Source organism: Scyliorhinus torazame, chromosome 31 (assembly GCF_047496885.1).
Source record: "Scyliorhinus torazame isolate Kashiwa2021f chromosome 31, sScyTor2.1, whole genome shotgun sequence".
Taxonomy (NCBI): domain Eukaryota; kingdom Metazoa; phylum Chordata; class Chondrichthyes; order Carcharhiniformes; family Scyliorhinidae; genus Scyliorhinus; species Scyliorhinus torazame.
Genome location: NC_092737.1, coordinates 16043860 through 16115319, shown reverse-complemented (window position 1 = coordinate 16115319; position 71460 = coordinate 16043860). Strand labels below are relative to the sequence as shown.

Sequence of the window (71460 nt, the reverse complement as noted above, 5' to 3'; positions counted from 1 at the left end):
GATGGGTTTTTACAACAATCCATGGTAGCTGTCATGGTCACCGTCACCGAGACTATTTTTCGACCAGCATTTGGGGACTGGCTTCCCTCGTGATGCACGCCAGGATGGGTCGGCACTGAAGGTACCTCACCGAGACGATGGTTTATTCCCCAATTCGAGGAGCTTCCCTACATATCGCACCAACCTTTCCTGACGCCACGTGGAGTGAAAGGGATTGGCCGGAGAATCCCTGGCGGAGGCCGAGATGGCCTCCTGGCACGTCTGGCCGAAGGGGGTCGCCAAATGCTTCAGCCTTGTCTGAAGCACTGATCACCGAGGATGGGGGTATTTGCGGCGCCTCCTCTTCCAGTGAGTTGTTTAATCGTCCACCACCCTTTCACGGCGGGATGAAGCAGGAGTGCAGCGCTACGATCTGACCCGTTGGTTCTGGGATGGCCTGCCTCTGCCCATTGCATACTGCTTCCATAATGCTGTGTTGGAGCTCTACCAGTTTGGCGTCTCATTTCTATATATGCCTGGCATCGCTCTCCCCACACCAGCTCCCCCAGTGCCAATTATAACATCAATTTCAGCAGCTCAGGACCCAAGACACCAATGCTATCATTTCTTTGTGTTGGAGTGCTGGCTTTACTTCCTATATCGTCAAAACATATCCGGGAAAAACAAGATATATCTTGGGAAAGGTCCAATTGGGCGTCATCGTGGGAAAGGAGATTTTATAAGTAATCTGTCAGCACGCAGGCACTCTGGGACACAGACACTCACACTCACACTCACACACACTCACACACACACTCACTCACACTCACACTCACTCACACTCACACACACTCACACAGACACTCACACACACTCACACACACACTCACTCACACTCACTCACACACACACACACACACTCACACACACACTCACACACACTCACACACACACTCACTCACACTCACACACACTCACACACACACTCACTCACACTCACACACACTCACACAGACACTCACACACACTCACACACACACTCACACACACTCACACACACACTCACACACACTCACACACACTCACACACACACTCACTCACACTCACACAGACACTCACACAGACACTCACACACACTCACACACACACTCACACACACTCACACACACTCACACTCACACTCACACACACACTCACACACACTCACACCCACACACACCCACACTCGCGCACACAAGGACACGGACAGGCACTGGACTAGTTCTGGAGGGTAACACTCTGGGGACCGGGGTTCAAATATGGAATTTGAATTAAATAAAAATTCGGAATTAAATTTGAATCATAGAATCATAGAATTTACAGTGCAGAAGGAGGCCATTCAGCCCATCGAGTCTGCACCGGCCCTTGGTAAGGGCACACTAACTAAGCCCACACTGCCACCCTATCCCCGTAACCCCACCTAAACATTTTGGACACTAAGGGCAATTTATCACGGCCAATCCACCTAACCTGCACATCTTTGGACTGTGGGAGGAAACCGGAGCGCCCGGAGGAAACCCACGCAGACACGGGGGAGAACGTGCAGACTCCGCACAGACAGTGACCCAAGCCGGGACGGGAATCGAACCTGGGACCCTGGCGCTTTGAAGCAACAGTGCTAGCCACTGTGTGGCCACGCCGCCAATGGTGACCATGAAGACATTGTTGGAAAAACCCATCTGGTTCTCTAATGTCCCCTTTAGGGAGGGAAATCTGCCGTCCTTACCCCGGTCTGGCCTATACGTGACTCCAGACCCTCAGACAATGTGGTTGACTCGTGACTGCCCCCTCGAGGGTAATTAGGGAAGGGCAATCAATGCTGGTACAGCCTGCGATGCTCATGTCCTGTGAGTGAATTAATAAAACACACGCACACATGCACAGACGCACATACACATGGATGTGCACACACATCCAGACACGCTGGATTTCACATTCCACGGGCTGGATTGTCCGGGCGCCGCCGCCAGAATCACGGCCAAATCGGGGGCGGAGGGGCTTTCGCGATGCGGGGGGGGGGAGGGCCGATCCGCGGGCACTGGGCGGGACTTTATCACGGGCTGGGGGCACTGCGAGGAGGGTGGTCCGGGGCGCGCGAGCCAGGCCGAAGGGTGGTGGTGGGGACGGGGGGGACTATTTCGCAGGCCCGGTCCGCGAGCAGCCACGGACCCGGTAGCTCTCTAGGCCGTATCGGCAGCGAGAGCTGGGTTCTCTACACTGCCCCCCTGCTCGCCCCCAACAAAACGGGGAATCGGTGGCCGTTTTACACAAGAACATAAGAACTAGGAGCAGGAGTCGGCCATTCGGCCCCTCGAGCCTGCTCCGCCATTCAATGAGATCACGGCTGATCTTTTGTGGACTCAGCTCCACTTTCCAGCCCGAACACCATAACCCTTAATCCCTTTATTCTTCAAAAAACTATCTATCTTTATCTTAAAAACATTTAATGAAGGAGCCTCTACTGCTTCACTGGGCAAGGAATTCCATAGATTCACAACCCTTTGGGTGAAGAAGTTCCTCCTAAACTCAGTCCTAAATCTACTTCCCCTTATTTTGAGGCTATGCCCCCTAGTTCTGCTTTCACCCACCAGTGGAAACAACCTGCCCGCATCTATCCTATCTATTCCCTTCATAATCTTATATGTTTCTATAATATCCCCCCCTCATCCTTCTAAATTCCAACAAGTACAGTCCCAGTCTACTCAACCTCTCCTCGTAATCCAACCCCTTCAGCTCTGGGATTAACCTAGTGAATCTCCTCTGCACACCCTCCAGTGCCAGTACGTCCTTTCTCAAGTAAGGAGACCAAAACTGAACACAATACTCCAGGTGTGGTCTCACTAACACCTTATACAATTGCAGCATAACCTCCATAGTCTTAAACTCCATCCCTCTAGCAATGAAGGACAAAATTCCATTTGCCTTCTTAATCACCTGTTGCACCTGTAAACCAACTTTTTGCGACTCATGCACTAGCACACCCAGGTCTCTCTGCACAGCAGCATGTTTTAATATTTTATCATTTAAATAATAATCCATTCTGCTGTTATTCCTACCAAAATGGATAACCTAACGTTTGTCAACATCGTATTCCATCTGCCAGACTCTAGCCCATTCAATTAGCCTATCCAAATCCCTCTGCAGACTTCCAGTATCCTCTGCACTTTTTGCTTTACCACTTATCTTAGTGTCGTCTGCAAACTTGGACACATTGCCCTTTGTGCCCAACTCCAAATCATCTCTGTAAATTGTGAACAGTTGTGGGCCCAACACTGATCCCTGAGGGACACCACTAGCTACTGATTGCCAACCAGAGAGACACCCATTAATCCCCACTCTTTGCTTTTACTCCATTTGTTCTGGCGTAAAGACATAGCCCCAGAATCGGAAAATCCAGCCCCTAGTCTTTGACCTGCCCTGGTAGCCACATAATTAATATTGCTAGCCCAGTTCAGTTTCTGATCAATGGTGACCACCAGGATGTTGATAGTGGGGGATTCAGCGATGGTAATGTCATTGAATGTCATGGGGCGATGGTTAGACCGTCTCTTGTGGGAGAAGGTCATTGCCTGGAACTTGTGTGGTGTGAATGTAACTTGCCACTTGTCAGCCCGAGCCTGGATATGGTCCAGGTCTTGCTGCATTTGGACAGGGACTGATTCAGTGTCTGAGGAGCCGCGAGTGGTGCTGAACATTGTGCAGTCATCCGCAAACACCCCCACCTCTGACCTCATGATGGAAGGGAGGTGATTGATGAAGCGGCTGAAGATGGTTGGGGCCGAGGACACTCCCCTGAGGAGGTCCAGGACATCTAATCAAGGCAGCATCAGGATAGTGTCGATCCAGAAAGCAACTCCGTCAGTGATGCTCTGCAAACGTGAGGCCCATGGGGACCAGGGGAGCCTGGCGCATTGCTCATGGGACACAGCCTGAGGTCAGAACAGGCATTGCCTATTCAACTGTGGGGGGCATCACTGTCGAGAGTGAGGAAGGTGAGGCACAAGGTCAGGGGTGTTACTCTTCACAGCCAGAACCAGCCCACTGAGACACTGGGAGAGCATCCCCGGACACAGCTATCCCCCATCAGACCAATCGCTGTGCGCAGGGTCGCCGATGTTAATTTACAACTGACTTAAACAACATGGAATCATTAAAGAAACTACAGATGTCACATTAGGGTGAAGTTTATCCACCACTTCGGAGCGATGAATTATTCAGCATCCACCCCGTGCTGTACCTGTCCTGGGAGTGTTTGATGGGGACAGTGTAGAGGGAGCTTTACTCTGTATCTAACCCCGTGCTGTACCTGTCCTGGGAGTGTTTGATGGGGACAGTGTAGAGGGAGCTTTACTCTGTATCTAACCCCGTGCTGTACCTGTCCTGGGAGTGTTTGATGGGGACAGTGTAGAGGGAGCTTTACTCTGTATCTAACCCCGTGCTGTACCTGTCCTGGGAGTGTTTGATGGGGACAGTGTCAAGGGAGCTTTACTCTGTATCTAACCCCGTGCTGTACCTGTCCTGGGAGTGTTTGATGGGGACAGTGGAGAGAGAGCTTTACTCTGTATCTAACCCCGTGCTGTACCTGTCCTGGGAGTGTTTGATGGGGACAGTGTAGAGGGAGCTTTACTCTGTATCTAACCCCGTGTTGTACCTGTCCTGGGAGTGTTTGATGGGGACAGTGTCGAGGGAGCTTTACTCTGTCTCTAACCCGGTCCTGTACCTGTCCTGGGAGTGTTTGATGGGGACAGTGTAGAGGGAGCTTTACTCTGTATCTAACCCTGTGCTGTACCTGTCCTGGGAGGGTTTGATGTGGACAGTGTAGAGGGAGCTTTACTCTGTATCTAACCCCGTGTTGTACCTGTCCTGGGAGTGTTTGATGGGGACAGTGTAGAGGGAGGTTTACTCTGTATCTAACCCCGTGCTGTACCTGTCCTGGGAGAGTTTGATGGGGACAGTGTAGAGGGAGCTTTACTCTGTATCTAACCCCGTGTTGTACCTGTCCTGGGAGTGTTTGATGGGGACAGTGTAGAGGGAGGTTTACTCTGTATCTAACCCCGTGCTGTACCTGTCCTGGGAGTGTTTGATGGGGACAGTGTAGAGGGAGCTTTACTCTGTATCTAACCCCGTGCTGTACCTGTCCTGGGAGTGTTTGATGGGGACAGTGTAGAGGGAGCTTTACTCTGTATCTAACCCCGTGCTGTACCTGTCCTGGGAGGGTTTGATGTGGACAGTGTAGAGGGAGCTTTACTCTGTATCTAACCCCGTGCTGTACCTGTCCTGGGAGTGTGTGATGGGGACAGTGTAGAGGGAGCTTTACTCTGTATCTAACCCCGTGTTGTACCTGTCCTGGGAGTGTTTGATGGGGACAGTGTAGAGGGAGGTTTACTCTGTATCTAACCCCGTGCTGTACCTGTCCTGGGAGAGTTTGATGGGGACAGTGTAGAGGGAGCTTTACTCTGTATCTAACCCCGTGTTGTACCTGTCCTGGGAGTGTTTGATGGGGACAGTGTAGAGGGAGGTTCACTCTGTATCTAACTCCGTGCTGTACCTATCCTGGGAGTGTTTGATAGGGACAGTGTAGAGGGAGCTTTACTCTGTATCTAACCCCGTGCTGTACCTGTCCTGGGAGGGTTTGATGGGGACAGTGCAGAGGGAGCTTTACTCTGTGTCTAACCCCGTGCTGTACCTGTCCTGGGAGGGTTTGATGTGGACAGTGTAGAGGGAGCTTTACTCTGTATCTAACCCCGTGCTGTACCTGTCCTGGGAGTGTGTGATGGGGACAGTGTAGAGGGAGCTTTACTCTGTCTCTAACCCCGTGCTGTACCTGTCCTGGGAGTGTTTGATGGGGACAGTGTAGAGGGAGCTTTACTCTGTATCTAACCCCGTGCTGTACCTGTCCTGGGAGTGTGTGATGGGGACAGTGTAGAGGGAGCTTTACTCTGTATCTAACCCCGTGCTGTTCCTGTCCTGGGAGTGTTTGATGGGGACAGTATAGAGAGAGCTTTACTCTGTATCTAACCCCGTGCTGTACCTGTCCTGGGAGTGTTTGATGGGGACAGTGTAGAGGGAGCTCTACTCTGTATCTAACCCCGTGCTGTACCTGTCCTGGGAGTGTTTGATGGGGACAGTGTAGAGGGAGCTTTACTCTGTATTAACCCTGTGCTGTACCTGTCCTGGGAGTGTTTGATGGAGCTCCCATTACGTTATTCGAGAAAGGTATGTCTTGTTCACATCAGCTCCCAGTTGACTGACGTCAGTCACCGTCCTTCGCCTCAGACAGCTGATTCTGTGACGTCAGTCACCTCGAAGGGCCGCCCAGCGTTACTGGGTAAGGTGGGTACCAAAGTGAACATTGCTACTGTCACATGACCAGTGTGATCAGCGATGATATCTGTGATCTGTCTATGCACGATGGAAGTCCGGAGGAGCTGTGGACACGGGTTCAGAAGCGAGGGGTTTGCGAATCACTAACCCTGTGGTATTCTCTAGGTCCTGCCTGTGGTGGGGGAGGGGACTGGAGGGTTGGGGCATCTTCATAACTGAGTACTGACCCTCTGACAGTGCGGCACTCCCTCAGTACTGACCCTCTGACAGTGCAGCGCTCCCTCAGTACTGACCCTCTGACAGTGCAGCGCTCCCTCAGTACTGACCCTCTGACAGTGCAGCACTCTCTCAGTACTGACCCTCTGACAGTGCAGCACTCCCTCAGTACTGACCCTCTGACAGTGCAGCGCTCCCTCAGTACTGACCCTCTGACAGTGCAGCACTCCCTCAGTACTGACCCTCTGACAGTGCGGCACTCCCTCAGTACTGACCCTATGACAGTGCAGCACTCCCTCAGTACTGACCCTCTGACAGTACGGCACTCCTTTAGTACTGACCCTCTGACAGTGCGGCACTCCCTCAGTGCTGACCCTCTGACAGTGCGGCACTCCCTCAGTACTGACCCTCTGACCGTGCAGCACTCCCTCAGTGCTGACCCTCTGACAGTGCGGCACTCCCTCAGTGCTGACCCTCTGACAGTGCGGCACTCCCTCAGTACTGACCCTCTGACAGTGCGGCACTCCCTCAGTACTGACCCTCGGACAGTGCAGCACTCCCTCAGTACTGACCCTCTGACAGTACGGCACTCCCTCAGTACTGACCCTCTGACCGTGCAGCGCTCCCTCAGTACTGACCCTCTGACAGTGCGGCACTCCCTCAGTACTGACCCTCTGACAGTACGGCACTCCCTCAGTACTGACCCTCTGACAGTGCGGCACTCCCTCAGTACTGACCCTCTGACAGTACGGCACTCCCTCAGTACTGACCCTCTGACAGTGCGGCACTCCCTCAGTACTGACCCTCTGACCGTGCAGCGCTCCCTCAGTACTGACCCTCTGACAGTGCGGCACTCCCTCAGTACTGACCCTCTGACAGTACTGCACTCCCTCAGTACTGACCCTCTGACAGTGCGGCACTCCCTCAGTACTGACCCTCGGACAGTACGGCACTCCCTCAGTACTGACCCTCTGACAGTACGGCACTCCCTCAGTACTGACCCTCTGACCGTGCAGCACTCCCTCAGTGCTGACCCTCTGACAGTGCGGCACTCCCTCAGTGCTGACCCTCTGACAGTGCGGCACTCCCTCAGTACTGACCCTCTGACAGTGCGGCACTCCCTCAGTACTGACCCTCGGACAGTGCAGCACTCCCTCAGTACTGACCCTCTGACAGTACGGCACTCCCTCAGTACTGACCCTCTGACAGTGCGGCACTCCCTCAGTGCTGACCCTCTGACAGTGCGGCACTCCCTCAGTACTGACCCTCTGACAGTGCGGCACTCCCTCAGTACTGACCCTCGGACAGTGCAGCACTCCCTCAGTACTGACCCTCTGACAGTGCGGCACTCCCTCAGTGCTGACCCTCTGACAGTGCGGCACTCCCTCAGTACTGACCCTCTGACAGTGCGGCACTCCCTCAGTACTGACCCTCGGACAGTGCGGCACTCCCTCAGTACTGACACCCTGACAGTGCGGCACTCCCTCAGTACAGACCCTCTGACAGTGCGGCACTCCCTCAGTACTGACCCTCGGACAGTGCAGCACTCCCTCAGTACTGACCCTCAGACAGTGCAGCACTCCCTCAGTACTGACCCTCTGACAGTGCGGCACTCCCTCAGTACTGACCCTCTGACAGTGCGGCACTCCCTCAGCACTGACCCTCTGACAGTGCAGCGCTCCCTCAGTACTGACCCTCTGACAGTGCGGCACTCCCTCAGTACTGACCCTCTGACCATGCAGCGCTCCCTCAGTACTAACCCTCTGACAGTGCGGCACTCCCTCAGTACTGACCCTCTGACAGTGCGGCACTCCCTCAGTACTGACCCTCTGACAGTGCAGCACTCCCTCAGTACTGACCCTCGGACAGTGCGGCGCTCCCTCAGTACTGACCCTCTGACAGTGCGGCACTCCCTCAGTACTGACCCTCTGACAGTGCAGCACTCCCTCAGTACTGACCCTCTGACAGTGCGGCACTCCCTCAGTACTGACCCTCTGACAGTGCAGCACTCCCACAGCACTGACCCTCTGACAGTGCAGCGCTCCCTCAGTACTGACCCTCTGACAGTCCGGCACTCCCTCAGTACTGACCCTCTGACAGTGTGGCACTCCCTCAGTACTGAACCTCTGACAGTGCAGCACTCCCTCAGTACTGACCGTCTGACAGTGCGGCACTCCCTCAGCACTGACCCTCTGACAGTGCAGCGCTCCCTCAGTACTGACCCTCTGACAGTGCGGCACTCCCTCAGTACTGACCCTCTGACAGTGCGGTACTCCCTCAGTACTGACCCTCTGACAGTGCGGCACTCCCTAAGCACTGACCCTCTGACAGTGCAGCGCTCCCTCAGTACTGACCCTCTGACAGTGCGGCACTCCCTCAGTACTGACCCTCTGACCATGCAGCGCTCCCTCAGTACTGACCCTCTGACAGTGCGGCACTCCCTCAGTACTGACCCTCTGACAGTGCGGCACTCCCTCAGTACTGACCCTCTGACAGTGCAGCACTCCCACAGCACTGACCCTCTGACAGTGCAGCGCTCCCTCAGTACTGACCCTCTGACAGTCCGGCACTCCCTCAGTACTGACCCTCTGACAGTGTGGCACTCCCTCAGTACTGACCCTCTGACAGTGCAGCACTCCCTCAGTACTGACCCTCTGACAGTGCGGCACTCCCTCAGCACTGACCCTCTGACAGTGCAGCGCTCCCTCAGTACTGACCCTCTGACAGTGCGGCACTCCCTCAGTACTGACCCTCTGACAGTGCGGCACTCCCTCAGTACTGACCCTCTGACAGTGCGGCACTCCCTAAGCACTGACCCTCTGACAGTGCAGCGCTCCCTCAGTACTGACCCTCTGACAGTGCGGCACTCCCTCAGTACTGACCCTCTGACCATGCAGCGCTCCCTCAGTACTGACCCTCTGACAGTGCGGCACTCCCTCAGTTCTGACCCTCTGACAGTGCGGCACTCCCTCAGTACTGACCCTCTGACAGTGCAGCACTCCCTCAGTACTGACCCTCGGACAGTGCGGCGCTCCCTCAGTACTGACCCTCTGACAGTGCGGCACTCCCTCAGTACTGACCCTCTGACAGTGCAGCACTCCCTCAGTACTGACCCTCTGACAGTGCGGCACTCCCTCAGTACTGACCCTCTGACAGTGCAGCACTCCCACAGCACTGACCCTCTGACAGTGCAGCACTCCCTCACTACTGACCCTCTGACAGTGCGGCACTCCCTCAGTACTGACCCTCTGACCGTGCAGCGCTCCCTCAGTACTGACCCTCTGACAGTACGGCACTCCCTCAGTACTGACCCTCTGACAGTGCAGCACTCCCTCAGTACTGACCCTCTGACAGTGCGGCACTCCCTCAGCACTGACCCTCTGACAGTGCAGCGCTCCCTCAGTACTGACCCTCTGACAGTGCGGCACTCCCTCAGTACTGACCCTCTGACAGTGCGGCACTCCCTCAGTACTGACCCTCTGACAGTGCGGCACTCCCTCAGCACTGACCCTCTGACAGTGCAGCGCTCCCTCAGTACTGACCCTCTGACAGTGCGGCACTCCCTCAGTACTGACCCTCTGACCATGCAGCGCTCCCTCAGTACTGACCCTCTGACAGTGCGGCACTCCCTCAGTACTGACCCTCTGACAGTGCGGCACTCCCTCAGTACTGACCCTCTGACAGTGCAGCACTCCCTCAGTACTGACCCTCGGACAGTGCGGCGCTCCCTCAGTACTGACCCTCTGACAGTGCGGCACTCCCTCAGTACTGACCCTCTGACAGTGCAGCACTCCCTCAGTACTGACCCTCTGACAGTGCGGCACTCCCTCAGTACTGACCCTCTGACAGTGCAGCACTCCCACAGCACTGACCCTCTGACAGTGCAGCACTCCCTCACTACTGACCCTCTGACAGTGCGGCACTCCCTCAGTACTGACCCTCTGACAGTGCAGCGCTCCCCCAGTACTGACCCTCTGACAGTCCGGCACTCCCTCAGTACTGACCCTCTGACAGTGTGGCACTCCCTCAGTACTGACCCTCTGACAGTGCAGCACTCCCTCAGTACTGACCCTCTGACAGTGCGGCGCTCCCTCAGTACTGACCCTCTGACAGTACGGCACTCCCTCAGTACTGACCCTCTGACCGTGCAGCGCTCCCTCAGTACTGACCCTCTGACAGTGCGGCACTCCCTCAGTACTGACCCTCTGACAGTGCGGCACTCCCTCAGCACTGACCCTCTGACAGTGCAGCGCTCCCTCAGTACTGACCCTCTGACAGTGCGGCACTCCCTCAGTACTGACCCTCTGACCGTGCAGCGCTCCCTCAGTACTGACCCTCTGACAGTGCGGCACTCCCTCAGTACTGACCCTCGGACAGTGCGGTGCTCCCTCAGCACTGACTCTCTGACAGTGCAGCACTCCCTCAGTACTGACCCTCTGACAGTGCAGCACTCCCTCAGTACTGACCCTCTGACAGTGCGGCGCTCCCTCAGTACTGACACTGTGACAGTACGGCACTCCCTCAGTGCTGACCCTCTGACAGTGCGGCACTCCCTCAGTACTGACCCTCTGACCGTGCAGCACTCCCTCAGTGCTGACCCTCTGACAGTGCGGCACTCCCTCAGTGCTGACCCTCTGACAGTGCGGCACTCCCTCAGTACTGACCCTCTGACAGTGCGGCACTCCCTCAGTACTGACCCTCGGACAGTGCAGCACTCCCTCAGTACTGACCCTCTGACAGTACGGCACTCCCTCAGTACTGACCCTCTGACCGTGCAGCGCTCCCTCAGTACTGACCCTCTGACAGTGCGGCACTCCCTCAGTACTGACCCTCTGACAGTACGGCACTCCCTCAGTACTGACCCTCTGACAGTGCGGTACTCCCTCAGTACTGACCCTCGGACAGCACGGCACTCCCTCAGTACTGACCCTCTGACAGTGCGGCACTCCCTCAGTACTGACCCTCTGACCGTGCAGCGCTCCCTCAGTACTGACCCTCTGACAGTGCGGCACTCCCTCTGTACTGACCCTCTGACAGTGCGGCACTCCCTCAGTACTGACCCTCTGACAGTGCGGCACTCCCTCAGTACTGACCCTCTGACAGTGCAGCACTCCCTCAGTACTGACCCTCTGACAGTGCAGCACTCCCTCATTACTGACCCTCTGACAGTGCAGCACTCCCTCAGTACTGACCCTCTGACAGTGCAGCACTCCCTCAGTACTGACCCTCTGACAGTGCAGCACTCCCTCAGTACTGACCCTCTGACAGTGCGGCACTCCCTCAGTACTGACCCTCTGACAGTGCGGCGCTCCCTCAGTACTGACCCTCTGACAGTGCGGCGCTCCCTCAGTACTGACCCTCTGACAGTGCGGCGCTCCCTCAGTACTGACCCTCTGACAGTGCGGCACTCCCTCAGTACTAACACTCTGACAGTGCGGCACTCCCTCAGTACTGACCCTCGGACAGTGAGAACTTTCTCAGTCCTCGGGGCGAAGGGGCCATGTCACGTTCCTCAACGGTGTACTGCGATTCCCCCCCTCCGTGTGAAGTGTACCAATCCAGTTCCTGCACTTGAGCCTTGAAGCGTTTCTAACTGGTTCATTGTGGGGGGGGGGAGCTTACTGGGACTGGGTTGTGGTGTTAAACGGCCGGGTTGCCAGGGCACACAGACCTCGTTCGCAGCAACAGGATGGCAGCCACTCCTTTAAGCGCCGGCTTCAGCCGCTGTGTTAAGGAGATTCCTAAAAATATGACTTGGAGCCTGACCTCTCCCTCAACACACTTCTCAAGCCTATTCTCCTGGGATTGTCCCACCTGGGCCTCTGCGCCTCGGGACCCAACCCCCGCCCCCTGGTGGCCGGCGCCTGGAGTCTGCAGCCCGGACGGATTCATCCCCGCTCAAAAGACTGTTCACTCTTTGACATCTCCTGGGAGCTGGTGTGGGTTAAACCCCCGCTCTGTTCACCAGCGGCCGAGGCCACTTGCCATTCAACGCCCGCCCCCCCCCCCCCCGGCCTCACGGTGCGTGGCGCACCGCTGCCACCCACTGACGATGCTGCAGTACTGCAAACCAACGTCAACGGCAGCCACCCCCTCCCACCCCCTGCACCCGACACAAAACTTTGGACCAGCCCTTCTGCCCGTGGGAGCGGTAATGCCAAGACGCTGGAGCACAGGCAAATCTATTGGAAGCCCTGATGCCCGCGCGCCCTACAGTGCAACTCCCCAAGAAGTTTAAACCTGAATAACTACAGAGAGTCGTGAACACCGCCCAGTCCATCACACGAACCCGCCTCCCATCCATTGACTCCATCTGCACCTCCCGCTGCCTGGGGAAAGCGGGCAGCATAATCAAAGATCCCCTCCCACCCGGCTTACTCACTCTTCCAACTTCTTCCATCGGGCAGGAGATACAGAAGTCTGAGAACACGCACGAACAGACTCAAAAACAGCATCTTCCCCGCTGTTACTAGACTCCTGAATGACCCTCTTATGGACTGAACTGGGGCGAAATTCTCCGGAAACGGCGCGATGTCCGCCGACTGGCGCCCAAAACGGCGCCAATCAGACGGGCATCGCGCCGCCCCAAAGGTGCGGAATGCTCCGCATCTTTGGGGTTCCGAGCCCCAACATTGAGGGGCTAGGCCTGCGCCGGAGGAATTTCCGCCCCGCCAGCTGGCGGAAACGGCCTTTGTTGCCCCGCCATCTGGCGCGGAAATGACATTCCCGGGCGGCGCATGCGCGGGAGCGTCAGCGGCCGCTGACAGTTTCCCGCGCATGCGCAGTGGAGGGAGTCTCTACCACCTCCGCCATGGTGACGCCCCATATCTCTTCACACATCTTCTCTACTGAGTAGTACTACACTCCACATGCTGCACCTGTGTCCATGTATTTACATTGTGTATTTATCATATGTGTTATGATATGCAGACATGCAGATAATGATATACAAACATGCACAGGCAGGCAGCTAATGAACACAGATAACAGGACATGACCAATGAGCACGCGGGACACTCAGAGGTGGTTTCCCACTATAAAAGGCGCGAAGCGCTCGCACTCCGCCTCTTTCCACTGATGAACATCTACAGAGTGAGTCAGGGTGTATGTACAGTATCACACCTCCAGCATGTGGCTAAGAGCTAGTCTGGGTGTGATGAACGGTTACTGCCTTGTCATCATGTAAGGTGATGTCCCCTTTAAGACCAGGCTTAAGACCTGGGGACTCCGCCTCTGGCTCCGCCCATCTGTGAGCCATATATAAGGGGCTGCCTTGTGGGCTGTGCAGCAGTCAGCACTTGTCTCAGCTCTTGCATAGTGCTTAGTCTAGTAAAGCCTTCTTTACACTCTGAGCATCATTATTGAGGGTACCTCAATTTATTAGACTAAACTAGATTCAGGATGGACGCAGGCCTAAAACCAGAGACGCTCAACCTGGAAGCACGGACACCGGAGGCAAAGAATTTTTTTAAATACTGGCTGCGGTGCTTCGAGGCCTACCTGGACTCCACAGAGACTCCCATCCTGGGGCCACGCAAGCTGCGTCTACTCCATGCCCGGGTGAGTCACAGAATCTCCGCCATGCTCGAAAAGGCGACGACTTATGAAGAGGAGGTCGAGTTACTCCGCAAGCGGTTTGTCAAACCCATCAATGAGGTGCACGCCAGGCATCTGCTCTCTACCTGCCGGCAGCGCTCGGGGGAATCGCTAGACGAATTCGTCGAGAAACTCACCGCTCTTGCCAGGGACTGTGACCATCAGGATGTGACAGGGGAAGTCCATATAAACCTGCACATCAGAGACGCTTTCGTGTCCGGCATCCGCTCGACCTCCATCCGGCAGCGGCTGCTCGAAAACGGGGCAAAAGACCTCCAGGACACGCTAACGCTCGCCTCCTCGCTGGAGGTGGCTGTAAATAACTTGGGTACGTACCCCGCGGACTCTGCGAGCCCCCCCCCGGACTTCCTCAGACTCAGCCGTATTACAGTCCTGCGTCACGCGGTGACCCGCTCACCATGGGGGCACACTGTGCTACTTCTGCGGACAGGGCCAGCATCCACGCCCACGCTGCCCAGCCCGCTCCGCGATCTGCAGCGACTGCGGGAAGAAAGGGCACTTTACGAGGGTCTGCCTGGCCAGACCCAGGGGCCAGAAAAACAAAGAACAGCCGGCCCGAAAATCAGGCTCTCAGGCCCGCAGGCCTCGCAATGCGGCTGCGTACCGCCCTGACACGCTCCCTTCTGATGCGTCATCAGCCTCGTGCGAATCATGGGAGCGGCCATCCTGTTGGCGGCCATCTTCTCGACCCGACACCTGCGACTGACGGCGGCAGCCATTTTACGAGTCCGACTCGGCTGAGGACTCTGACTACCCGCGACTGGGTGCGATCACCCTCGACCAAACTCGGCCAAAACACCTGCAGAACTCCATGATGCAGGTCCAGGTCAACGGGCGCGACACTGCATGCCTCTTCGACTCCGGGAGCACGGAGAGCTTTATCCACCCTGAAACGGTAAGGCGCTGCTCCCTACGCACCCATCCCACATCCCAAACCATAGCCCTCGCATCTGGGTCTCACTCGGTACAAATCACGGGGTACTGTATTGTGGATCTCTCGATCCAGGGCGCCAAGTACACCCGTTTCAAATTTTATATCCTCCCTCACCTCTGTGCCCCCCTGCTGCTCGGACTGGATTTCCAGTGCAGCCACCGAAGCCTGACACTGAAGTTCGGCGGACCCTTGCCCCCCCCCTCACGGTATGCAGCCTTGCGACACTGAAAGTCGCACCTCCCTCGCTATTCGCTAACCTCACTCTCGACTGTAAGCCCGTCGCCACCAGGAGCCGGCGCTACAGTGCCCAAGATATGGCTTTTATCAAGTCAGAGGTCCAGCGTTTACTGGGAGAGGGGGTCATCGAGGCTAGCAACAGCCCTTGGAGAGCGCAATTGGTGGTAGTCCGGTCCGGGGAGAAGAAACGGATTGTCGTGGATTATAGCCAGACCATAAACCATTTCACGCAGCTTGATGCGTACCCCCTTCCTCGCATCGCGGAAATGGTAAATCGGATCGCCCAATACCGAGTCTTTTCCACGGTCGACCTCAAATCCGCCTACCACCAGCTCCCCATCCGACCAAAAGACCGCCCCTATACTGCCTTCGAAGCAGCCGGCCGGCTCTTCCACTTCCTCAGGGTCCCCTTCGGTGTCACAAATGGGGTCTCCGTCTTTCAAAGGACGATGGACCAAATGGTGGACCAGTACGGTTTGCGGGCTACATACTCGTACTTGGACAATGTCACCAACTGCGGCCATGATCAGCAGAACCATGACGCAAACCTCGAAAGTTCTTCCAGACCACCCGAGCCCTTAACCTGACCTATAACGAGGGCAAATGCGTTTTCCACACCACCCGGCTGGCCATCCTTGGCTATGTCGTGGAAGACGGGGTCCTAGGTCCCGGCCCCGACCGCATGCGCCCGACGGCCCCGAGGCCCTTAAGTAACTCCCTCTCCCCCGCAGTTTCAAGGCCCTCAAACGGTGCTTGGGGCTTTTCTCCTATTACGCCCAGTGGGTCCCCAAGTATGCGGACAAAGCCCGCCCATTCATAAAGACCACCACTTTTCCCCTCTCGGCTGAAGCTCAATTGGCCTTCAACCGCATCAAGGCCGACATCATCAAGGCTGCCATGCACGCGGTGGACGAAACCATCCCTTTCCAGGTAGAGAGCGATGCATCAGACATCGCCCTGGCTGCTACCCTCAATCAAGGAGGCAGACCAGTAGCGTTCTTCTCCCGAACCCTCACCGCCTCCGAGGTTCGACACTCTGCAGTCGAAAAGGAGGCACAAGCCATTGTGGAGGCTGTACGGCGCTGGAGACACTACCTCGCCGGTAGGAGGTTTACCCTCGTCACCGAGGTATCAATTTTGAGGTGGAGGATCGAAATCTCCACCTAAACGTACGATATCAAGTATCGTCCAGGGGAGCTCAACGAGCCCCCAGATTCCCTGTCCCGCGGCACATGCGCCAACGCGCAGGAGGACCGCCTGCAAGCCATCCACAATGACCTCTGCCACCCGGGGGTTACCCGGCTTGTCCATTTTATCAAGTCCCGCAACCTACCTTACTCAACCAAGGAGGTCAAGGCCATGGTCAGGGCCTGCCAGATCTGTGCGGAGTGCAAACCGCACTTCTATCGGCCAGACAAGGTTCGGCTCGTGAAGGCCTCGGGCCCCTTTGAGCGACTGAGCGTGGACTTCAAGGGGCCCCTCCCGTCCACCAACCGTTATGCCTATTTCCTCACCGTTATCGATGAGTTCTCCCGTTTCCCATTCGCCATTCCCTGCCCCAACATGACCTCAGCCACAGTGATTAAGGCACTGCACAGCATCTTCACCCTGTTCGGTTTCCCTGCTTATATCCACAGCGACCGGGGTACATCGTTCATGAGCGATGAACTGCGTCAGTATCTGCTCAGGAAAGGCATCGCCTCGAGCAGAACGACTAGCTATAACCCACGGGGAAACGGGCAGGTGGAGAGGGAGAACGCGACCGTGTGGAAGGCTGTCCTTCTGGCCCTGCGGTCGAGAAATCTCCCAACTACCCGCTGGCAGGAGGTCCTACCCGATGCCCTACACTCCATTAGGTCGCTCCTCTGCACGGCCACGAATGAGACCCCTCACGACCGATTGTTTCTCTTCCCCAGGATGTCTACCTCCGGGGTCTCGCTTCCACCTTGGCTGATGGCTCCGGGACCTGTTCTTCTCTGGAGGCACGCGAGGAGCCATAAAACGGACCCCCTGGTTGAAAAGGTCCAACTGCTCCACGCCAACCCCAGTTACGCCTACGTTGAGAACCCCGACGGCAGGCAAGATACGGTTTCCCTCCGGGATCTGGCGCCCGCTGGATCCCCCACTACAGATGCCCCTTACCGCGCCGCTCCCCTGCAGGACCCGGGGCCCCCTACAACACACCCCCTTCCGGCCCTACCCCCCATTGGTGAGCACCTACCGCGCGCCCCTCCTAGCGGCCCCCCTTTACACACCCCGCCGGCGCCGGCACCGCTACCCCCGGCCCTGCTTAGTCCCCCTGCCCCGGCCCGGACCGAAGCGCCGACCGCTGTGCTCCCGGATGTACCCTCAACCGGGACGTCCGTGCCCGCCGCACCACCGCCCGGACTGAGGAGGTCGATGAGGACGATCCGGCCACCGAGACGGATGGACCTATGATGGCACTTCACCCCCGCCGGACTCCTTTTTAAACAGGGGGTGAATGTGATGAACGGTTACTGCCTTATCATCATGTAAGGTGATGTCCCCTTTAAGACCGGGCTTGGAACCCTGGGGACTCCGCCTCTGGCTCCGCCCATCTGTGAGCCAAGATGGGCGGAGCTGCCTTGTGGGCGGCACCCAGTTAGCACCCGTCTCTGCTCTAGCATAGTTCTTAGTCTATTAAAGCCTTCTTTACCGTTTACAATCGAAGCGTCATTATTGTGGGTACCTCACTGGTTCAGTCAGACAGAGTAACCACACTTAGGTTAGCAGAGAGTCGAACTCAGAGAGAACTGTGCTACTGGTTCAATAAATCAGATTGAACTAACTTCAAGGTCTGGAGTATCTTGCAAAAGGAGCAAACGTGATGTTGGAAATGCTGTTTTCACCCAGCCAGTGGTTGGGGTCTGGGATGCGCTGCCTGGGAGTGTGGGGGAGGCCGGTTCGATCGAGGCGTCCAAGAGGGAGTTAGATTGTTATTTGAATGGAAACAATGTGCAGAGGGTTAGGGGGGATAAAGCAGGCGAGCGGCATTAAGTCACGACACGCAGCCAAGAGGGGCCGAATGGCCTGCTTTTGCGCCCTAACGACCCTGGAATTGTTATTTTTGGAAAGTCAACAACTTACTTATTGTAAACACCAGGAAATCGGAGAACGAGTCGGAGGCCATTCGGCCCATTGATAGGATTGTGGCCAACTGCCATGCTCCCACGCAGGTACAGGTTCTCAGACTCCTATTCAGCCCGCCTCCCGGGATTGTGCCGGGCAGGGCTAACTGAGGAGACGAGATTGCAATCCGGGGTGCGAGTCAGGCTGTGCTCGGGGACAAAGAATATAAATGGTTGCACTGACCACCAAAAGGCACAGTTGAAGACAGTGTTGGGTGACATCCGGGTTCCGAGTGCGGCCTAAATCGCTGGCTTTGAAAGCAGACCAAGGCAGGCCAGCAGCACGGTTCAATTCCCGTCCCGGCCTCCCCGAACAGGCGCCGGAATGTGGCGACGAGGGGCTTTTCACAGTAACTTCATTTGAAGCCTACTCGTGACAATGAGCGATTTTCATTTCATTTTCATTTCACCAGACATTGTGTTGACCGTTGATCGCGCCTGGGGTCGCCACATTCCGCCGATTCCCGCCTGGGTAGTTTTTTTTCCCGACCGGTCTGGCTGAAGTGATTCGCTCGTGAAGCGAGGGGGAGTGAAGCGAGGGGGAGTGAAGCGAGGGGGAGTGAAGCGAGGGACGAGTGAAGTGAGGTGGGTGCGGATCGCTCAAAACACTGACTGTGAGAACCGTGAGGTCCCTCTGTGTCCAGAGTGTCAATATTTATTATTTTAGGACTATTTGAAGTTGATGACGGTTCTATGGATGAATGTTCTATAACTCGTTCTGAAATATTTGGCGTGGACACGATTGGCCGATGGCCCCTTTCTGTGATTCTATTAAATGTACTTAATGGGGTCGGGGTTAGTGAACGAGCCCTGATTCCAACCTTGTGGCCTCTTGAGGTGAAGGAGTGTCATTCATGCGGCCTACTCACAGGCTTAGGTTGCCCACCCTTGATCAGGGAGAATCTTTTTTGAGCCTGTGGATGGGATTGCAGACGGAGGTTAGCCAACTGGGGGAGATCCTAATCATCGTATTTACAGTGCAGAAGGTGGCCATTCAGCCCATCGAGTCTGCACCGGCCCTTGGAAAGAGCACCCTACCCAAGCCCACACCCCCACCCTATTCCCGTAACCCCACCCCGCCTTTTTGGACACTAAGGGGCAATTCAGCATGGCCTGCACATCTTTGGACTGTGGGAGGAAACCGGAGGAAACCCACGCAGACACGGGGAGGACGTGCAGACTCCGCACAGACAGTGACCCAAGGCGGGAATCGAACCTGGGAAACTGGAGCGGTGAAGCAACTGTGCTAACCACTGTGCTACCGTGCCGCCCAAATGATAATGGTAAAGTCGCCCTAGTCCCAGATGACCATAGACTGCATTCCCCTTTGAGGGCGGGGGGGGGGGGGGGGGGGGAGCTGAATGATGGTGATTTAACCTCACACACCTCAGGTGAGGGGAAAGGTTGAGAAGACTGGGGCGGGGGGGGGAGTTCCAGGATTTTGACCCCAGCGACAGTGAAGGAACGGCCGATATATTTCCCAGTCGGGACGGTGAGCGACTCGGAGGGGAACCTCCAGGTGCTGGTGGTCGCAGGAGATGAAGGGATCCCAGAGGTGCGACTACACCGGTCGGAAAGTGGGTGGGGGGGGAAGGGAACGACGACATGTTCGGGTACAAACGCTGAGAAAGACAACGCACAGCATTACACATTTCTTCGTTCTTTAGAGGGATATTGTGCCGTATCTAAATGTCGGAAAGACCAAAGAACTGATCATCGACTTCAGGAAGCGCAGCACGGCACACACTCCCATCTGCATCTGCTCCGAAGTGGAGAGGGTCGAGAGCTTTAAGTTCCAGGGGGTCACCATCACCAATCTGTCCTGGCCCACTCACGTTGATGCAACAGTCAAGAAAGCCCAACAACGTCTCTGCTTCCTGCGGAAGCTAAAGAAATTCGGCATGTCTGCATCGACTCTCACAAACGTCTACAGATGTGCGATAGAGAGCATCCTATCCGGCTGTTTCACAGCCCGGTCTGGCAACTGCTCGGTCCAAGATTGCAAGAAGCTGCAGAGTCTGGTGAACTCAGCCCAACACATCACACAAGCTTGCCACCCCCACATTGATTCTGTCTACACCTCCCGCTGCCTCAGGAAGCCAGGCAGCATTGTCAGAGACCCCTCCCACCCAGGCATTGCCCTCTTCCAGACCTTTCCATCAGGCAGAAGGTACAGACGTCTGAAGACCCGCACATCCAGACATAGGAACAGCTTCTTCCCCACAGCTACAAGACTCCTCAATGACTCCCCCTCGGACTGATCTGTTCCCTGTAAGAACACTATTCACGACGCCCGATGCTGCTCTTGCTTTGTTTGGCCCCTTGTTCCCACAGAAAAATACTTTTCACTGTACTTTGGTACATAGAACATAGAACATAGAAAAATACAGCACAGAACAGGCCCTTCGGCCCACGATGTTGTGCCGAACCTTTGTCCTAGATTAATCATAGATTATCATTGAATTTACAGTGCAGAAGGAGGCCATTCGGCCCTTTGAGTCTGCACCAGCTCTTGGAAAGAGCACCCTACCCAGACTCAACACCTCCACCCAACACCAAGGGCAATTTGGACATTAAGGGCAATTTATCATTGGCCAATTCACCTAACCCGCACATCTTTGGACTGTGGGAGGAAACCAGAGCACCTGGAGGAAACCCACGCAGACACGGGGAGGACGTGCAGACTCCGCACAGACAATGACCCAAGCCGGAATCGAACCTGGGACAATGGATCTGTGAAGCAATTGTGCCATCCACAATGCTACCGTGCTGCCCTTAAGAACAAATAAATCTACACTATATCATTTTCCCGTAATCCATGTACCTATCCAACAGCTGCTTGAAGGTCCCTAATGTTTCCGACTCAACTACTTCCACAGGCAGTGCATTCCATGCCCCCACTACTCTCTGGGTAAAGAACCTACCTCTGATATCCCTCCTATATCTTCCACCTTTCACCTTAAATTTATGTCCCCTTGTAATGGTGTGTTCCACCTGGGGAAAAAGTCTCTGACTGTCTACTCTATCTATTCCCCTGATCATCTTATAAACCTCTATCAAGTCGCCCCTCATCCTTCTCCATTCTACATGTGACAATAAATCAATCGTTCATTTACACGATAGCTTGTCGGGGTTCATGCGTTCGGTAAACGTAACCCGGGTGTCGACGTGTTATCATCACGTTCGCAGGGCAGTGGGAAAAGCAAAAGAAGGTACGAAATACAAAAGAAAGATGTTCCTGACCGGGCCGAACTTCAACTGTGTGTGCGGATCCGGATCGTGGGTAGTCCACAACCAATGCGTCGCACCCGTCTTCGTGATGAAACGTGGATTAGTCCACAGGCCTGGGCGACATGCACCCCAGGCTGTTGAGGGAGGCAAGGGAGGAAATATTGGGGACACTGACAGTAATTTTCAAATCCTCTCCGGTCACGGCAGCGGTGTCAGAGGACGGCTCACATTGTCCCCGTTATTAAAAAAGGGATTTTGAAGAGAGACCAGGGAATTTTAGGCCAGCCAGTCTAACCTGGGTGGTGGGGAAGTTATTCGGAAGAATTCTGAAGGACAGAATGGATCTGCATTTGGAAAGACACGGATTCAATCGGGATAGCCAGCATGGATTTGTGAAGGTGGTGTTCGACATATTTGATCAAATCTCTTTTGAGGCAACCAGGAGTGTTGATGAGGGGAATGCATTTGATGTGGTCTGTATGGACTGCAGAGAGGCTTGTGATAAGGGCTCTCATGGCAGATTGGTCAAGAAGGTCAGGGCCCATGGGGTCCAAGCCAAAGTGGCTCATTGGTTCCGAAATTGGCTTGAGAGGCAGGGAGCCGGGAATGATGGGTAAATGGATGTTCCTGTGACTGGGAGTCTTGTTTCCAGTGGGGTTCCGCAGGGCTTGGTGTTGGGGCCTTTGCTATTTGTTGTGTACATTAATTATTTGGACCTAAATGAAGGGGGTGTGATGAGGTTCGCGGATGACACGGAAATTGGCTAGGTGGTAAATAGTGACGTTGTACCTGCCCAATTCAGACACTTATAGAATTTACAGTGCAGAAGGAGGCCATTCGGCCCATCGAGTCTGCACCAGCCCTTGGAAAGAGCACCCTACTCAAGCCCACACCTCCACCCTATTCCCGTAACCCCACCTAACCTTTTTGGACAAGGGCAACTTATCATGGTGTTGCTCTTTTTAACCTTAGTCTATTTGCTCTGATTACGTCACCTTTGCTCACGAGTCGCCAGGTATCTTTATGATACCGCCACGTGGTTCAAGTTCAGGTTATGATTAATAACACAGCACACCGCTTAGTAAGGATTAAAACGACGGTCATTTATTATATACAACAAGCAATATTAATACCCTAATACTACTTTCTATATAATAAACCTATCACTACTGGCCAATACTTAACTTAGGAAGAGCCCACCAGGTCAGGGAAACGAATGGCTTGTCCAATCAGATCTGGTCCGCGGGATTCAAAAGGCTGCTACAGGTCGGTGGCTAGGTGTCTCTACCGGATAGCGATCGCTGGATTCAAACTTACTGTTGCCGGTTGCTGTTCTTGTGAAGGTCTCGAGCAGGCGAAGAGGAAAGAGAGAGAGATCTGAACTTGGACCCTCACTTTTATAGGGCCCAGGGGCTTCCCGCCTCCCGGGGCGGCCCTTGACCCTGAGTCCCAAGTGATTGGATCTGTCCCCAATCTCTGGGGTCGATGTTTCCAATGGTGAGGCGATTCCTCGATCGGGGGGTGGTCGCTCACCTGTCTTTGTTTCGGCCACTGCAGGCGCCGACAGGTCTGGCCCGGTATTCAATTGCTAATATGTTGCAATTGTTCCCGGGGATAGCCGATTTAACTGCAGATGTATGAATAGATGGGCTGCAAACAGTCCTGAATGTAACTGCAAAGACCTGGGTTGATGGGCTGTTGATAGCCCTGAGTATCGATCTGGGCTAACTTCCCCAGAGCCGAATATGCAAAACTGTCTGCAGCTGCCTGCTTGTGTCTTGTTAGCTGCTTTTCCCAGCAGTCTTTCGGGTTAGCCATTTCAAACTGGGTTTTGGCCAGATTAATCGGGAAGCAGCCATTTTACGTGGCTACAATGGCCAATCCACCTAACCTGCACATCTTTGGACTGTGGGAGGAAACCGGAGCATCCGGAGGAAACCCACGCAGACACGGGGAGAACGTGCAGACAGTGACCCAAGCCGGGAATCAAACCTGGGACCCAGGAGCTGTGAAGCAACTGTGCTAACCACTGTGCCACCGTGCTGCCCACTTCAACCAGCTCCTTAATCAAAGTTGACACAGGTGTCTTTATTTGTGAGGCGAACAAAGTACGGACACAGATATAATGCAACACACTTTATTAAATATAGTTAAATATAGGGGCTGGTTTAGCACAGTGGGCTAAACAGCTGGCTTGTAATGCAGAACAAGGCCAGCAGCGCGGGTTCAATTCCCGTACCGGCCTCCCCGAACAGGCGCCGGAATGTGGCGACTAGGGGCTTTTCACAGTAACTTCATTGAAGCCTACTTGTGACAATAAGCGATTATTATTAACTCTTAAATTACTACAAGAAACACCCAGGATTCGACTATACTACGCAGAAAGGTGGTTTGGGAAGCTGTCGATCCGATTCCCTCTTTGCAAAGGTGGTTGTTTCTTCCTTGCCTCCTTGTCCGGCCCAGGTCCCCTCACACACTGAGTCTTTGCTGGCGTCTCTGAGATGCCTACCTTTATGCTTCCCCCCCCCCCCCAACCCCGCCTTCCCCCCCCCCCCCCCCAACCCCGCCTTCCCAGAAGCTTCACTGGCTTCCGGCCAATGAGGGCTCGGGAGGGGGGGTTCCAGCAGCCAATGGCCCGGTTGATGACCTTTCGACAGGCCACCTGAGCCCGCCCCAGGTGTCCCATCTCCAGTGGTGTGGGCTGCACCATGTGACCTGTTCCCATATAAGGTGACAAGTAGATGCTCTGGGTGACGGAAGGTCTGGCTCGATCTGGGCTACGGACAATAGGCCTGTGCATTTCAATGGGGTGCGATGATCTCCTGCTGGATGTCTATAGAGTGCGATGATCTTCGATGGGTGATTGAATGGGACAGGCCCAGACCTGTTCTCAATTAGACACAGTCTGTGTGTCGGCTGTGTGTTTCGGACATTCGGATTCTGCAGGGTTCATGTCGGAGCAGGCTGTGGTTTTAATTTAAAGTGGCCAGTTCTTTAATTTAGGACACCCAATTTAATCGGCCTTAAAACTAGGCCCTGATTATGTTACCACAGAGACGAGGGTCGCCATGGGCGGCAGGGTAGCACAGTGGATAGCCCTATTGCTTCACAGCGCCAGGGTCCCGGGTTTGATTCCCGGCTTGGGTCACTCTTTGTGCAGAGCCTGCACGTTCTCCCCGTGTCTGCGTGGGTTTCCTCCGGGCGTTCCGGTTTCCTCCGACAAGTCCCGAAAGATGTGCTTGTCAGGTGAATTGGACATTGTGAATTCTCCCTCTGTGTACCCGAACAGGCGCCGGAATGTGGCGACTAGGGGCCTTTCACAGTAACTTTGTTGCAGTGTTGTGAGCCTAGTTGTGACAATAATAAATATTATTATCATTATCATAGACTGCAGGAGGATATCAGTGGACTGGTCAGGTGGGCAGAGAAGGGGCGAATGGAATTCAGTCTCGAAAAGCGTGAGGAAATATACTTGGGGCAAAGGATTACATTGTGACGGTTGGGACTCTGCAAAGTATTGAAGATCAGAGGGACCTTGGAGTTCACATCCACAGATCCCTGAATGTAGAACAGGGAGATAAGGTGGTGAAGGAGGCATAGGGGATACTTGCCATTATTAGCCGAGGCATAGAATACAAGAGCAGGGAGGTCATGCTGGAGCTGTATAAAACGCTGGTTAGGCCACGGCTGGAGTACTGGTCACCACACTATAGGAGGGATGTGATCGAGCTGGGGAGGGCGTGGAGGAGATTTACCAGGGTGCTGCCTGGGCTGGAGGGTCTGGATCATGAGGAGAGATTGGATAGGCCGGGGCGGTTTTCCTTGGTTGAGAGGGCGTGGGGTCCTGATAGAGGTCTATAAGATTATGAGGGGCGTAGATAAGGTGGACAGGAAGGCACTTTCTCCATTAATAGAGATTGAAGGTAAGAGGCAGAAGGCTAAGAGGGGAGTTGAGGAGAAACCATTTGACCCAGAGGGTGAGGAGAGTCCGGTAGGCCAGCAGCACGGTTCACTTCCCGTCCCAGCCTCCCCGAACAGGCGCCGGAATGTGGCGACTAGGGGCTTTTCACAGTAACTTCATTGGAAGCCTACTTGTGACAATAAGCGATTTTCATTTCATCTCGATGCCTGAAAGGGTGGTTGAGTCAGAAACTCTCGTAACATTGAAGAAGTGTTTAGATAATCACATCCGCTGCCGTAACCTCCAGGGGTGTGGGCCAAGCACTGGAAAGTGGGATCAGTGCGGTCAGCCGTGCTGACCAGCATGGACCCGCTGGGCCAAACGGCTGTAAACGCCAATGAATCTCTGCACCAGATTAGAATGGTATGCTCAACTCTTTATGGCAAATGAGCATCAGGTATTTGCATGATCTTTGTAAGTAGCGGGTTGGGTAATATAAACATAAAAAGTTTCCAAGTTTAAAAGGGTTATGGAGAATTCTATTGGGGGGTGTGGAGGGCCAGATTGTTTCTACACAAAGGTAAGTAAACGACCTCTCTCTGCTTGGTACTTTGAAGATGAGCCCAAAACACAGGGATACAAATTTAGGACAGACAGCATTCGAGTCTGTGCGAGTAAAGTGGCTTTGGACCTCAACTCTGGGCCTGGTCACCCAGCCAGGGGGACCGCGCATGCGCCCCTCCCGGGCCCGGGACTGCGCACGCGCTCGAGAGAGCAGGCGCCCGGGAGCCGGCCACCGCGCAGGCGCCCGTCGTGGACAAAATGGCGGCCGATCGACCCCTCCTGTGTCAGGCACGAAGTTGGCGGCGAGGTACCTGGGCGCGGGAGAGGGGAGGGCAGCCGAGCCGCAAACGCGGCACGCCAAGTGTTTAGAAAACCCCCTCGCTCAGCAAGACGCCGCCTTATCCACTCGCCGGCTTCATTCCAAGCGCCTCTGCGCATGCTCCGGAGGTAGCCCCGCCCCTGCACACCGGCCGCCTTGTCCTGGGAATGGGGCACATTCCCCCGCGCGGCGAATGCCGGGTAAATAAGCTGCCATTGCAGTGGCCAACAGCAGAGGCAAAACACCTCACCCTCCTGCATTCATTTATCATGGCCAATCCCCCCCCTAACTTGCCCTTCTTTTGACTGTGGGAGGAAACCGGAGCACGAGGAAATCCACGCAGACACGGGGAGAACGTGCAGACTCTGCACAGACAGTGACCCGAGACCGCAATTGAATCTGGTCAGCGCCCCTGGCGCTGTGAGGCAACAGTGCTAACCCACTGTGCAATCGCTGCTTCAGTCTGGTGTCTCACTGATTCTCACTAAAATAATTAAGATGCCTGGACAATCGCCTATTGACCACGGCAGAGTAAATTCTCTGTGTCTCTACTCGAGCATTGAATCTCTTCTTTAATTTAAAGTGCCCATTTCTTTTTTTTTTCCAATTAAGGGGCAATATAGCGTGGCCAATCAACCAATGCTGCACATATTTGGGTTGAGTGAAACCCACGCAGGCACGGGGCGAATGTGCAAACTCCAGACGGACAGTGACCCGGGGCCGGGATTGAACCTGGGTTCTTGGCACCGTGAAGCAGCAGTGCTCACCACTTCGCCACCGTTCTGCCCACGAGCAACCGTTACAATGTGAAAGAGTCCTAGCTCTGGTAAGGAAGTATTAGATGCAGTCTATAGTTCCTTCTACATGGCCACTTCAGACAACCCCCACCACACCCCCAAGAAACCAAACCAAAGGCAACGAGTAAAGGTCCAATCCGAGAGAAGAAGAAGAGGGAAAGTCAGCAAAGCTCAGACCTCAATAAATGTTCTGAAGGTTGCCGAGCGTTTCTTGAGGATAACTGAACATAATGGAATGTGTTGGAGAAAGACCAGTCCTAACATTGGAGATCCTTCCAATGCACCATCAAATCTAATCCACATGAAATGATAAATTGCTGAATATTTCCAAGCATCAGAAAAGATTAAGGACAAATTAGTAAAACTATTTTCACGTTGGCATTAAAATGATTGTGTGTGTGTTTGTGTGTGCAAATGTGATAACCGTGATCAGCAGAGGAAGATTGCTGAAAGTGAGACTGTGTGCATTTCTATGTATGATTATGTGTGTGCACATATATGTGTGCGGATGCATGCATGTCTGCATTTCTGAGTGTGCACATGTATGCGTGTGTATATTTGTGTATCAGTGTTCACATGTATGTGTATGTCTGCACATCCACATGTATGGGTGTATGCACGTACATGCTTGTATGTGCCTGAGATTTTGATAGTACCCAGCAGAGGTAGATTGCTGAAGTTGTGTGTGTGTGGGATCATGATGGCGGTGTGTGTGTGTGGAAGGGTGCGTGTGTGTGCAGGGTGTGTGAGTGGGAGTTCATGCATGTGTGTGGGGGGTTGCATGTGCATGGGGGGCGCTTGTGTGAGGGTGTGTATATGTGGAAGGGTGTTTTTGTGTTGGGGGGGGGGGGCGGGGGTGAAGCATCATAGGTTAATGGGCATGTTACAATGTCCATGATGGTATAATTTAAAAAAATTACCCAATTCATTTTTACCAATTAAGGGGCAATTTAGCGTGGCCAATGACCTACCCTGCACATCTTTGGGTTGTGGGGGCGAAACCCACGCAGACACGGGGAAAATGTGCAAACCCCACACGGACAGTGACCCAGAGTCAGGGTCGAACCTGGGACCTCAGCGCCGTGAAGCAGCAATGCTAACCACTGTGCTGCCCTCATGATGGTATAAAACATATAAAATTGACATTAATAGTCAGACCATCATGAGAGCTACGTGCAGAGTCACCTGACTACCTTGCGCTGTCCCTGAGGCCTTTGCAAATGATTCTGAATTAATTATTTGAAGTTAAACTATTCTATCTGAAACCTGACAAAGGGGAAGCTGAGCCTCATCAGGGTTCAGAAAGAAGAGGAAACATGAGGGGGTATGAGTAAACCGTCACTGATATTGGTCAGCAACATCAAAACAGTACAGCACTGTCAGAGGATCAGCACTAAGGGAGCGCCGCACTGTCACAGGGTCAGTACTGAGGGAGTGCCGCACTGTCAGAGGGTCAGTACTAAGGGAGCGCCGCACTGTCAGAGGGTCAGTGCTGAGGGAATGCCGCACTCTCAGAGGGTCAGTACTAAGGGAGTGCCGCACTGTCAGAGGGTCAGTACTAAGGGAGCGCCGCACTGTCAGATGGTCAGTACTGAGGGAGTGCCGCACTGTCAGAGGGTCAGTACTGAGGGAATGCTGCACTGTCAGAGGGTCAGTACTGAGGGAGTGCTGCACTGTCAGAGGGTCAGTACTGAGGGAGCGCCGCACTGTCAGAGGGTCAGTACTGAGGGAATGCTGCACTGTCAGAGGGTCAGTACTGAGGCAGTGCTGCACTGTCAGAGGGTTAGGACTGAGGGAGTGCCGCACTGTCAGAGGGTCAGTACTAAGGGAGCGCCGCACTGTCAGACGGTCAGTACTGAGGGAATGCTGCACTGTCAGAGGGTCAGTACTGAGGGAATGCTGCACTGTCAGAGGGTCAGTACTGAGGGAGCGCCGCACTGTCAGAGGGTCAGTACTGAGGGAATGCTGCACTGTCAGAGGGTCAGTACTGAGGGAGTGCTGCACTGTCAGAGGGTTAGGACTGAGGGAGTGCCGCACTGTCAGAGGGTCAGTGCTGAGGGAGTGCCGCACTCTCAGAGGGTCAGTGCTGAGGGAGTGCCGCACTCTCAGAGGGTCAGTACTGAGGGAGTGCCGCACTGTCAGAGGATCAGTACTAAGGGAGCGCTGCACTCTCAGAGGGTCAGTGCTGAGGGAGTGCCGCACTCTCAGAGGCTCAGTACTAAGGGAGTGCCGCACTGTCAGAGGGTCAGTACTAAGGGAGCGCCGCACTCTCAGAGGGTCAGTACTAAGGGAGTGCCGCACTGTCAGACGGTAAGTACTGAGGGAGTGCCGCACTGTCAGAGGGTCAGTACTAAGGGAGTGCCGCACTGTCAGACGGTCAGTACTGAGGGAGTGCCGCACTGTCAGAGGGTCAGTACTGAGGGAATGCTGCACTGTCAGAGGGTCAGTACTGAGGGAGTGCTGCACTGTCAGAGGGTCAGTACTAAGGGAGCGCCGCACTGTCAGAGGGTCAGTACTGAGGGAATGCTGCACTGTCAGAGGGTCAGTACTGAGGGAGTGCTGCACTGTCAGAGGGTTAGGACTGAGGGAGTGCCGCACTGTCAGAGGGTCAGTACTAAGGGAGCGCCGCACTGTCAGACGGTCAGTACTGAGGGAATGCTGCACTGTCAGAGGGTCAGTACTGAGGGAATGCCGCACTGTCAGAGGGTCAGTACTGAGGGAGTGTCGCACTGTCAGAGGGTCAGTACTGAGGGAGTGCCGCACTGTCAGAGGGTCAGTACTGAGGGAGTGCCGCACTCTCAGAGGGTCAGTACTAAGGGAGCGCCGCACTGTCAGATGGTCAGTACTGAGGGAGTGCCGCACTGTCAGAGGGTCAGTACTGAGGGAATGCTGCACTGTCAGAGGGTCAGTACTGAGGGAGTGCTGCACTGTCAGAGGGTCAGTACTGAGGGAGCGCCGCACTGTCAGAGGGTCAGTACTGAGGGAATGCTGCACTGTCAGAGGGTCAGTACTGAGGGAGTGCTGCACTGTCAGAGGGTTAGGACTGAGGGAGTGCCGCACTGTCAGAGGGTCTGTACTAAGGGAGCGCCGCACTGTCAGACGGTCAGTACTGAGGGAATGCTGCACTGTCAGAGGGTCAATACTGAGGGAATGCTGCACTGTCAGAGGGTCAGTACTGAGGGAGTGTCGCACTGTCAGAGGGTCAGTACTGAGGGAGTGCCGCACTGTCAGAGGGTCAGTACTGAGGGAGTGCCGCACTGTCAGAGGGTCAGTACTGAGGGAGTGCCGCACTCTCAGTGGGTCAGTACTAAGGGAGCGCCGCACTGTCAGATGGTCAGTACTGAGGGAGTGCTGCACTGTCAGAGGGTCAGTACTGAGGGAGTGCCGCACTGTCAGAGGGTCAGTACTGAGGGAGTGCTGCACTGTCAGAGGGTCAGTACTGAGGGAGTGCTGCACTGTCAGAGGGTCGGACTGAGGGAGTGCTGCACTGTCAGAGGGTCAGGACTAAGGGTGCGCCGCACTGTCAGAGGGTCAGTACTGAGGGAGTGCTGCACTGTCAGAGGGTCAGTACTGAGGGAGTGCTGCACTGTCAGAGGGTCAGTACTGAGGGAATGCTGCACTGTCAGAGGGTCAGTACTGAGGGAGTGCCGCACTGTCAGAGGGTCGGACTGAGGGAGTGCTGCACTGTCAGAGGGTCAGGACTAAGGGTGCGCCGCACTGTCAGAGGGTCAGGACTGAGTGAGTGCCGCACTGTCAGAGGGTCAGTACTGAGGGAGTGCTGCACTGTCAGAGGGTCAGTACTGAGGTTGCGCTGCACTGTCAAAAAGTCAGTACTGAGGGAGTGCTGCACTGTCAGAGGGTCAGTACTGAGGTTGCGCTGCACTGTCATAAAGTCAGTACTGAGGGAGTGCTGCACTGTCAGAGGGTCAGTACTGAGGTTGCGCTGCACTGTCATAGGGTCAGTACTGAGGGAGTGCTGCACTGTCAGAGGGTCAGTACTGAGGGAGTGCTGCACTGTCAGAGGGTCAGTACTGAGGGAGTGCTGCACTGTCAGAGGGTCAGTACTGAGGGAATGCTGCACTGTCAGAGGGTCAGTACTGAGGGAGTGCTGCACTGTCAGAGGGTCAGTACTGAGAGAGTGCCGCACTGTCAGAGGGTCAGTACTGAGGGAGTGCTGCACTGTCAGAGGGTCAGTACTGAGGGAGTGCTGCACTGTCAGACGGTCAGTACTAAGGGAATGCTGCACTGTCAGAGGGTCAGTACTGAGGGAATGCTGCACTGTCAGAGGGTCAGTACTGAGGGAGTGCTGCACTGTCAGAGGGTCAGTACTGAGAGAGTGCCGCACTATCAGAGAGTCAGTACTGAGGTGGGGCTGCACTGTCAGAGGGTCAGTACTGAGGGAGTGCTGCACTGTCAGAGGGTCAGTACTCAGGGAGTGCTGCCCTGTCAGAACTGAGGAAGTGCCGCACTGTTGGAGGGTCAGTACTGAGGGAGTGCTGCACTGTCAGAGGGTCAGTACTGAGGGAGTGCTGCACTGTCAGAGGGTCAGTACTGAGGGAGTACCGCACTGTCGGAGGGTCAGTACTGAGGGAGTGCCGCACTGTCAGAGGGTCAGTACTGAGGGAGTGCTGCACTGTCAGAGAGTCAGTACTGAGGGAGTGCTGCACTGTCAGAGAGTCAGTACTGAGGGAGTGCTGCACTGTCAGAGGGTCAGTACTGAGGGAGTGCTGCACTGTCAGAGGGTCAGTACTGAGGGAGTGCTGCACTGTCAGAGGGTCAGTACTCGGAGTGCCGCACTGTCAGAGGGTCAGTACTGAGGGAGTGCTGCACTGTCGGAGGGTCAGTACTGAGGGAGCACAGTACTGTCGGAGGGTCAGTACTGAGGGAGTGCTACACTGTCAGAGGGTCAGTACTGAGGGAGTGCCGCACTGTCAGAGGGTCAGTACTGAGGGAGTGCCGCACTGTCAGAGGGTCAGTACTGAGGGAGTGCTGCACTGTCAGAGGGTCAGTACTGAGGTGAGGCTGCACTGTCAGAGGGTCAGTACTAAGGGAATGCTGCACTGTCAGAGGGTCAGTACTGAGGGAGTGCTGCACTGTCAGAGGGTCAGTACTAAGGGAATGCTGCACTATCAGAGGGTCAGTACTGAGGGAGTGCTGCACTGTCAGAGGGTCAGTACTGAGGGAGTGCTGCACTGTCAGAGAGTCAGTACTGAGGTTGGGCTGCACTGTTAGAGGGTCAGCACTGAGGGAGTGCCATACTGTCAGAGGGTCAGTACTGAGGGAGTGCTGCACTGTCAGAGGGTCAGTACTGAGGGAGTGCTGCACTGTCAGAGGGTCAGTACTGAGGGAGTGCTGCCCTGTCAGAGTGTCAGTGCTGAGAGAGTGCAGCACTGTCAGAGGGTCGGTACTGAGGGAGTGCCGCACTGTCAGAGGGTCAGTACTGAGGGAGTGCTGCACTGTCGGAGGGTCAGTACTGAGGGAGTGCCGCACTGTCAGAGGGTCAGTACTGAGGGAATGCCGCACTGTCAGAGGGTCAGTACTGAGGGAGTGCCGCACTGTCAGAGGGTCAGTACTGAGGGAGTGCTGCACTGTCAGAGGGTCAGTACTGATGGAATGCCGCACTGTCAGAGGGTCAGTACTGAGGGAATGCCGCACTGTCAGAGGGTCAGTACTGAGGGAGTGCCGCACTGTCAGAGGGTCAGTACTGAGGGAGTGCCGCACTGTCAGAGGGTCAGTACTGAGGGAGTGCTGCACTGTCGGAGGGTCAGTACTGAGGGAGTGCCGCACTGTCAGAGGGTCAGTACTGAGGGAATGCCGCACTGTCAGAGGGTCAGTACTGAGGGAGTGCCGCACTGTCAGAGGGTCAGTACTGAGGGAGTGCTGCACTGTCAGAGGGTCAGTACTGATGGAATGCCGCACTGTCAGAGGGTCAGTACTGAGGGAGTGCCGCACTGTCAGAGGGTCAGTATTGAGGGAGTGCTGCACTGTCAGAGATGTCTTTTGGATGACGCATCAAACCGGGGCCTGGCATATTCCCTGGTGGACATAAAGGATCCCAGTGTGGCAACATCATAAAGCAGATTATCTGATCATTGTTGATAAACTAGATATTAGGCAAGTATGAGACTAGACACAGATTATTTTCTTGGAAGTTAGTTTATTCACAGAGCGCAGCATTCCACCATATGTCTCCTACCCAATCGCAGCGGTCTCCCTTTATATGTGCTCCAAGTACCTAATAAACAAAACCCGACACCTGTGCATCTTAACAATATATTTAACACACCATTAATGGATAACAGCCCCCAAACATAATATCACCTCTCAATAACCCAGCAAGGAATTAAGGACGCATGTCTCAACCCAAATCTGTGAGAATGTGGAACTCACGACCACAGGGAGCGGTTGAGATGAATGGCATTGATACTTGTAAGGGAAAGTTCGATACACATAGGAGGGAGAAGGGAACATGTTGATGGGGTTCGGAGAAGAGGGGTATAAGGAGGATTCGAAGTGCGTATTTCTGTCAATAATATGTTAGATTATGTTTGTCACCACCCAATGTTTCCAAGACACTCTGGAGGTGAAACCACCACATCAGATTGTCCGACCAAAGCTTGAGGACCCACAGAAACTATTACCCCAACACAAAATCCAAACATTGTGATTAAAAACACACTGCGGATTGCACCTCCAGCATAAACATACGACAAGCTACCCAATCCCCCACCTCAGTAAATAACTATCCCAGATCTTCAAAATCCCTCTGGTAACCAGCAAGGCTCCTGCAGGGATCCACGCATCTTTGCCCGAGAGCCAGGCCACTCCGTCCATTAGCTGGTGATGCTGTTCTCGATGGTCTCAGGAATCAGGTACTCGTATTTCAGGATCAGGCTCTGGTTCCGCTTTTGGACCGCGCGATCGATCGACTTCAGTTCTTCCTGAAATTTCCTGATGAGATCCTTCACCGCCTCCTCGGTGAAGTATTCCTCGTAATCACCGAGTTTTCTCTGCGGGAAAATGGATGGTTTGCATTCAGTCCGGGTGTGGACGCGTTCAGTTATAATCTGGGGCAGCCTCCTGCTGTGGGCCCCTAATGTGTTTAATGTAGGAATTTCAGATGTATTATCTGTATTTGGTGCAGTGAGGGTTAGTGTGTGTATGACTGCTGCAGTCATGTTTTTTAAAAAAAACTGGTTTGCAACGCACTTGGGCGTTTTGTGAGCCAGAGGTGCAATTAAAGCATCGTAAAAGTTTGGGCTAATGGATTTTTGCTTATATTAAGAGGGTTCCCTGCGGAGTAGTTAATTAGAGACACTGTGTACGGTTCAGAGCGATGATGTAGTTAATAGAAGGAGTGAGAGTGAGGGGTTGAAGAGTCAGGTGTTGAGGATCAGTTTTAGTTTGAGGCTGGGAGGGAAGCTGTGACGTTTCTGAAGAAATACAGAGATTGTCTATTGTTCTGCTAAGGCTCAGCTTTGTCTTTTCAAACAGTCTCGAAATACATCTCTGTACAGTAAGTATTCCTGAGTGCTAACTGTGTTTAAAAGTGGATTGAGAGCTGAGATGGTTCTGTTGTTTGAGTGGGAATAAAGATAGCAGTTAAGGGGTGTCGTGTCACTGTATCAATTAGCATTGTTTAAGAGGTAATTTTAAGCTTTTTTCTTGTGTAAAATCCCTCGTACGTTCTTCTCTTGCTGCCAGACTCGACTATTCCGACGTACAGCCCCGGCTGGTATCCCACATTCCCACTCTCCGGAAATCCGATCATCGAAAAACTCTGCCGGCCACTCAGACCGGCCCCAAGTCCTGCTCACCCGACATGCCTGTGCTCGCTGACCTACAGTGGCCACTGGTTAAGTAAGGCCTCGATTTTAAAAAAAATGAAACCTTGTTTTCATATCTCTCCAGCTCCCCCTCCCCACCTCTTTAACCCCCTCCGGACCGACAACCTTCCCGAGATCTCAGCACTCCTCCAATTCTGGTGTCTTGACCGTTGTCGATCTTACTCGTTGCACCCATTGGCGGCCGTGCAGTCTGGTCCCCGGGGGGGAAGCTCTGGAATTCCAGCCCTAAACCACGTTGCCATGCGCTCTCCCAAGACACTACCTAAAACCTACCCCTTTGACGAAGTTTTGGTCATCAGCTCTGGTAACTCCTGTGTCGGGAACCCCATCAGCATACCTTAACATATATTTGGCAGGCTTGCCTGCTGTCTCGCCCCGGAAGTAGGCGTCCCCCCCTACCCACTGCCCCGTCTAATGCCCCCGCCAGCGAGATATAGAACTTACAGTGCAGAAGCAGGCCATTCGGCCCATCGGGTCTGCACCGACCCACTTAAGCCCCCTTAACCCAGTAAACCCTCCTAACCCTTTTTGGACACTAGGGGCAATTTAGCATGACCAATCAAAACAGGCATCTGGCGATAAGAATCTACCGGGGCCACACAGCTATGTACAGCTCCCGGGGCAGAGGGTCATGCCCGGGCAGTACTATGGCAATGCCCTTCGCGGTACAGTAATTACGGCATTATCCCTTGAACTGTTTCCCCCCCCCCCCCCCCCTCCCCCATCCTCTGGCACTGCCCCAGCAAGGGCGGCCTACTTTGCAGCGGTTCAGGTTGAGGGAGGAGCGTCGACATCTTTAAGGTGGGGAGATGTGTCTGTGGGAGGGGCGTTGCCTGGCCCGGGAAGGGGGGAGGGGTGGGGGCGAGGGGGGGGGGGGGAGTTCCTCGGTGGGGGTCTGCGTGTCGGTGGGGTTTTACTTGTTCTTGTGACGCACCTCGGGATGTTTGACGACGTGAAAGGCGCTATTTAAATGCGGATTTATGCCGCTGAGTTGATCGACCAGTTCCTTACCATTCCAGGCTGTGGGCGGCTGAGGGCCCAGGCGAGGGCCATCTGCGTACAGGACTGGGTGATATCCGGGAGCGATTCCATGATCTGCCGCATAGTCACGGTCCCCTTGCCGGTCGGGGGAGGTTTCCTCATTGAGATGGGGGCGTTGGGCACCCAGGCCTCCCAGTCGTACTGTTCGAGAAAGGCAGGAGAGTCCAATTCAGTCAGAGACCGGGGAACTACAGAAAGAACTTACATTCACAGGCCCCCCTCCCCCAATCCCAGAGGGCCAGGCTCCGTTTCACACTCGTCCCCACGAACGGGGATCAGGCGGAGCGGCACTTGGGGAGGTGAGAGGGGGAGGGCTCATAGGCGACCGGAGGCCCTCGGGTGGTCGGCCTCTGGGAAGGGTGGCACCCTGGCGGTGCTGGTGCCACCCGGGCACCTTGGCACTGCCAGCCTGGCACCCCGGCCGGGCCACCTGGCACCCTGGCCGTGCCACCCTAGCTGCCAGCCTGGCATTGCCAGGGTGCCCGGGTGGCACTGTTGGGCTGGCTGCAATGCTGCCAGGCTGGCAAATTGATCCCATGCTGGGAGTCAGGCCCCGGGGGTGCCCTGCCGCTTGTGAGGTGGGGTGCGGGAGGAGGGGTGGGGGGGCGGGGGGGGGGGGGCGAAGACCCCCTTATAGAAGAGCTGGGGTGAAGGGGGGGGGGGGATCCGAGGGGGTCGAGAGATCGGGATGTCATTTAAATAATGGCGTCCCCATCTCTTTTACTGAGGTGTTCTGTTCGGCGGCCTCGGCGCGGAGTGCCGTGAATGACCCCACTAATTCCGTCCAGACACTCTGTTTTTGGTTAGATCACGACTGCTGTGGGCCATTTTGCTCACCTCATTGAAACAAAGGGCATAATTGCTTAAGAGGCAGTTCAGAGAAGGTTCACTCGAATCATCCCTGGATTGTCTGACGCAGAAAGGCTGAGCAAGTAGGGCCTACACCCATTGGTGCTCGGAAGAATGAGGGGTGATCTTATTGAAACACAAGAACCTGAGGGAACTTGACAGGGCGGATGCCTGGAGGATCTTTCCTCTTGTGCGGAAGGCCCAAACCAAGGTACGTAGTTTCAACATAAGAGGCAGAGATGAGGAGAAACATTTCCACCCAAGGGGTCTTTGGTGCGTGGAGTCCTCTTGCCCAGAAAGCAGAGGAGGCTGGCTCTTTGCATGTGTTCAGGACTGGAGTTGCACACAGGGGTTTGTGTGAAGCAATGGAGTCAAGGGTTATACAGGGGCAGAGAGGAAAGTGAAGCTGAGACCTCAGCTAGATTGCCATGATCATATTGAATGGTGGAGCAGTCTGGAAGGGCCGAATGGCCACCTTCTGCTCCTGGATCCCTATGTTTCCAGGAGGAAATTCCCCCAGGTGGGATTTGAACTCACGTCTCCAGATCATTAGCGCGGGCCAGTGGGCGTGCGTGGGCTCTCACACCCAAGGGGCAACGCAGGAGGTAACTTAAAAGCCACCGGCAACTGCCTCCTTTAAGAGAGCGACAAAAAAATTATCACACCCCGTGCTGAAAAGCCCACGCACAATGTTAAATATTTAGAGGGCGCCTTGAGCGGGCCTCTGGATCAGTAATCAGTGTCAGGATGGAGGTCTTGTGGAGCAGCGGGTCGTGGTCACTGCCGCTAAACCAGAAACCCCAGGTTCGAGACCTGCTTCAGGGATGGGCAAGGAATGTGTGTCCGTAACATGCCAAAGATGTCGATTGTCCGCCTGTAAAATACAATGGCGGGCGGTAAGAGCAAGCCGGGCCAGCCACCTTCGATCCAGAGCCGTGCCCCTCAGGCGACAGCCTCTGTTAACAGGCCCGGGACCTGTTCCAGGAGGGGCTCGCCATGGAGACGGGCGTGTGTCTTCCTCACACGCCCCCAGGTGTGGGAAGAGAAAGGGAAAACCAAACGGGTTTTCTCCCAAGCCACTCCTTCTATCGCTCCCCCTCTGTCTCCTGTCCCTGTCTTATCTCCCTCTCTTTGTTGGAATTCAGCCCGTGTGAATGTTTGCCAACAGCCGCCTCAAGAAGTTGCAGTTCATTAGCCTGACATGATCAGGCTCGTACACGAGGAATGTGCTTGTGAGTGAGTGAGTGAGCGAGCAGTGAAAAGAGTACCGAGGCCAGCCGGGGAAATATAATTTGCACGAGAGGTCAGATCCGGGGAGAGAAACGACAGAAAACAAAATCCGACGATCCAACAACAAAACTGCCCAGAGCCCCTGAGCGATGTGCAAGTGTTACCTGTGCATTATTGATGGCTGCATGCCGGGCACTGCAGGTAAAGATCACCATGGTAACAAATGTGCAGAGTTCCATCCTGGTGTTCAACGATGTCGGGAATCCTGAAAGATAAACATCGTTGGCAAATAAACCCAACAGGAAGCCAAATCGAGGGAGCTTCGTTCTGTAACTATCTGGGCTGCACTCGCACTGGGAGAGCTGAGAGAAGGGGTGTTCCATTGCCAGCGCCACTACCGTCCGGATTACGTGCACAGAAACGACAATCCTCCCTCAGTGCCATAAGAAATGTGAAGCAGTAGGCCGCAGGCCTTAGGCCTGTCTCACCACTGGAAGGAAATCATGTCCTGCCTGCCTTATCCCTTATACACCACCATTCCCTTTTTCCCCCCAAAAGTCTTGAATGAACTCAATGACTGAACGTTAACAGCTGTCTGGGGTAAAGAATTTCAAGAATGTACAAGCCTCTTAGTGAAGAAATTTCTCTTGAGCTCAGTCCAAAATGGCCGACCCCCTTCTAAACCCAACCCTATCTCCTCAATGGATTAAAGTCGTTTGGCATAGAACAATGGTCAATGCCAAATTAAATGGTCAAGGAAACAAATGAACACCGAGGGCGGCATTCTCTGACCCTCCCTGCCGGGTCGGAGAATCGCCGGGATCTGGCTCCGGGGGGGTGCCCCCACAGTGGCCTGGCCCGCGATCGGGGCCCACCGATCCGCGGGCGGGCCTGTGCCATGGGGGCACTCTTTCCCTCCGCGCCGGCTGCTGCCAACCTCCCCCATGGCCGGCGGAGGCCCTTGGGCGTCGGTTGGCGCGGCGCCAAGCCCGCCGGCGTCAGCCGAGCCCCGGAAGGTGCGGAGGGTTCCGCACCTTCCGGGCGGCCCGACCCTGGAGTGGTTCACGCCACACCTCGGCGCCACTACGCCCCGCCCCGCCGGGTAGCGGAGAATCCCGGCCCAGTGTCTTTTTTGGAGGAACAAATCTTGAGTACGGCTGAAAAAGGTACAGGAGGGATTTTTGTCGAAGCTTTTCAGCTTACACTCACCAGGACCTTGGCACGAAAACACGACGCGAGGGAGATCAGCTGGCTATGTACATGGTGCAAACTCAGGAACGGGCCTGACGCTGTCACATTATCATAGAATTTACAGTGCAGAAGGAGGCCATTCGGCCCATTAAGTCTGCACCGGCCCTTACAAAGAGCACCCTACTGAAGCCCACGTATCGACCCCATCCCCGTAACCCACACTTAACATTTTCTGCACACGAAGGGCAATTTAGCACAGCCAGTCCACCTAACCCCCACATCTTTGGACTGCGGGAGGAAACCGGAGCCCCCGGAGGAAACCCACGCAGACACGGGGAGCACGTGCAGACTCCGCACAGACAGTGACCCTAACCGGGAATCGAACCTGGGACCCTGGAGCTGTGAAGCAACTGTGCTAACCCACTATGCTACTGTGCTGCCCTCTTGAGGGCATGGGACGGATGACCAACGCCAGCCTTGCCAGCAATGCCCCACATCCCGTGAACGAACGGAAGATGATATCCAGACAGGTATACACCCGGACACAACACACATCCATCACATAGACACCCACATGCGCCGTGTGTGGTTTATTTAGCCCGTGAAGCTTCAGGTTCAGGTTGGTGGGGTGGGTCAAGAGAAGCTTTCTACGAGGGTTAATAAGTCATGTTTTTTCTTCTTCGTCGAATATTTGTCCAGATATTGCTCGGCTGCTTCGACGAGGAGGGCCCAGTCTACCGCAGATTACCCTGGAAGGGCAAGGTATCTGCGAAATCCGAGCAACAGGCCAAACTAGCTGCTTCACGCTGCCACCATGCAGTTGCAACCTGAGCGTTACCTGCCACTAACAAGATGCTGCCATCAAGCCAAAAAGATGTTCGGCCTGTCACACTCCCGGGAATTCGCAATTTCAAAGTGCTGGAACAGACATGACGGGTTGAACGGTAGCATTGTGTTTAGCACAATTGCTTCACAGCTCCAGGGTCCCAGGTTCGATTCCCGGCTTGGGTCGCTGTCTGGGCGGAGTCTGCACATCCTCCCCCGTGTGTGTGTGGGTTTCCTCCGGGTGCTCCGGTTTCCTCCCACAGTCCAAAGATGTGCAGGTTAGGGTGGATTGGCCATGATAAATTGCTCTTAAGTGTCCAAAATTGCCCTTAGTGTTGGGTGGGGTTACTGGGTTATGGGGATAGGGTGGAGGCGTGGACCTTGGGTAGGGTGCTCTTTCCAAGAGCCGGTGCAGACTCGATGGGCCGAATGGCTCCTTCTGCACTGTAAATTCTATGATAATCTATGATTCTGTGCTACATAACTTGGTGATTTCAGTAGGGGGAAAAACAGATGTTTATATTTTGCTCATGAACCCATTCACATCCACTCACCAGAGTTTTTAACGTTATATAACCCAACTTCAGTGATGTCCCGGATCCAGGCTTGAAGTTCGGGATCCTTGGTTACCTCCTGGTCATTCCCATAGTAAAAAGTCACAATGCTGGAGACAAAGCTGCAGATCATTATCAAACGTGTTAAAGAACAATGATGAGTGGATAAACGCTTCATAAATAATGCATAGAGTGCAGGCTTCTTGACGGAATTGGCATTGGTGGAAAGCCCGGCACTGAGCCTGGCTCACTGGTGTCCCCCAGGAGGTGGTGGGCTACCTCCTTGAGCCACAGTCAACCCTGTGGCGATGCTGGTCTCACGGTGCCACTCGGGAGTTCAAAGAACAATACCGCGCAGCAACAGGGTTTCAAACCAGTGACCATGAAGGAACAGCCAATGCACACCCCAATTTGGGAAGATCTGTGAAGAGGCGGGGGGGGGGGGGGGGGGGGGGTAACGTGCAAGTGCATCTGCCGCCCCGCCTTTCGCGCTGGTAGAGCGGGTTTGGGCAGAAGCCTTTGTCAGTTGGCGTAATGCAATCTTGTGGGCAATGGAGGGGTGCAATTGGCGGATGAGGTGCCAATCATGTGGTGTCTTCATCTTGGCTGGGTAGCACCGCCGCAGCCTCATCTATCCAGACAGGTGGAGAGTATTCTAACAGAGGAATAGGCTCATGGGGAACAGGAGGAGGCCATTCAGCCCCTCGAGCGCGTTCCACCATTCAAATAGATCATGTCCGATCTTAATCGTGGTTCCATCTACCGGCCTTGGCTCTACATCACGTAATAAACAACGCCACATCCTCCATTATAGTCCTCAATACCAGGGCCCCGTAAGGCTGCGTATTTAGTCCCCTACTGCACTCCCTATACACACACGACCGTGTGGCGAAAATGTGTCTCCAACTCCATCTACAAGTTTGCTGATGACATGATCTCGAACAATGTGAGTCAGAATACGGGAGGGAGATGGACAACCTCGTGGATTGGTATAACGACATCAATCTCCCTCAATGTTAGCGAAACTAAGGAGCTGGTCATTGACATCAGGAAGCAGAGTGTCGTACATCAATGGTGCTGAGGTGGAGATGGTTGACAGCTTCAAATTCCTAGGCGTGCACATCACCAACAATCTACTGGGCAACCCACGTCGACGCAATGACCAAGAAAGCACAACAGCGCCTATACTTCCTCAGGAAACTAAGGAAGTTCGGCATGTCCACATTGACTCTTACCAATTTTTACAGATGCACCATAGAAAGCATCCTATCGGGCTGCATCACCGCCTGGTGTATGAACACAGCCAAGTCCATCACGTGAACCCGTCCCCCATCCATTGACTCCATCTACACCTCCCGCTGCCTGGGGAAAGCGGGCAGCATGATCAAAGACCCCTCCCACCCGGGTTATTCTCTCTTCCAACCTCTTCCATCGGGCAGGAGATACAAAAGTCAGAACACGCACGAACAGATTCAAAAATAGATTCTTCGGCAGCACGGTGGCGCAGTGGTTAGCGTTGCTGCCTCACGGCGCCGAGGTCCCAGGTTCAATCCCTCTGGGTCACTGTCCGTGTGGAGTTTGCACATTCTAGCCCCGTGTTTGCATGGGCTTCGCCCCCACAACCCAAAAGATGTGCAGGGTAGGTGGATTGGCCACGCTAAATTGCTCCTTAATTAGAAAAAAATGAATTGGGTACTCTAAATTAGTTTAAAAAAAGATAGATTCTTCCCCGCTATTGGCAGACTGCTGAATGACCTTCTTATGGACTGAACTGATCTCTGTACACATCATCTCTACTGTGTAGCACAACACTCCGTATACTTCACCTGATGGCTGTGCCTATGTATTTACATTGTGTATTTATCGTATTTCCTGTGTTTTTTTGTATATGTACCGATCTGCCTGCACTGTACACAGAACAATACTTCCAACTGAACCTCGGTACAAGTGACAGTAATTCTAAATCTAAACTTATCCCTCTCCACCCACATTCCAGAAATCTCAGTTTTGAAATGTTCAATTGACCCCAAACCTTGGAAGCCTTTTGGCGGGTTACGGGTGGGGGGGGGGGGGGGGGGAGTTGCATATTTCCGCTGTTGTGCGTTGAGAAGTGCTTCAGAATATTCCTGAATGTCTCAGCTTGGATTTTAAGATCCCCACCACCTTGTTCTGGACGTCCCACCCCTCCCCCACCCCGGGAACTAAAGGAAATAATTTCTCTCTATCCACCTCATCAAGTCCTTCAATCCGCCTGGACACATCAATTAGACCATCCTCTATCTTGTATATTCGGGGAAGTGCAATAATAATAATATTTATCGTCACAAGCAGGCTTACATTAACGCTGCAATGAAGTTACCGTGAAAATCCCCGAGTCGCCACATTCCGCCGCCTGTTTGGGTACACAGAGGGAATGTCCAAATTACCTAACAGCACGTCTTTCGGGACTTACGGGAGGAAACCGGAGCACCCGGAGGAAACCCACGCAGACACGGGGGAGAACGTGCAGACTCCACACAGACACTGACCCTAACCGGGAATCGCACCCGGGACCCTGGTGCTGTGAAGCCACAGTGCTAACCACTGTGCTATCGTGCCGCCCTGTCAAGCCGGGTCAATGCAAATCACCTTGATAACTGAACCCTTTCAGCCTCAGCATCGTTCAGGTAAATCTGAGCAGTGCCCGCTCCGATATATCCTTCCTGAGGTGCACTGTTTGGAATGGAACGCACTTACTCCCCATATAGTTCAACCTGCAGACTATCTTCCAGCGCTTTGCATGTCAATCCGATGTGTGATAAAGGCTCACATTCCATTAATCTTTCTGTCCATGGGGTATTACTTGTACACAGGGTTCGGAGAGCTCCCAATTCTCAAAACGCCCCAGTGGACGAACCTTCATTTATCATTTACCTGTGAATCGCAGCCCATACCAACAAGCCATCATCCTTGTAATAATAACCCTTCAGGTCTTTGACTCCCAGGTGCTCCAAATGTCCCGGTAGACACAGTGATTGGTAGGTCATGGCTAGGAACTCTTTCTGGAACAGTGTACAGGTGCCCTCAACCCCGATACCAAAGGCCTTCGGAATAAACGTAAGAGACTTATTCAGAGCTGGACAACAGGAGCATTTTTACATCTTCGAACCGAGCACAAAACGCAAAGATTTATCGAGACGTATCTGAAGTGCGAAACGCGAAGTGGAAAGCAAGACTCACTCTGGGGATAACTCCAGTTGGGTTCATCAGGCTTAGTCTGGCATTGGTGTTAGTATGCATCGTGTATCTCGCATGAGGAAACAGTAGCTGAAATCCAAACACAGGTCATTGAAATTGGAAGCAAGAAAAACATCCTGAGATATTAAACAGAGAGAAGGATTGGTGGGGGTGGGGGTGTGGGGGGATCCAAGGACATTCAGGACTGAAGGTGAGTTGCTGTCTGTTACGTATTGCACCTGATGCACCTTCCGCATAATATGTCACATGGTTACGTCCCCCGTCCCCCCCGTGAAATAGGGATAAGAAAACAAGTCAGATTTGGACCTGGAGGCGAAGGTCGATTTCCGGGAGACCTCGCGGTAGCACAGTGGTTAGCACAGTTGTTTCACAGCTCCAGGGTCCCGGGTTCGATTCCCGGCTCGGGTCACTGTCTGTGCGGAGTCTGCACGTCCTCCCCCGTGTGTGCGTGGGTTTCCTCCGGGTGCTCCGGTTTCCTCCCACAGTCCAAAGATGTGCAGGTTAGGTGGATTGGCCGCGATAAATTGCCCTTCGTGTCCCAAAAGGATTAAGTGGGGTTATGGGGATAGGGTGGAGGCGTGGGCTTGAGTGGGGTGCTCTTTCCAAGGGCTGGTGCAGACTCGATGGGCTCCTTCTGCACTGTAAATTCTATGATTCCCCACCATCCGTAAATGCGTGGTAAATCTGGACACTGTCGAGAACGGGGCTTTTCGACTTGCTACGAGTTTGTGGCAATTTTAGAAGTAACATGGAGACCGTCCTTAAATCTGTTCACCGTGACCGCGACCTGGGAGCACTTGGAGAATCGTAGACGGCAAAAGAGGAAATGGTGTGTTAAAATCCTGGATGACTCCCCAGCTATTTTTATGTTGTAAAACTGTGAGCAAGACCTATCACACCACAGGAGGTATAATACTGGCCTTTAGGTATCAAAGAATCATAGAATCCCTATAGTGCAGAAGGAGGCCATTCGGCCAATCGAGTCTCTACCGACCCTCTGAAAGAGTCCCGACCCATGTCCCACTCCTCGGTCCACCCCGCCCTATCCTCACGACCGAACCCGCACATCCCTGGACACTAAGGGGCAATTTAGCAGGGCCAATCTATTACACTCCAGAAAGTTGCTATTTTATTTTCATCCCGTTTCCAGCAAGGTAGTTTTAGAATCTCTTTTCGCAGGAACCATGATTCTGCATTCTCATCAAATGGATCCGTAATGAAACCCTTCCCCGCCATCGCCTCCGCCTGTTCTTAAATTGTAATATTTTCTTTAACTCCCCCCCCCCTCCACTCCAATTTATAATCTCCTCCGATTTAAAATTTGTATTATTCATTTTGTTGTTTCATTGAAAGTTAACCTTGTTCGCACTTTTTATTTTGCGAATCCGTTTTAAAATCAGAAGGTTCCGTCTGTAATTCTGCTCCACCTTGGCTGCGACCGTGTTACGTTTTTCCTTTCTGCCCAGTTGCTTTTCCCAAAGCAGGCTTGTCTCTCTCTGAGATCCGACGCTGCAGCCCGCCTTGTGTGAAGGCACGTAGCTGGAAAAACACCCCGACTTTGAGAAACAGCGGGCGGGATTTCCGGTACGTTTTGCCGGTGCGACGCGCCCCCCCGCCGGCAGCGTGATGCTCCGTCCCGGCAGCCGGGCCAATGGAGTTTGCCAGTGTGGGCACCCCCACGCTGTCGGATGTGCGGGCCTGAGTGCGTTGCTGACGAAGCGGAAGATCCCGTCGACGGAGAATCCCGCCCAGCTTGTGTTTTTTTTTACAGATTATCCCCCTTATTTCCTAGCTTCCGCTACTCGTTTTCCAGGAGATTAAAAAAAAATCACCTGTGTAAGAAATTGTCATATTTTATGTTTTGGGTTTTTTGCAGTAATGCTATTAAACCTGAGATTAGAATGCATACAGACAGGTGTGATTAAAAGTGAGGTAATCGGTGATTTTGCGGGAAAGTGTTCAGCTAATGGATATTAAACGCTATTTCACCTGTTTGCACACAGCTAGCTAATGTAATGTACATTTGAGCCTGGCTAAACAAGGTGGGACTCATTTTATAACAAGAGACAAAAGAATGCTGTATGCTTTGAGCACAGCTAATGTAGCTAATAGGAGGGTCCAGATCTGTATGGAAAAGGTAGTTGCTTACAGGCCTCTAAACTGACAAGAAGGATTTCAATTTGATCTTAAAAGGGTTTCTCTCTCTGAGGCCCCAAGATAAGCAAGTAAAAACCCTGGTTGTCACCTTTATTCAGGAGTGGGATTCTTTATATTTACACATATATAATTGTTTGCTTAATTGGAATATAGAGGCAGGTTGAGGAAGCAAGGTAAGTACTGGGATTCTCTGTCCCACCGGCAGCGGGAGTCTCTGTTCCCGCAGTCGGCCAATGGGGTTTCCCATTGTAGCCACCCCACGCCGTTGGGAAACTCGCGTAGTGGGTGCGCTGCCAGCGAAGGATCCAGCCGACGGAGAATCCCACAGAATCTGTCACAACTGTTAACTGTTAACTGCAAAACTATTTATTTGTTGCGAATGAGTTAATTCTGTGTTTAAATTAAAGTTTGTTTTAACATAAAAGATATGATGACACAGTGATGAGCACCGCTGTCGCATAGCGCCAGGGATCCGGGTTCGATTCCAGCCTTGGGGGAATTATGTGCGGAGTTTGCACTTTCTCCCCCGTGTCTGCGCGGGTTTCCTCCAGGTGCTCCGGTTTCCTCCCACAGACCAATGAAGTGCAGGTTAGGTGGATTGGCCATGCTACGTTGCCCCTTAGTGTTTGTCCAAGGATGTGCAGGTTAGGTCTGGTTACCGGGCTAGCGCAGGGGAGTGGTTCTAGGTTGGGTGCTCTTTCAGAGGGTCGGCGTTGACTCGATGGGCCGAATGGCCTCCTTCTGCATCTGTAGGAATTCTAAGTGTGACATGCCAGATGTTTGAAGAAAGATGCACAGGATCCCCATCCCCCCGCTAATTGACACCACAAAACGCTGATGAGAAACCTGGTAACAGTCGGGTACAATAGTGAATCTTTGGAATCTTCTCCCCCAGAGAGCTGTGGATTTTCAGTCGTTAAAGTCCATTCAAGGCTGAGATCAATCGCCATGGAAACCGAGAGATGTTGGAGAGGGCGGGAAAGTGGAGTTGAGGCGGCCATGATTTGATTGACAGTCCCGAGGGTCCGTTTGATCTGCCCTTGCCTCCTACTACTAATGTTCCTGTCATCCCCACTACCACGTCAATGTACTTTGTCATGTGATGCAGCAAAATCTTAATTGTATCGATTAGATCCAGAAAGAATCGAACCAGGATCTTCCTCTCGCCAGATTGTGGATGATTACTGCGTGACGAGGGTCAGTCTGCTCAAAGCTGAAACCATCTATCACCTTAACCAAACAAACCAGGGGTGATTTTAACCCTGTTCTCCATGGGGACTGGGCAGGGTGTTAAAATTGCTGATGTCGGGCTGCACGTGGCGCAGTGGGTTAGCACTGCTGCCTCACGGCAGCAAGATCCCAGGTCCGATCCCGGCTCTGGGTCACTGTCCGTGTGGAGTTTGCACATTCTCCCCGTGTCTGCATGGGTCTCGCCCCCACAATCCAAAGATGTGCAGGGTAGGTGGATTGGCCACGATTGGGAAAAAAAAAAAAAGAATTGGGCACTCTAAACGTATGTTTACAAAAATCCCTGACATCCCAGAGGCTGCGTTTTGAACTTGATTGATCCCAGCAGCCGGAGCGGGAGCTTGCCGGAAAACAGCGGGATCCTCCTTGGAGCTCGCAGGCCGGGAACTGACGGGAGCCGGCCACAGCCACCGGCTGCGACAGCCCCAAGTTAAATTGGCCGCAACATTCTGCCCTGTGTCTCGTACCTTGTAAATGGGATGCACGGACGGCAGCTGGCGGAGGGTGGCGACGCTGAACGATTCGGCAATCAGGTGGGTCTTCAGGAGGTGGGTGATCAGCATAGCTTGCAGATAATCTGAACTCCGCACCCACATCTTAGCCAGGAGCCAGTCCAGCTCTGCGTCCGAGGGAAGGAAAATGGGGTTGTCTCCTCCTGGGGTTTGCTTCAGCTGTGGGGAGCAACAATGTGGAAGACTGTGAACAACAAGCTGCATTGATATAGCGTTTTCAATGTATTAAAACAATAAAGATGCGGAGGCTTTGGAGAGAGTTACAGAGAAGAGGTTTACCAGGTCGTTGCCTGGTATGGAGGGCATTAGCTATGAGGAGAGGTTGGAAAAACTCGGTTTGTTCTCACTGGAATGACAGAAGGTCAGGGGCGCCCTGATTAGCAGTTGCCAAAATTATGAGGGGCATAGACAGAGTGAGTAGTCAGAAGCTTTTTTCCCAGGGCGATAGAGTCAATTACTAGAGGACACAGGTTTAAGGTGCAAGGCGCGAGGTTTAGAGGAGATGTGAGAGGTAGTGGGTGCCTGGAACTCGCTGCCGGAGGAGGTGGTGGAAGCAGGGACGATAGTGACATTTAAGGAGCATCTTAACAAATACATGAATAGGATGGGAATAGAGGGATACGGACCCCAGAAGTGTGGAAGGTTTTAGGTTAGACGGGCAGCATGGTTGGCACAGGCTTGGAGGGCCGAAGGGCCTGTGCTGTACTTTTCTTTGTTCGTTCTTTGTTTTATTCAAAGGCGACTCACAATAACGTGACACCAAATCATAGGAAGGGATGTTAGGGCAGATGCCCCAAAAGCCTAAAACAGGTGGGTTTTAAGAAGGGTTAGAAAGAACGGGGAAAGCGGGAGAACGGAAGCTATGATCGTCACTGAGAGAGCAATTAATATTGGGGTGCTGCGCCAAGAGGTCGGAGTTGGAGGATCGCAGAGGTCACAGCAATCGCGGAGGTCAGTAGGGCTGGAGGAAGCTACAGAGATAAGGATGGGGCTGAGGCCAGAGAGAGATTTGAAGACAAGAAGGAGAATTTTGAGGTTGAGACAATATGGTTTAGCGAGCACAGGGGGTGTTGGTTGAGTGAGGCTCGGATCCACGGTGCCAAGGGGACAGAATTGGAGGTGCGCAGAGATCGCGGAGGGTTTTGAGGAGGTTACAGTGATAGGGAGGGGGTGAAAGGTCACGGACTAGGAGCCAATGAGGGTTTACAGCCCCTACCTGGATAGCAATGGGCATCATCTGGTTCTGTTTGTTGAGATGCAGCAGACAGATAGGTGCTGCCAGGTACTGTTGGACACCTTTAATAACATTGGGAGGAACCCCATCCAACATCTTGTAGTCCACAATGAAAATCTTCCCATTCTGTAATGAACACAAAGAGCTCGGTAGTCAGACATTGTCCGAATAAAGAATAATTTATAACCGCAGGATTCCAATGGTGTCCTTGCCAACCTCGTATCTGCCACCCACAATAATCTAGGATCACACTGCTGCCCCGTACCCTAACTCGCACCGAGTTCCATTCGCTCATCACCTACATTTTGAAAAGCATCAGGATAGATAAGTCCCCTGGGCCTGACGGGATACACCCAAGGTTACTACGGGAAGCGAGGGAAGAGATTGCTGCGCCGTTGGCGATGACCTTTGCGTCCTCACTCTCCACTGGAGTAGTACCCAATGATTGGAGGGAGGCGAATGTTCCCCTGTTCAAGAAAGGGAATAGAGAAATCCCTGGGAATTACAGACCCATCAGTCTTATGTCTGGTGAGCAAAATATTGGAAAGGATTCTGAGAGAGAGGATTCATGATTATTTGGAAAAACATAGTTCGATTAAAGATAGTCAGCATGGCTTTGAGAGGGGCAGGTCACCTCACAAGCCTCATTGAATTCTTTGAGGGTGTGACGAGACACATTAATGAAGGTCGGGCAGTGGACGTGGTGTAAATGGATTCAGTAAGGCATTTGATAAGGTCCCCCATGGTAGGCTCATTCAGAAAGTTAGGGGGCATGGGATACAGGGAGATTTGGCTGTCTGGGTACAGAATTAGCTGGCCGAAAGAAGACAGCAAGTGGTAGTGGATTTAAAGTATTCCGCCTGGAGGTCGGTGACCAGTGGTGTCCTGCAGGGATCTGTTCTGGGACCTCTGCTCTTTGTGGTTTTTATAAATGACTTGGATGAGGAAGTGGAAGGGTGGGCGAGTAAGTTTGCCGATGACACGAAGGTTGGAGGAGTTGTAGAGAGTGTTGAGGGCTGTTGCAGGTTACAACAGGACATTGACAGGATGCAGAGCTGGGCTGAGAAGTGGCAGATGGAGTTCAACCTAGATAAATGTGAAGTGATTCATTTTGGAAGGTCGAATTTGAATGCGGAATACAGGGTTAAAGGCAGGATTCTTGGAAGTGTGGAGGAACAGAGGGATCTTGGGGTCCACGTACATAGATCCCTCAAAGTTGCCACCCTGGTTGATAGGGTTGTTAAGAAGGTGTATGGTGTGTTGGCTTTCATTAACAGGGGGATTGAGTTTAAGAGCCGCAAGGTTTTGCTGCAGCTTTATAAAACTCTAGTTAGACCACACTTGGAATATTGTGTCCAGTTCTGGTTGCCTCATTATAGGAAGGATGTGGATTCTTTGGAGAGGGTGCAGAGTAGATTTAGCAGGATGCTGCCTGGACTGGAGGGCATGCCTTATGAAGAAAGGTTGTGGGAGCTAGGGCTTTTCTCACTGGAACAAAGAAGGAAGAGAGGTGACTTGATAGAGGTGTACAAGGTGATGAGGGGCATGGATAGAGTGGATAGCCAGAGACTTTCCTCCAGGGCGGAAATGGCTGTCACGAGGGGACATAATTTTAAGGTGATTGGAGGAAGGTATTGGGGAGATGTCAGAGGTAGGTTCCTTACACAGAGAGTGGTGGGTGTGTGGAATGCACTGCCAGCAGAGGTGGTGGAGTCAGAGTCATTCGGGACATTTAAGCGACTCTTGGACAGGCACATGGACAGCAGTAAATTGAAGGGGTGTAGTTAGGTTGATCTTAGATTAGGATAAATGGTTGGCACAACATCGAGGGCCGAAGGGCCTGTACTGTGCTGTATTGTTCTATGTTCTACATCCGCTACCGATACGGCGCCACCTCCATTTTAAAACATCAACACCAAGATCCTTCAGCGGAACAAAGTTCTCCCAGAAACTGCACAGAGCCACCCAGGATCGCCCATGTCCCAGCGTGACCTCTGACCCGCAGGGTGAAAGGTTACATCACACAACCAGACCTTCATTTCCTGTTCCAGGCTGGAGCGACCAAGAGACGTCCTGACCATGGCGTCCGTCACGGGGAAATTCGCCGGGATTCTGTCGCATTTCCGTATCAGGACTGGGTTTAACCCATTCAGGAACTGGTATCCAAAATACCAGTCTTCCTTCCAGTGTTCCCTGGCAAATACTAGCGGAGAGAGAGAAGATTAAAAAATTGGGGAAATGAGCAGTCACAATCTTCTGGATGTGGTCAACGTTAATTAGTTTAATTTGGAGCCACCCTGGGGTAACATCACAGGTTCAAGCAATCCTTGCAGAACAGGAGCGAAATGAAGGGTGGGGTAGAGGGCAGGATTTGAGCCTGGACTCTCCCGGTCTTTAACCAAGGCTCCATCTACCCTCTCGGATGGGTGCTGAAGGATTTCATTTGAAGATGGGGAAGGCAGTTGTCCCCGCTGATCTGGGCCAACATGAAATCCTCAAGAAACACCATCGATAAATAAACGCTGATCTTTCCATTATCACATTGGTTTGTGGGACCTTGCTGCTGTGAATACGACAGTGACAATACTTCAGATCTGCATCAGTGGCTGGAAAGGGCTTTGGGATGTGCCAAGCTGTACTAACATTGAAGAAAAATCTTTCCTTCTAGTTGGTCTCCCCAGGGTGATAAATATTGTATCGTTAACATTCTCCTGGGGCTGTATTCGATTAGAAACCCAATCACCCCCTTTCCTAATTGTTGACTATTACCTGCAATGGGACTTTTGACTTTCCAAAAGATGTTTTCAAAGTCTTCAACTGTGGTCCAAGATTCTCCAAACATGTTCACAAACCTCTTCAGCTTCAAGACTCCCAAACTAAAGAAATAAACACACAAAAGGGGGACCATTGATTTGATTTGATTTGATTTATTGTCACGTGTACCGAAGTACAGTAAGAGTATTTTTCTGCGGCCGAGGAACGTACATTATGTAGAGAGTGTGGCCTTCCTCACTCTCGGAATGGTGAGTGACCCTCAGACTGTGCTGACCCCTGGCTTTGAACATTGCTGAAAAGAGAGACAAGGGGGGCGATTCTCCAATATGGAGCCCAAGTGTTCGCGCCGTTGTGAACGCCGTCGCGTTTCACGATGGCGCGAACCGGGCCCGGGTACGACCGGTCCTGGCCCCCACAGGGGGCCAGCATGGCGCTGGAGCGGGTCACGCCGCTCCAGCCTCCTTTCCTGGCGCCAAATGGGCGTCGCGCCAACCTGCGCATGCGCGGGGGACTTCCTTAGCGTGCCGGCCCCGACTCAACATGGCGTCGGTGTTCAGGGGCCGGCCATGCCAGAACGTAGGCCCGGGGGGGGGGGGGGGGGGGGGGGGAGAGGCCGGCCCGCCGATCGGTGGGACATTCATGTCCAGAACTTTGTCTCAGACGTGATCTGTCCATCAAGGCATTACTTGTTCAACGTATTTATTAGTCCAATTCTCCATCGGAGCCCCCCCCCCCCCCTCAGGCCGCCCCCAGACCATTCGTGCAGTGCCCGCCGGCAGCGACCAGGGGTGAACGGCGGCGGCGTGACTCGGTCAGATCCGCGCGGCCGCTCGGCCCATCCGGGCTGGAAAATCGGCGGCCCCTCCGATTCCAGCGGCTCGCGACCATCGCCGCGTCAAACGCGCCGGCTCAAATGGCGGCGATTCTCCGCACCTCGGAGAATCGCGCGCCGGCGTCGTGGCGCGGTTGCGCCGATTCTCCGGCCCGGCGCGGGGCTCGGAGAATCGCCCCCCAAGGTGTCGAAGCTTTCCACCTTCCACGCTTCAGGCCAATCACAACAATTTACACCTCAGGAGAACAGGGTGTCGATTGGTTGACGCCGTGATAGAATCATCGAATTTACAGTGCAGAAGGAGGCCACTCGGCCCATCGAGTCTGCACCGGCCCTTGGAAAGAGCACCCGACCTACGTTTTTTTGGACATGAAGGGGCAATTTAGCACGGCCAATCCACCTAACCTGCACATCTTAGGACTGTGGAGGAAACCGGAGCACCCGGAGGAAACCCACGCACACACGGGGGAGAACGTGCAGACTCTGCACAGACAGTCACCCAGCCGGGAATCGAACCTGGGACCCTGGAGCTGTGAAGCAACAGTGCTAACCACGTGTGCTACCGTGCCGCCCTGTGGAGAAAGCAATGGGGAACTATGCTCCCCGCGTCCCCGGGTAATTTAACAAAGGGTTGTATGTTGTTCCGGCAGACGGAAATGAGGCAGATCAACCTGATTGATTATCTGAAATTGGTTGTTAGTGTAGCTATTAGCACAGGGTGTGATCATTCAAAACTTGGTGTTCTTCCCTTTGTCCTGTTCCCACCAACTACAGAGAACAGCAGCCCGGACCAATGAACATTGCTTCCATCGCTCGGTTCATCACAGTAGACCATTCACAGTCTAGGACCGGGGGCGGGCGGGTGGCACGGTCTAAAGGTTCGTGCCGGACATTTAGTAGGCCGGAAGAACTTTGGAATTCTATTCCGCAAACAGGAATTGCTGATTTTAAATCTGGGATTGACACCTACGCTTTTGCCAAGTTATATTTCACGTTTTGTTCTTTCTTCAAGTCATATCTCAAGTCCACAGGAAGGTCATCCAGCGACTCAGCATCAATGTGCCTCGCCATATTGGGAGCCCAGTCCTTCCACCTGGAACACAAAAGGAATCCCTGTTAGATTGAAGACAAGTCTGGATAGAAACCAGGAGCGGGATTCTCTCAGCCCGGGGCCGGGCCGGAGAATCCCGGCGCCCGGCGCGAATCGCGCCCCGACGCCAACGCGGTTGGCGCTTCGCCGATCGGGGTCGGCTCTATGCGGCCGGCCGGCCGGATTCTCGGCCCGGGATGGACCGAGCGGCCGTCGTAAAAGTGGCGAGTCCCGCCGCCGCCGTCCACACCTGCTCTTAGCCGGCGGGAACTCGGCGTGGAAGGGTCGGGGGGGGGGGGGGCCTGTGTGGGGGGGAGAGGGGGTCCGACCCCGGGGGGGGGGGGGGGGCCCCCTCCGATGTGGCCTGGCACGCGATCGGGGCACACCGATCGGCGGGCCAGCCTCTGTGGCTGGGGGCCTCCTTTCTTCCCCGCCGGCCCCTGCGCCATGTTTCGTCGGGGCCGGCACGTGCGCAAGTGCGGACCCCGCGGCGCCCTGTTCACACCGGGACCAGCAGCTGGAGCGCCGCGAACCGCTCCAGTGACCTGGTGGCCCCCTGTCGGGGCCGGAATCGCTGATCCCGAGGCCGCGTTGACGGCGACGAGGAACGGGACGGCGTCTCCGACCGCGTCAACACTTAGCCTCAGGATCACAGAACCCCGCCCCAGAATCTTCTAGTTGGGTTTGGTCGCATCTGTGAAGAGTTAAAATTGAACCGGAATTTCTGGGATTGTCAGGGAGCTGAAATCACTGATTTGGACAATGGAACATTCCGGACTTGTTTCTTCGGCGTAAAGTCGGCTCTCTCAAGCTCTGATAACTGCTGACATCAACCGCTCAACAGAGTCACATCCCACCCAGTCCCTACATTCCTCTCTATCTCTCAGTTACACATTTTACACTCCGAACACCTCTGACCACAAAACCCCCACAGCCATTTAGCTATTTGGCCATTTAGCTGGCAATGTTTTTGCCTGTGTTTATGACGTCGTTCTCTCTCTGTCTCTCTCTCTCTGTCTCTCTCTCTCTTTCTTTCTCTCTCACTCTCTTTCTGGGAGCCATTGGGTACTGGCCAGAGCCCGTGCTTCTGAGGAAAGAGTCACTCAGAGAACATGGCTCGTGAGAAGAGCTCCATCTACGAATGGGCTTCGCAAAATTTGAACAAATGAGTTTACAAGGCTTAATATTTGGGTTAATCGGGCTTAATATTTGGGTTAAGACTGAGCGTGCAAGTCACCACCAAGGTTACAATCATATGAAATAGGAGCAGAGGTAGGCCATTCGGCCCCTTTATCCTGCTCTACCATTCAGTAACATCATAGCTGAGCGGCTCGGTGGCACAGTGATTAGCACGGCTGCCTCACAGCTCCAGGTTCGATTCCCGGCTCGGGTCACTGTCTGTGCGGAGTCTGCACGTTCTCCCCCGTGTCCGCGTGGGTTTCCTCCGGGTGCTCCGGTTTCCTCCCACAGTCCAAAGAGGTACGGGTTAGGGTGGATTGGCCGTGGTAAATTGCCCTCAGTGTCCCAAAGGTTGGGTCGGGTAACTGGGTTACGGGGGTAGGTTGGAGGTGTGGGCTTGAGGGGGGGGTGCTCTTTCCAGGGGCTAGTGCAGACTCGACGGGCCGAATGGCCTCCTTCTGCACTGTAAATTCCGTGATTCTATGATTCTATGAGCTGTTGGGTTGAGTTCCACCTACCCCATCTATCCCCCGATAACCTTTCATTGCCCCCGCCTTAAAAATATTCAGTGGGCAGCACGGCGGCGCAGTGGGTTATCGCTGTTGCCTCACGACGCTGAGGTCGGGAATTGAGAAACTGCATCTCCTAGTTCTGGACCTACAAGAGGAAACCTCACTTTCACATCTACCTTGTCAACGCCATTCAAGATCATAGAGTCGCTACAGTGCAGAAGGAGGCCACCGGCCCATTGAGTACGCACTGACCCTCTGAAATAGCAGCCTACCTAGGCCCCATCCCCATAATCCTACCTAATCTGCACATCTTTGGACACTAAGGGGCAAATTTTAGCACGGCCAATCCACCCAATCTGCACATCTTTGGACTCTGGGAGGAAACCGGAGCACCCGGAGGAAACCCACGCAGACACGGGGAGGACGTGCAGACTCCGCACAGACAGTGACCCGAGGCCGGAATCGAACCCTGGTCCCGGGCGCTGTGAGGCCACCGTGCTAACCACTGTGCCACCGTGCCGTCAGCAACCCTCACTCTCGAAGACTCTACTGGAAACAAGCCCAACCTTTCCAAACTTTCCTCATCTGACAACCCGCTCATTCCAGGTATCAATCTAGTAAACCTCCTTTGAACCACAACCCCCACCCTCCTCCTCCAAACACCTCCAACACGTTTACATCCATCCTTAAGTAAGGGGCCCGAAGCTGCAGACAGTATTCGACAACAAGAGAGGACCTAGGTGTACAGGTCCACAGGTCACTGAAAGGGGCAACACAGGTGGAGAAGGTAGTCAAGAAGGCATACGGCATGCTTGCCTTCATTGGCCGGGGCATTGAGTATAAGAATTGGCAAGTCATGTTGCAGCTGTGTAGAACCTTAGTTAGGCCACACTTGGAGTATAGTGTTCAATTCTGGTCGCCACACTACCAGAAGGATGTGGAGGCTTTAGAGAGGGTGCAGAAGAGATTTACCAGAATGTTGCCTGGTATGGAGGGCATTAGCTATGAGGAGCGATTGAATAAACTCGGTTTGTTCTCACTGGAACGACGGAGGTTGAGGAGCGACCTGATAGAGGTCTACAAGATTATGAGGGGCATGGACAGAGTGGATAGTCAGAGGCTTTTCCCCGGGGTAGAGGGGTCAATTACCAGGGGGCATAGGTTTAAGGTGAGAGGGGCAAGGTTTAGAGGAAATGTACGAGGCAAGTTTTTTACACAGAGGGTAGTGGGTGCCTGGAACTCGCTACCGGAGGAGGTGGTGGAAGCAGGGACGATAGTGACATTTAAGGGGCATCTTGACAAATACATGAATAGGATGGGAATAGAGGGATACGGACCCAGGAAGTGTAGAAGATTGTAGTTTAGACGGGCAGCATGGTCGGCACGGGCTTGGAGGGCCGAAGGGCCTGTTCCTGTGCTGTACTTTTCTTTGTTCTTTGTTCTTTGATCTAACCATCGACCCTTGACATTCGATGGCATTACCATCGCTGAATCTCCCACTATCAACATCCTGGGGGTTACCATTGATCAGAAACTGAACTGGACCCAGCCACACTAATACTGTGGCTACCAGAGCAGGTCAGAGGCTGGGAATCCTGCGGAGAGTAACTCACCTCCTGACCTCCCCCCAAAGCCTGTCCACCATCCACAAGGCACAAGTCAGGAATGTGATGGAATACTCTCCACTTGCCTGGATGAGCGCAGCTCCAACAACACTCAAGAAACTCGACACCATCCAGGACAAAGCAGCCCCGCTTGATTGGCACCCCTTCCACAAACACTCACTCCCTCCACCACCGAGTATACCATCAAGTGGTGTCTGCCATCGAGAAGAGAATTGGCTAATGGGCAGGAACCAGCGAGTGGAGGTAAGGTCGGTGGAAACCACTGGGGTTCCCCAGGGACCAGAGCTGGGACCATAACTGTTTACAATATATTATACTGACTTGGGGGAAGGAAGTGAATGTACTGTCGCCAAATGTGCAGCGACACTAAAATAGGTGGACAGGCAGATTGCGGGAGGGATTCAGACAGTTTGCAAAGAGATAGCGGGAGGTTAATTATGGGTGGGCAAAAAGTTGGCAAATGTGAAGTTCATTTTGGAGAACAAAAGAACAGAGCATTATTTAAATGGAAAAAAACTGCAGGAAGCTGGCACACATACAGCGGATAATCAGGAAGGCCAGTGAAACGTTGGCCCTTATTTCAAGAGGGTTGGAGTAGAAGAGTCGGGAAGTCTTGCTGCAATTGTACAAGGTACTGGTGAGAGTTTAGGCCTATGCACTCTAGAGTTTAGGCGAATGAGGGGAGATCTAATTGAGGTATACAAGATGCTGAAAGGCATGTGTTATAACCTGCCTGCTTACCACTGGCTGGGGACTAATGGCAATCCCACAATCCTTTGGGAGTATGAGCTTCCCCAATGAGGGGGGGCGGGGGGGGGGGGGGGGGGGAAGAAATCATTAGCAGATTCCCTGCATAAATAAAGCTGGCCAGTTTGGAACCGGCTAGAGGAGAGTGAGCAGCAAGGAGCTGCTGCTGCTGCAACAGTATATATATGTTATTGTAAATAAATGTTATTTCTTTCGATCCTTCAATTCGTGCTGGATTCTTCGTGGCCCTCACAAAAGTATGGATAACGTAGAGGTGGAGCGGATGCTTCCTCTTGCAGGGCATTCTAAAACGAGAGGCCATAATCTTAGAAGAAGAGGTAGCGAATTTAAAACAGATCCCAAAGGGTGGGAATCTGTGGGATTCGCTCCCCCTATGAGTGCGGTGGATGCTGGGACAGTGAGCAAATTGCAGGAGGATTTAGATTTTTAATTGGGGACGGGTTGAAGGGTTATGGAGAACGGGCAGGACGGTGGAGTTGAGGCCAGGATGGGATCAGCCATGAGCACATTGAGGGCGTTTAGCCTCGGGAGGCTAAATTGCCGACTCCCGCTCCGCGGTCACGTGTTCCAGGGAGGAGATGCTCTGGCTGATTTCGCAATCCATTGCAGGCAGCAGATGAGGAACAAACTAGCCATGATAGAATGGCGGAGCAGACTCGATGGGCCGAATGGCCTAATTCTGCTCCTATATCTGACGAGCTTATGAGACCACATCTGGAGCACTGGGAACAGTTTTTGTCCCCTTATTTAAGGATAGATATTTAATTCAAGGCGGTTCAGAGACCGTTCATTGGGGTGATCCGCTGTGGCGGGATTGTCTCCTGAGCAAAGATTAAACAGGTCGGGACTCCACGCGTTGGAATTTAGAAGAATGAGAGGGGATCTCATTGAAACACATGGGGTTGGATTCTCCGATTCTGGGGCTATGTCCCCACGCCAGAGTGGGAACGGTGGCGTTTTACTCCAAATAAAACGGGGCAAAACGGCCACCGATCCCCCGTGTAGCTGGGGGCTAGCAGGAGGGCAGCGAAGAGCACGCGGCTCCAGCTGTCGATGCGGCCCGGAGAATTGCCGGGTCCGTGGCCGCCCAGGCGGACGGCGGCCTGCAGCGGCCACGCCGTGCTACATGGCGGCGGCTGCTCGCGGACATGGCTCCCCTCCTTTGGCTGGCTAGCGCGCCCCGGGCCACCCCCACCCCCCACCCGCAGTGCCCCCAGTCCTGAATAATGTCCCCTTCCCCCCCGACCACGGATCGGCCCTCCCCCGACTGTGGCGGCGCTGGACTGAGTCCGCAGCCGCCACGCCAAGTTCCCGACGGATGAGACCACGAGTGTCCCGTGCCGTCGGGAACTCGGCCGGTCGAGGGCGGAGCATTTGGGGATGGACGAGCCTCAGGCAATGTCCTGAGGCTGTCGATACGGTGCACGGCGGACTCCTAGAGTACGCCGCTTTGGAGGGGGTGGAGCATCGCGAAAGCGGCTCTGTCCCCAGTTTGGGCGGGAACTCGGATTCTCCGGCCGATCGCCAAAACCGATTTCGGCGTTGCCGTCGGCGACTGGAGAATCCAGCCCATCGGGTTTTTAAGGGGGATTTGACAGGGGTAAATGCTGAGAGGATGTTTCCCCTTATTGGACAGTCGAAGACCAGAGGGCGTAGACTCAGAATAAAGGGGTGCCAATTTAAGACAGAGGAGGAGGAATTTCTTCTCCCAGAGGGTTGTGAGTCTTTGGAACTCCTTGCTACAGAGAGCTGTGGGGGCAGAGTCCTTGTGCATATTTAAGGCTGAGATAGATTCTCGATCGGCGAAGGAATCGAGGGTCATGGGGAAAGGGCAGGAAAGTGGACGTGAGGAATATCGGCTCAGCCGCGATCCTATTGAACGGCGGAGCAGGCTCGAGGGGCCGAATGGCCTCCTCCTGTTCCTGTACTCAACTCCGGAATGTTCCGACGACAACGGCACCATCCAAACGCTTGAGCACTAGGACAAGGGCAGCAGATACCTGGGAACCCCACCACCTGGAGGTTCCCCTCCATCCCGACTGGGAAATATATCGGCCGTTCCTTCACTGTCGCTGGGTCAAAATCCTGGAATTCCCTAACAGCGCTGTGGGTGTACCTACACCACACGGGACTGCAGCGGCGCAAGAAGGCGGCTCCCCCACCGCCTTCTGATTAGGGATTGGGAAGGGGCAATTTAGCGGGGCCAATCCACCTACCCTGCACATTGGGTTGTGGGGGCGAGACCCACGCAGACACAGGGAGAACGTGCAAACTCCACACGGACAGTGGCCCAGAGGCGGGATCGAACCTGGGACCTCGGCGCCGTGAGGCAACAATGCTAACCACTGCGCCACCGTGCTGCCCTTTAATTTTTAAAATTCAAGGGGGGAGCAGGATAAACACATGAGAGAGGGAGGAATGGAAGGATATGCCGATAGGGTTAAATGTCGGGTGGGAGTAAATTGGCGTGTAACAGAAACCACATCAGGAATCTGTTGGGACAGATTCTCTGCTGCAGGCGATACTAGGCAGGTTTGGATGGGGTAATTAAGGTGTGAATTCTTGTTATTTTGAGATTGTGGCACTAAACGGCAGCAAAAACAAGTCACTTGTCACTGGGACACATCACTGAAATAATAGATACACTTTTTTAAACGGACAATCCCCTTTGGATAAGCGCGTTCCGTGGACACTTGGTTGGGATATTAATCGACAATCCCGTTGCCAGAGGCTGTGTGATCTCGAGTCAGTCTGGAAAGGAAAGGTGAGATATCTGGGGCTTACCTGTACAGCTGCTGTCTCTCCCGCAGTTCAGCCTGGCGATGGGACTGAAATATGTCCAACCGGTCATCACAGAACCTCTTAGCTGCAACGGAACATTCCAGAGTTGAGTACAGAATATGAGTTACAGGCTGGACCCCTTGGCTTGTTCGTGTGTAGAGAGGAATGTGATCCTCAGGAACGTGTTACAGACTGGAATCGAGCGAAGGGGTAGGAATGGTTTATCTACACAATATTAGATATCCTCCCACAGGTCCCGAAAGAAATGAAATGAAAATCACTTATTGTCACAAGTAGGCTTCAAATGGAGTCACTGTGAAAAGCCCCTAGTCGCCACATTCCGGCGCCTGTTCGGGGAGGCTGGTACGGGAATTGAACCGTGCTGCTGGCCTGCCTTGGTCTGTTTTCAAAGCCACCGATTTAGGCCTGTGCTGGTGAATTGGACATTCTGAATTCTCCCTCTGTGTACCCGAACAGGCGCCGGAATGTGGCGACGAGGGGATTTTCACAGTAACTTCATTGCAGTGTTAATGTATTACATACAGTGTATGTAATGAGAGGATCTCCAGGAAGATCGCGCATATAGACACTGACATTAAATTTCTACAAAGATGCAAGAAAGCAGACAAGATCCCGAAAGGGCTACAGATCACAAACCCACTCAAGTCGACCGACAACACAGACTACGCTGAGAGACTCTGCCGTCGCACCTCTCTCACACTCCTCAACCACCTCGTCCGCCAGCTCTACAGCAGGCGACGCAACCTGGAAACCAAGATAGAGGCCATATTCTCAACTTGCACTCAGGACGCAGCAGACCAGCTGTGGAACACCGCCAAACAGATGAGACAACAATACTATGCCACCTATATGCACACCTAGAACAGAAAGCTTGAGAAACTTGGCATCACCACCGGCAGCAACCAAGCCACCCCCGGTGTCACAGTAGAAAACAATACAGGGAAATCCATTGTCAACTTGTCGGACTACACCCTTCAACCAGACGAAATCGAAGTCCTCAGCAGAGGGCTCAATTTCTGCACCACCACCAAAATGGACCCCATCAGTCTCGCGGCAGACGCGGAGGAATTCATCAGGCGAATGAGGCTCCGGGAATTCTTCCACAGACCCCAAGAGGCCAACAGCGAACCCAAGGAGACTACCAATGAACCGGAACAGCAGACCGAGAGATCTGCGGTGCGGCAACCGAAGAGGAAAGTCAAATTGGACCCCTCCGGAAGGCCGCTGCCCTAGACTCGACATACATGCTCAAGCCGTCAGGAGTCGCGTCAATGCCAGATTCACCAGTCGCATTCACAAGACAGCCCCGAACGTCACCCAAGCACAACGCAATGCCATCCGCGCACTCAAGACCAACCACAGCATCGTCATCAAACCAGCAGACAAAGGGGGGGCCATGTCATACTGAACAGAACGGACTACTGCAAAGAAGTATACCGACACCTCAACAACCAAGAACACTACAGACAGTTACCCGCAGATCCGACCAAGGAACACATCCGCCAACTTAACAGACTGATCAAGACCTTGGATCCAGATCTCCAGAGCACCCTACGTGCTCTCATCCCACGTACTCCCCGCATTGGAGATCTCTGCTGCCTCCCGAAAATACATAAGGCCAACACACCAGGTCGCCCTATCGTTTCAGGCAATGGGACCCTGTGTGAGAACCTCTCTGGCTACATCGAGGGCATCTTGAAACCCATCGTACAAGGCACGCCCAGCTTCTGTCGTGACACGACGGACTTCCTACAGAAACTCAGCAACCATGGACCAGTTGAACCAGGAACATTCCTCGTCACAATGGACGTCTCGGCACTCTACACCAGCATCCCCCATGACGACGGCATTGCTGCAACAGCCTCAGTACTCAACACCGACAACTGCCAATCTCCAAACGCAATTCTGCAACTCATCCGCTTCATTCTGGATCACAACGTCTTCACCTTCGACAACAAGTTCTTCATCCAGATGCACGGGACAGCCATGGGGACCAAATGCGCACCCCAATACGCCAGCATCTTCATGCATAAGTTTGAACAGGACCTACTCACCGCACAGGACCTTCAACCGACGTTATACACCAGATACATTGATGACATTTTTTTCCTTTGGACCCACGGCGAAGAATCACTGAAACGACTACACGATGACATTAATAAGTTCCATCCAACCATCAGACTCACCATGAGCTACTCTCCAAAATCAGTTGCATTCTTGGACACACTCGTCTCCATCAAGGACGGTCACCTCAGCACTTTGCTTTACCACAAACCCACGGATAACCTCATGATGCTCCACTTCTCCAGCTTCCACCCTAAACACATTGAAGAAGCCATCCCCGATGGACAAGCTCTCCGTATACACAGGATCTGCTCAGACGAGGAGGAGCGTAACAGACATCTACAGACGTTGAAAGATGCCCTCGTACGAACGGGATATGGCACTCGACTCATCGATCAACAGTTCCAATGCGCCACAGCGAAAAACCGCACCGACCTCCTCAGAAGACAAACATGGGACACAACCGACAGAATACCCTTCGTCGTCCAGTACTTCCCCGGAGCGGAGAAACTACAATATCTTCTTCACAGCCTTCAACACGTCATTGATGAAGATGAGCATCTTGCCAAGGTCATTCCCACACCCCCACTACTTGCCTTCAAACAACCGCGCAACCTCAAACAAACCATTGTTTGCAGCAAACTACCCAGTCTTCAGAACAGTGACCATGACACCACACAACCCTGCCATGGCAATCTTTGCAAGACGTGCCAGATCATCGACATGGATACCACCATTACACGTGAGAACACCACCCACCAGGTACGCGGTACATACTCGTGCGACTCGGCCAACATTGTCTACCTCATACGCTGCAGGAAAGGATGCCCCGAAGCGTGGTACATTGGCGAGACCATGCAGACGCTGCGTCAACGAATGAACGGACATCGCGCGACAATCACCAGGCAGGAATGTTCCCTTCCAGTCGGGGAACACTTCAGCAATCAAGGGCATTCAGCCTCTGATCTCCGGGTATGCGTTCTCCAAGGCGGCCTTCAGGACGCGCGACAACGCAGAATCGCCGAGCAGAAACTTATAGCCAAGTTCCGCACACATGAGTGCGGCCTCAACCGGGACCTGGGATTCATGTCGCATTACATACATCCCCCACCATCTGGCCTGCAAAATCCTACCAACTGTCCTGGCTTGACACAATTCACACCTCTTTAACCTGAGGTTACCCCATCTCTGGATCTGTAAAGATTTAATCACCTGCTAATGCTCGCATTCCAAGCATTGGCTGGCAGCTTTGAATTTGTCTATATATGTGTTTCTGGAACAGACCTCTTCATTCACCTGAGGAAGGAGCAGCGCTCCGAAAGCTAGTGACATCGAAACAAACCTGTTGGAATTTAACCTGGTGTTGTAAGACTTAGTCCAGTGTTAATGTAAGCCTACTTGTGACACTAATAAAGATTATAATAGAAGTGAACACTGCCTGAATCAGATCATGAGGTCGGATGGCTTTTAGAAAAACCCAGCCATGTGCACCATCGACAAGATGCACTGCAGCAACTCACCAAGCCTCCTTCGACAGCGCCTTCCAAACCCCCGACCTCTTCCATCTAGAAGGACAAGAGCAGCAGACACATGCACTACCCGAGGAGATGGGCAAGGCTGAATTTTGACAGACAAGACCCATCCCTTATTTTGAATGCATTTCTGGAAAGGGAGCTTAACCCTGGCTTGATGTTCAGACAGTGTTCGGTAGTGAGCTCAGATTTAGCTTACAAAGTGCGGATGGGCCAAATGTCCAGTCTCTCGGACTGGACATTAAGCCCTGTCCGCTTCCTCAGGAGCTACTCCGAAATAAACAGCAGCGGCGCTGTCCGCGGTGTCCGGGACAACATTCATCCAGCATCGCCCCAAAATAAGAAAGATGCTCTGGTCACTACTTCACTGCTGGCTGCGGGATCCTGCTGTGCCTAAAGTCCCCGCCACGTTTCCTGCAACAATGTCCGCGCTCCGAAAGTCCCCCATCGGTTGTAAAGTCCCCATGAGGGCTCGTGGCGCTGGTGAAAGGCGTTACTGAATTGAACTTATTTCAATGGGTCAGTTTTACCAACACCGCCTCCCCCCCCCCCCCCCCCCCCCCCCCCCCCCCCCCCCCCCCCTCCACGGGCTTTGCCACCTCACCTGTTCCTTCCCGGATCCGCACGGTGCAATTTTCCAGCCACCTGAAGCACGGGAAATGGAAGGTCCCTCCCGAGGGGCTCTGTACCATCACCGAGCAGCAGAACCAGTAATCTTGAAACAGCGACAAATAATCCGCCAGCGGCAATCGATTCACTTCCAGCTCCACAAACCAAATGGTGCCAAGGTCTTGGTCGCTGGTGATTTCGTAACAATCCACCTGGAAATGACATTAATCCGGGGGGGGGGGGGGGGGGGGGGGTGGGTAGGTGGGGGGTTAGCATACATCGAAATCATGATCGGGATGACTCAGCACGTGACTAACCGTCCAGCAGCGCCAAAGACCAGAAGGTGTGGGTTAAAACCTCCACTCGGTGCAGAGAAGGGTCACAAAATCCTCGTCGCCACAATGGGGGTTTTCCCTCCAGACCACAAGGTGGCGGTCCGACCACCGGAAACTCTGTGTGCCGGCCAGTGTCGTGCAAGAACGGCATTATCCCGGGCAATGATGCCTTCCATAGTCAAATAGAGCACCGAAAACAGAAAATTGCATTTATATACCGCCTTTAACCCACTGAATTATCCCAAGGTGTTTCGCAGGAGCATTTCAAGCACTTGACCTCAAGGCACCTGAGGTGATATTCGGATCCAAAGATGCTGGTTATATAGGATGCCTTTGAACGAAAGGTTTAGGGAGGGAATATCAATCAGAGTTTAAGATCCTGACAGCTGAAGGCCGCCTATGGTTGGACGATCGGAGATGTGCAAGAGGCCAGAGTTAGAATCTCTACAGTGCAGAAGGACGCCATTCGGCCCATCAATTTTGCATCAACCTTCTGAAAAAGCACCCTACCTAAGCCCATTCCCCCGCCCTATCCCCGTAACCCCACCTAACCTGTAAATCCCTTTCTTTTTTAAAATTTTGAGTACCCAATTCATTTTTTCCAATTAAGGGGCAATTTAGCGTGGCCAATTCACCTACCCTGCACATCTTTGGGTTGTGGGGGCGAAACCCACGCAGACACAGGGAGAATGTGCAAACTCCACACGGACAGTGACCAGGGGCCGGAATCGAACCTGGGACCTCGGCGCCATGAGCTAACCACTGTGCCACCGTGCTGCCCACTAACCTATAAATCCGAACCAATATTTTGCCTCTGTCTTCACAGTAGAAGATGATATACATTTGCCAGAGACTACAGTTAATGCTGAGAAACTTGGTGCAATAACCACCACGAGGGAGACGGTATTGAATAATCCAATGAGATTAAATGCATATAAATCCACGAAACCTAATGGTCTCCACCCCTAGGACATTAAGGGAGGTAGCGGCAGAGATAGTGGATGCATTGGTTATGATATTTCAGAATTCCCTGGATTCGGGAAAGGTCCTGATGGATTGGAAACAGGCTAATGTGATGCCGCTGTTCAAAAAGGGAGAGAGCCAAAAAGTAATCAACTATAGACCGGTTAGCTTGACCTCTGGGATGGAGAAGTTGCTGGAAGCAATCATTGAGGAGATGACTGAACATTTGTAAAGGCAAGGCTCGATCCACCATTGTCAGCACGCTTTAATAAAGGGTAAGTCGTGCTTGACAAACTTGCTTGAGTTCTTGGAGGATGTAACCAGCAAGGTGGATAAGGGGGGACCTGTGGATGTGGTATATCTAGACTTCCAGAAGGCGTTTGACAAGGTGCCGTATGAAAGGCTGATCCAGAAGGTGAGATCACAGGGGATTGGGGGTAGAGTTCTAGATTAGATTGAGGATTGGCTGACTGACAGAAAGCAGAACGTTGGGATAAATGAGTCCTTCTTGGGCTGGTGAACTGTAACTAGCGGGGTGTATCAGGGGTCAAACCTCAGACCTCAACCGTTCACAATCTATATAAATGATCTGCAAGCAGGGACAGAGTGTAACATAGCAAAATTTGCGGATGATACTAAAATAGGTGGGAAAGTAGGCAGCGATGAGGAGATACAGAGTTTACAGACGGATATAGAGAGGCTCAGAGATTGCCCCCAAAATTTGGCAGGTGGAGTTTAATGTGGATACGTGTGAGGTTATCCATTTTAGCTGAAAACGTAGAAAGGCAAATTATTATCTAAATGGAAAGCAGATTCAAAATGTGTCTGGGCAGAGAGATCTAGGCGTCTTTGTTCATGGATCACAGAAAGTCGGTCTACAGGTACAGCATGTAATTAAAAAGGCAAATGGAATGTTCGTGTTTATTGCAAAAGGACTGGAGTATATAAGTAGAGAAGTGTCGTTGCAATTGTATAGCGTGTTGGTGAGCCCACATCGGGAGTATTGGGTCCAGTTTTGGTTTCCTTATTTGAGGAAGGATGGGGTGGTATTGGAGGAGGTTCACCAGGCTGATTCCAGGGATGAAAGGGGCGACGTGTAAGGATTAAACAGTTTGGGTGTATACTCGCCCAGGATGAGAGGGGACCTGATCGAGGTGTATAAAATACTAAGAGGGATTGTAAAGTAAACGAAGACCAAATGTTCCCCGTTGTGGGGCAATCTAGAACGAGAGGTCACAGATATAGGTTGCGAGGCGGTAGATTTAGAACTGAGATGAGCAGGAACTACTTCTCGCAGAGGGTGGTGAGTCTGTGTAACTCAGTGCCCCCATAGTGCGGTGGAATCTGAGTCATTAAATGGTTTCAAGAAGGAGATAGATATATTTCTGATTAAAACGGGTGAAAGGGATATGGGCAACAGGTAGGGAGGTGGCTTTGAGACCAAGAAGAGATCAGCCATGATCTGATGGTGGAGCAGGCTCGAAGGGCTGGATTGCCTATTTCTGCTCCCAATTTCTGTGTTTGTATCCCTGGAAACTAAGGGGCGGTTTAGCACAGCCAGTCCACCGTAAGCTGCACATCTCCGGACTGTGGGCACCCGGAGGAAACCCACGCAGACACGGGGAGAAAGTGCAAACTCCATACAGTCAGCCGAGGCCGGAATTGAACCCGGGTCCCTGGCGCCGTGAGGCAGCAGTGCTGACCTCTGTGCCGCCCTGGCGAAGCTGAAGAGATCGCGGTGGGAAGCAGGGCTGGCGGAGGTCACATAAGCATGCGGCTTTCAAAAAAAACAAAGTTTGGGTATCAAGCACCTATCAGTTTCCCCCTTCGCCACCCAGTTTGGTTTTAACCAGTTCCATCGAAGGACTGACCACTTCAGTTCCCCTTCAGTCCAAGAACCACCTCCAAAAAATATTAACCTGCCTTTTCTGCTCTCAATGAGATCTGCCATCAATTCTCAACAAGCCCCCACCTTCATTACAGCGCCGGCAAAGCATCTGCATTGCCTGCAGGCCGTCGAACTGCTTTTAGAGCTGCCTTGATCAACGCGTTCACTTACAGCTCCCCGTTCCAGATCCGCCTGCAGCCAATCATCCAGGCTCGTCCTCTGGCTCGCTCCAAATTCTCCGACCAGCGTGCAGTACACGTAGCTGTCCGTTCCCGCGTACTCCGCTGACCCAGTCCTGAAACTGACTTTGTACGTGACCATTTCTGCAGTTGGGGAGGACGAGATGCCGAGCTGTCTCGATCCCAGGCTGCCGTGACACCCAGTGCACTTGCTCCAAGAAAATTTGAAAGACAATGTAGGCGTGGGCTGGTTAGGTCAGCATTTATTACCCATCTCTAATTGGATTTGAGCTGGGAGCGGTGATCCACCTTCAGGGGATATCGGGTTTCGGGACGCCCACACTATTCAGGAGGACGTTCCGGAGTTTTAACACAGTTTGTACCTTATTCATTGACTCGCAACCTGTACCTGTCTTTGTTTTGCTCATAGTCCTTCTCAGTCTGCTGAATGCTAACCCATCTGTCTCTCATCCTACCAAACATCCTCTCTCCTGTCTGCACATTCATCTTTTCATCTTCCGATGAGGAGAGGATGTTTCCTCCATGGGACTATCCCGACAGTGCAGAAGGAGGCCATTCGGCCCTTTGAGTCTGCACCGGCTCACCAAAAGAGCACCCTATCTAGGACCACGCCTCTGCCCTATCCTCTCTAAGTCCACCTGACCGTTGGACACTAAGGGGCAATTTTAGCATGGCCAATCCACCTAACCCACGCACTTGTACCAACGGAGGAATAATAATAATCTTTATTATTCTCGCATGTAGGCTTACATTAACACTGCAATGAAGTCACTGTGCAAATCCCCTCGTCGCCACATTCCGGCGCCTTTTCGGGTACACTGAGGGAGAATTCAGAATGTCCAATTCACCTAACGAGCACGTCTTTCGGGACTTGTGGGAGGAAACCGGAGCGCCCGGAGGAAACCCACGTAGACTTGGGAAGAACGTGCAGACTCCGCAAAGACACTGTCCCAAGCCGGGAATCGAACCCGGGACCCTGGCGCTGTGAAGCAACAAGTGCTAACCACTGTGCTACCGGGAGCACCTGGTGGAAACGCACGCAGACAGGGGGAGATCGTGCAAACTCCACGCAGACTGTCACCCAAGGCCGGAATCAAACCCGGGCCCCTGGCGCCGCGGTGTAGCGGTGCTGGCCCACTGCCCCACCGTGCCATCTCCTCTTGTGGGAGAATCTAGAACCAGGGGTCACTGTTTAAAATTAAGGGGTTGTCCATTCAAGACAGGGACTGGAAGAAAGCTGCACCTTACTGGGCCTTGCTTTTCTTGACAGACAATATCTCTGACAGTGCGGCACTCCCTCAAGACGGCATTGGAACGTCAACCTCAAGTGTTCAGCACTCTGGGGCAGAAACATGCCCAGCATACCCTGACTAACAGGCAGGAACAAAACACAGTGTAAAAAGCGAGGCATAGCCAGGAAAATGGGTAAAATAAAATTTCTGGAACGTTCTACTGATGAAGTGGTTGTCTGCTCTGGCAGTGGAATATTTGATTAAGTATAGGCCTGGGTTAACTCCTGTGAAGCAAGGCTCTCTCCTTCTCTGAGGTAGCACTGAGCTCCCTGCTGCTATCATGGACTTCCCCCAAGGTAACAAAGGCAGGAGTTGGAGAGATAAGCTCACCTTGCTGGCAGAGTCATTGGGCCTGCCGAGATAATGGCTCCCCAAGCACCAGGCCCTCAATGTGAAGGCACCCCTTTTCAGCAACTAATGACTGGGACGTTATCAGGCCTGAAATCAAGGCCGATCCAGACCCTTTGAAGTCATTGTGGAAAAGGAAGGTCTCATGGCTGAAGTGACCATTTTAAAATCTCTGTCTGGGTGTGAGAACTAGTCCGGGTTAGACAAACATCCAACTGGGGAATCACCAAGAGGTGGATCCCTCCAGACAGAAGACCAGTCAATTCCTCAATGGACTCTGGAAATCGCCTGAACTAACGTTTATTGCAGTGGTTCTCGTGCTGTCAAACTCTCTCTACCCCTTTTTTGTGCCATGAGTGTGTTGAGATTGGGACATAGCGGACTCTCCTTCCCCCGGGTTTTGAATGTGGAAAATAAACTAACCCTCTGAGTTAATCCTAACTTGGGTTTGCTGTGAGTTATTAGCACATTGGATCACATAAACCACAGGATTGGAAAACAAAACACCACTGTGTGAGGAAGAGAGCTCTTCACCTTGCCGCCGTGTGTTTCCCGTCGCTGTTTGTTTGCGCAATTGTCAATGGGAATTCCCATTGAAGCACCCCCCCCCCCCCCCAACACCACCGGCAGACCCGCGGGAGGGCATGCGCTGCAGGTGGGACCAGATAATCCAGCTTCCAGTAAACTGGATAATTCCGTCCATCCGCTCCACATCGCACCCCGTCAAGACCCCTCAGGATCGCATATGTTTCAATCAAGTCACCACTTACCCTACGGAACTCCAGCGGTTACAAGCCTGGCCTGTCCTGCCTTTCTTCACAAGACAGCCCACCCATTCCAGGGTACTTCACCACATCGGGCTATTCCTATATTGGATGCTCTGCTAACTTAGAAACAGCGAGGGGTTCTTGAGAGAGGTGGTGTTGAGGTAGCCTGGCTATATATATCTGGCAATGGACTCTCAGTGGATGATGTGGCTGATGGAGTGCACACAAAGAATGGAAAGGGTAAAGGATAGATCCTTGGGGTAGGGTAGGTACCAGAGCAGTAGAGGTGGGAGAAGCCACATTGCCAGTTATTACTTCATACAGTGCAGGAGGAGGCCATTCGGCCCATCGACTGCACCGACCCACTTAGGCCCTCACTTCCACCCTATCCCCGTAACCCAATAACCCCGCCTAACCATTTTTGGTCACTAAGGGCAATTTATCATGGCCAAATCACCCTAACCTGCACATCTTTGGACTGTGGGAGGGAACCGGAGCACCCGGAGGAAACGCACGCAGACACGGGGAGAAGGTGCAGACTCCACACAGACAGTGACCCAAGCCGGGAATCGAACCTGGGACCCTGGCGCTGTGAAGCCACAGTGCTAGCCACTTGTGCTACCCTGCTGCCCAAATTCTCCAGCTA

General features: G+C 53.3%; 1 protein-coding gene and 1 long non-coding RNA gene across 2 annotated transcripts; one reads left to right on the top strand and one right to left on the bottom strand.

Annotated features, from left to right (window-relative positions):
• The first annotated feature begins 26396 nt into the window (after positions 1–26396).
• LOC140404818 (uncharacterized) lies at positions 26397–27695 on the top strand. Its single transcript, XR_011938593.1, has 2 exons — positions 26397–26499; positions 27124–27695. It is a non-coding gene; the product is annotated as an uncharacterized lncRNA (long non-coding RNA).
• A 5750-nt stretch (positions 27696–33445) lies between these two features.
• LOC140404720 (polyunsaturated fatty acid 5-lipoxygenase-like) lies at positions 33446–68604 on the bottom strand. Its single transcript, XM_072493402.1, has 14 exons — positions 68379–68604; positions 65017–65233; positions 60799–60880; positions 53811–53933; positions 52003–52109; positions 51267–51436; positions 49216–49359; positions 47955–48158; positions 44065–44151; positions 43759–43928; positions 40846–40967; positions 38440–38540; positions 36167–36337; positions 33446–34318 (listed from the first exon to the last, which is right to left on the bottom strand). The coding sequence occupies exons 1-14, from the start codon at positions 68526–68528 to the stop codon at positions 34142–34144; spliced, it is 2025 nt and encodes a 674-aa protein (XP_072349503.1). The 5' UTR covers positions 68529–68604; the 3' UTR covers positions 33446–34141.
• Positions 68605–71460: the final 2856 nt, after the last annotated feature.

Bases quoted from the DNA above. Each gene is read 5' to 3' on its own strand.
- LOC140404720 (XM_072493402.1), bottom strand. From the start codon at position 68,528: ATGGTCACGTACAAAGTCAGTTTCAGGACTGGGTCAGCGGAGTACGCG. The intron at 65,234-68,378 runs GTAAGTGAACGC...TGTCATTTCCAG, and splicing joins CGGATCTGGAACGGGGAGCT to GTGGATTGTTACGAAATCAC. The intron at 43,929-44,064 runs GTGAGTCTTGCT...TTTATTCCGAAG, and splicing joins CAACTGGAGTTATCCCCAGA to GCCTTTGGTATCGGGGTTGA.